The sequence below is a fragment of the Cucumis melo genome, chromosome 7 (genome assembly GCF_025177605.1).
Source record: "Cucumis melo cultivar AY chromosome 7, USDA_Cmelo_AY_1.0, whole genome shotgun sequence".
Classification (NCBI taxonomy): domain Eukaryota; kingdom Viridiplantae; phylum Streptophyta; class Magnoliopsida; order Cucurbitales; family Cucurbitaceae; genus Cucumis; species Cucumis melo.
In genome coordinates this window covers 17,250,921-17,323,009 of record NC_066863.1, presented here as the reverse complement: position 1 = coordinate 17,323,009, position 72,089 = coordinate 17,250,921, and the positions used below count along the sequence as shown (strand labels likewise).

The 72,089-nt window shown below is 35.1% G+C and overlaps 3 protein-coding genes across 7 annotated transcripts; all 3 read right to left on the bottom strand.

Moving 5' to 3' along the window:
• Positions 1-14,460: 14,460 nt before the first annotated feature.
• On the bottom strand, positions 14,461-14,922 carry LOC127150415 (uncharacterized). The gene has a single exon (XM_051088160.1). It carries the CDS (start codon positions 14,920-14,922, stop codon positions 14,461-14,463), a length of 462 nt encoding a protein of 153 aa, XP_050944117.1.
• Positions 14,923-24,963: 10,041 nt separating this feature from the next.
• On the bottom strand, positions 24,964-29,107 carry LOC103501187 (LRR receptor-like serine/threonine-protein kinase RPK2). The gene has a single exon (XM_008464702.3). The coding sequence runs from the start codon at positions 28,762-28,764 to the stop codon at positions 25,333-25,335; it is 3,432 nt and encodes a 1,143-aa protein (XP_008462924.2). The 5' UTR covers positions 28,765-29,107; the 3' UTR covers positions 24,964-25,332.
• Positions 29,108-60,741: 31,634 nt separating this feature from the next.
• LOC103501188 (uncharacterized) lies at positions 60,742-70,243 on the bottom strand. 5 transcript variants are annotated; one of them, XR_007822347.1, is made up of 5 exons: positions 69,521-70,243; positions 68,877-68,934; positions 68,427-68,669; positions 61,333-61,396; positions 60,742-61,177 (listed from the first exon to the last, which is right to left on the bottom strand). XR_007822347.1 is itself a non-coding variant. In XM_051087509.1 (3 exons), the coding sequence occupies exon 3, from the start codon at positions 67,379-67,381 to the stop codon at positions 64,349-64,351; it is 3,033 nt and encodes a 1,010-aa protein (XP_050943466.1). In that variant the 5' UTR covers positions 67,382-68,669; positions 68,877-68,934; positions 69,521-70,243; the 3' UTR covers positions 61,403-64,348. The 5 variants fall into 5 exon arrangements, 2 of the variants coding, with proteins under 2 accessions (XP_050943466.1, XP_050943467.1); XR_007822346.1 differs by lacking the exon at positions 68,427-68,669; XR_007822345.1 differs by lacking the exons at positions 61,333-61,396; positions 68,427-68,669.
• Between the last annotated feature and the right edge of the window lie 1,846 nt (positions 70,244-72,089).

The window sequence follows — 72,089 nt, the reverse complement described above, 5'->3', positions numbered from 1 at the left end:
TTTGTTCTTACGATCCCTTATGATTTGGATTCCAAGAACATATTGTGCCTCTCCTAAATCTTTCATTTGGAATTAGGCTGCTAGCCAAGCTTTAACGTCAGTAAGGTATCCCACATCATTCTCGATGAGGAGGATATCTTCCACATAAAGTACTAAGAAAGCTACTTTCCTTTGTTGATTTTCTTATATACACAAGGTTCATCAACATTTTGGTCAAAACCGTAGGATTTGATCGCACTATCAAACCTAATGTTCCAAGATCTAGATGCTTGTTTCAACCCATAAACGGATCGATTCAGCTTGCAAACTTTTTGCTCTTGACCTTGGGTTATGAACCCCTCGAGCTGAGACATAAAGATACTCTCTTCAAGATTGTCATTTAGAAAAGCAGTCTTGACATCCATTTGCCATATTTCATAATCATAAAATGTGGTGATGGACAAGAGAATCCTTATAGACTTTAACATAGCAACAGGGGAAAAAGTTTCCTCATAGTCAACCCCTTCCCTTTAGGTTATGAACCCCTATATATTTTACTCCTTCAGGTAGATCTACAAGCTCCCACAATGAATTGAAGTACATAGACTCCATTTAAAGGTCTATGGCTTTGGCCCATTGATCCTTATCTACATCATTCATTGCCTGTTTATGAGACAATGGATCCTCAACACCATCATCTGGTATGACAACCTGAGTTACAGTTAAACCCAAGTAACGGTTAGCTTGCGATACAACCCTCCCACTGCGTTGAGGCATTCTCAACGATTGAGAAGTATGAGACTGACCTGATGTGGTGGTTTCATCAACTCTTGACGAGGGACCAACTTCATCAACAACCCTTATTGATCCATCAGTAGCTTTATTTAATACTAATTTGCTTCGTGGTTTATGATATCTCATGTGGTTTTCTTCCAAGAAAGTAGCATTTGTCGATACAAACACTCTATTTTCTTGTGGATCGAAGAATAGACCACCTCTCGTCTCTTTAGGGTAACCAACAAATTGGCATAACCTTGAACGAGGTTCCAACTTCTTGGAATTTGTCACTAACACGTGTGCTGGACAACCCCAAATTCTGAAATGACTTAAACTAGGTTTATGTCCTCTCCATAACTCGAAAGGTGTTTCAGAAACACTCTTCGAGGAAACATTGTTCAAGATATGAACTGCAATCTCTACTGCATATCCCCAAACGAGCTAGGCAATTGAGCGTAACTCATCATTGAACAAACCATGTCTAACAAGGTTCTATTTCTCCTTTCTGATACACTATTTTGTTGAGGTGTACCAGGTGCTGAGAGTTGGGATTGGATTTCATTTTCTATCATATAGTCCTGGAATCTCAAATCCATGTACTCTCCACCTCGATCACATCGAAGTATTTTAATCTTTTTACTTAATAGATTTTCAACTTCAGCCTTATACTCCTTGAACTTTTCAAGAGCTTCAGACTTATGCTCCATTAAGTATAAATAACCATACCTTGAATAATCATCTATAAAAGAGATGAAGTATTCAAAACCCTCTCTAGCTTTTACATTCTTCGGACCACGGGGGTCTGAATGTATAAGTTCTAAAGGCTCTTTGGCTCTATAACCTTTTCCAGTAAAAGGTCGCATTGTCATTTTTCCTTCAAGACAAGATTCACATGGAGGTAATGAATCATCTTTTAACTTGTTTAGAAGTCCATTCTTTACCAATCTTCCGATCCGATCTAGATTTATGTGACCTAATCTTAAATGCCAAAGATAGGTATTGTTATTTGGAAAAAATTTTTGCATTTTATTTTGAGTATTAGTAGTTCTAAACATCTCATGATTTAAAACTGCTTTTGCTTCATTAGATCTTAATACATACAAGTTGTTTTCAAGCTTAGCCGAACAAATATATACACCATTCTTAGAAATGAACGCTTCATTCATAGAAAAATTAATTGAGTACATATGTTCAATAAGACAAGAAACGGAAACTAAGTTCCTTTTAATTTTAGGAACTATGTACAAGTTTTCCAAAAACATGAATTTATTTCCGAAAAACAACTTAGCATCTCCCACTGCACGAGCTGAAATGACATCTATCGTTCCAACCTTGAGTGTCATCTCACTCTCCTCAAGCTGCTTGAAGGAACTAATTTCTTGTAAAGAAGAACAAACATGGTTAGTGGCTCCTGAATCAAGTATCCAGGCATTTTGGTCATTTTCCACTAAACATGTTTCCAAGACAAGTAAATCATATTTACCTTCCTTTTCTTTCTTCTTAACAAGGTACTTAAGGCAATTTGTTTTTCAATGCTCATCAACATTGCAGTGGAAACATTTCTCCTTGATGGCTACCTTAGCCTTCCCTTTGCCCTCAGCAGCAATAGTATGACCTTTCCCCTTCCCTTCTTTCCTCTTCTGAATTTTCTTAGATCCAGAAGATGAAGGTGCAAACCTCCAAGAATGGGCAACATTTGCCTCTTGTTTGATCTGAATGGACAGTTTCCTAAACATCTCTCTAAGAGTCCATGATCTGACGTGCAGTGACCATGATCTCATGTTTCTTGCTCAGTATGTCAGACATACTAGCCAAGATGTGGAGGCGAGCCTTGTCATTCGCCTTTGTCCAGCGGTCATATGCATCCCTAACACTTTGGGATGCATATTTAGTGGAGAAAGGAGGACATTCCTCCATTAAGACGAAGCGTAGATCAGCAATAACTAGAATCATATTCAGTTTCCATTTCCACGTTGCATAATTTTCACCGGTTAATTGATCTTTTTTTAAGCAATGCAATAATTGAGGAAGACATGCTGAAATAGCAAACAATTGGCCGTATTAGTTATCTTTGTCTTAACCCATTACATAAAAAAATCCAATAAATTCAGCAAAAACAAAAAATCAAAGAACCCTAATAAAACTAATGATTTGGTTTTTGCAACGATACTTCAGAAGTTTAGAGCAACAGTCACCGAAGGGTGATCAACTACTCCTCTTCTAAATTGAGACAATCTCAACTAATTACTAATACCAGAATAACTCTTATTCCTATAGTTCTTAGCTATCGTTGTTCGGTCAAGGATTCATTAACTAACTTAATTCATCCCGTAAATGTGACCCTACCATTTTCAGATCCCAGAGGTACGCTTCAATAGGCTACCGTCAAGAAAGACAACTATTGAAGATTAACCTAAGAAATCCTATCCATTTCTGGAGTTTGTGATGTTCCGACTTATATGATCAAGCCCTCCGAATGGATGGTCGCTCCAGGACGACACGCAGGCGGATCATAGAAATCTCACGGTGCAACCTAATGGAGGAGACCGTAGGATACGTTGACACGCGTCCTTCTCCCACTTACTATGAACATTTCCCATATTCATCTTGTTATTGACCCATACAAACACTTTCTGAAGGGAAGACGTGTCTAGGGCGACACGAAGCCGAGTATGAATCTCACGTGTGAACTCTTAGGGATGTGAGAGCAAAAAATTGATATATCATATTTACCATTTTTCTCCCACTAAAATGTTCTATTAATTTAGTGTTTAGTTGTACTGAGCTAAATTCCGGCTAAATGAATCTAACTAAGTCTATTCTTATTATAACACTTATAATAAAACTTTACACTAAAGTTTTTAGGTATATTAAACCATTTAATTTACCTAGTGACATCTTATGCTAATAGGAATAAGGTTAATTCAACGTCGGTTTCGGGTTAGTTCCCAGGTAGGAGGTGTTCCGTAAACCGTCAACTTAAGTACCCCCAGCCTTAGACAAAACATTACCGATGGAGTTCCCTTATAACCTTAAATCCTATTTGTTCTATTTAATTTCATTAAACTAAAAATAAGACTTAATTCTAATCCTATTAGAATTAATGTGATCTTAGGTCTATTTAATTTTAAACAATTTAAAATTAAATGAAATTAATCATAAGATCCTATGTTTGCATGCAACTATTTATTATAGGTTGACGGTTTCTAATAATCAAATTTTATAACTATTATAAAAGTAGTTAATTAGCCATATAATCATGCATATTATGGTTTAAATAATTAAAATCAAATTATAATTAAATAAAACCATATTACATGCATACATTATATTAATATAACAATTATTTTAAACTATAGATGTAATATGCACACTGCAAATTAATTTTCATCTTTATTAATATAACAATTATATTAAATAAAATATAAAAATCAATCAAGCATGCACAAGACATTAATTTAAATACAACAAATTATATTTAACTAAGTAATGTCATGCATCATGCTTATTCAATTTCATATATTTAAAATACAACATATTTTAAATTACTCATGAAATTCATAATCATGCATTAAAACCATACATTATAACATTTATAATATATAAAAATGCATGAACATGCTTAACCTAAGGTGAGAATTATCTAAATGACATCCATAAAGCATTTAAATAACAATTGAACCTGTAAAATTGGCCCCTAGGATAAAATAAAGCAATAATTACAATAATAAAACCTTAAAAATATCCTAATAGTGCTTTCAAAGCTCCAAAACCGGCCTCAAAACCTTCAAAAAGCTTCAAATCGGACCCAAAAACCTTGAACCAATCAAAAATCGCTACAAACCGGGCAAAAATTGCTTAAACTGGCCCAAAATATGAAGAACCGGCTCAAAAACAGCCTGAACCGGTGCCAGATGGAAAACCCGAGCCGACCGAGCCGAATTGAGCCGATCGGAGCCGACCATCACTGAACCCAGCTGCTGAGTCGAGCTGAGTCGCGCCTATTGCAACAATGTCTGCTGACGTCATGCTGATACACTGCCGACGTCAGCATGATGTCATCCCTTCTTCAACCTTCAGCCGCGGTTTTTTTTTCCGCTTCGGTTTCCGTACAGAATTGAAAAACTCTCCGTTAATGGATTTCCAGTTGTCCGTTTTGGGCAAATTTGGTTTCGAAAAACTCAGAAAAATACCCCAAATGCAAAAAATGGACTCTAAATTACAGATTTACAAATTAAAATGTCCAAAATGCAGGGGCCTTTACATTTTGATCTTATCAAAACAATAAATCTATGGCCAAAATTATAGAAACATTCAATTGCAAAACCCACATTCATAATGCAGAGATCCCACCTAACCAATTCAAATTTTTAAATTCTCAATTAAAACTGAGATGGCTCTGATACCAATTGAAGGGATGAAAATCGTTTACAGCAAAAGAATTACAGAAACCTAATTTTAATTGGAACCTTAAAAAATACCAATACATTGGCAAAAATTACAAAAACAATTTTTATGGTTAAACATGCTTTGAAGAAAAATACAGAGAAGAAGAACTTACGCTCGTTGACGACTTTGAATCTACCAATCACCAATTTGGGCACCACCATTTGGAAACCTTCCTATTCTCTGATTCAGATGGTTTGTGGGAACCAAATTGGATTGAGGGAATTTCTTTTTTTTTTTTTAGTTAGAGAGGAAAAATTTTAGAGAATGCAATGATCCTTTTTCTACAAAAAATCACAGAACCCTTCTATGTTTTTGTTACGTAAAGAATTTCCTCTTCTTCAGACGGAAGACGAGAGAAGTTAGAGAGAATAAATGGGAACGTGGTAAAACCACCCACGTTCCTTATTAATTTGATAAATAAATATTAAATTAATATATATTAAATTAATTAATTATAGTATATTAAGTTAATTAAATCATATTTAATTAATATTTCATTTAAATCATATTTAAATGAATATCTCTCGCATAACCTATAGTTTTAATTTAATTAATTTAATTAAATCAAATTTATTTAGACGAAATTAAACTAAACTATTAATTAATTCTCCAGTTAATTAGTTTCTAAATTAAATATATTTAATTTAATCCAAAATTTGAATCATATTCAAATATAAATTTCTCTTATAACCTATAGTTTTAATATGTATCACATACACATTAAATTTTAACCTATAGTTTTAATATGAATCTAATTCACATTAAACTAATATTTGAACTCATTCAAATATTTTATTCTCTCGTGATTTAATTTTGAATCATATCCAAAGTTAAATTTATATAATAAAATCTAATTAAAATATAAACTTTATATTATAATGTATCAATATACATTATATTAATTCCCACAGTAAATTTGAACATTTCAAATTACAACCAATATAAATAAATCTCATTACTCTTTATGAGCTAGGAAGGGGACCTAATGGACCTACAGATCAGAAGCTACAACGATATGAGATTAATTAGCTAAACTCATTAACCACATTAATTAATATTCGTTAACTGTGTGTATACTCCACTAAAGACTCACAGTTGAACTCTTCTCACTGTAGATATATTTCTGTGTCCACGGATATAGACCAATACCAGTAAGTTAGTCTTTCACAAGTGTTCGTAACACTAGTTGGGTCAAAATACCGTTTTACCCTTAGGTTACTTCTAGTCCTTAAATACCAGTTCTCCTCTAATGAACAAACTTACACTTAAAAAATGTCCCATCAACAGAAATAATAGGACTACAATATTTCCACAGCTTAATTGATACACCAAAATCCATAAAGCAAAATTTGAAATGACCACTATCATCCATTTCTAAAGTAGTGCATGTACTTATAATAATTAAAAACACATTTCTATCAGCACAAACAAAAAAGAACAAAAAGAATAAAGAATGAAACCTTAGGCCACTATATAATATGAACAAATACATTGCAAAGAAATACAAAAATGGAAAGTATAGAAATGACATTACAAGTTAGGGGAAATGAAAAATGACGTCTTCCTTACTCGGACTCTAAGCTCTCACTTACAGACTCTTTGGAGAAGGACTTTAACAGACAGAGAAAAGGCTACTCCTTTTCTGCCCTTCTTTAGGTTTTGGCTCATTCAGGCACATGTTACTTGGTGTAAAAGGAGGCTTTATACAGGAAACTTCTATTCTTCTAATCATGTTAGCGTCGATTGCAACCTTTGTCAACTCACATCAACTCTAACTACTATTCTTGTCCTCTAATGTGATGGAATAAAAACATCAGAGAAACATGCAGCAGTGGAAGATAAGGATCAAGTTTTACTCTATATGCATCTAAACGATTTAGAAATTAACATGCTACAACTAAACGACAAACCTAAACGAAGAATAGAGAAGGTAAATGATGAGCTTACCTTTGTAGTTCTTAACTTCTCTTCGTTCTAAAACTTTTTCTTGCCTGAAGATCACGAGCAAAGGATAACCACTATGTTGACCTACTAATCTAAGGACTAAGAATCGAGTTGTGGGACTTGTTTATATGAAGAAAATCTTAGAGAGATGGAAGGAGAAAGGTGTATCGTTTAGAGGTTTTTCATGAGATTTTCATCATCATGTTCTCATTCTGTAAATGGACGTTTATAAAGAAAATTACATGCAAAATGCATGCAATTTACTTCATGAAATCTCAACTATTAATGGAATTAGTGGCTTCTAATTGCATTATAAGCTGCCACATTTCCCACTAACATTTAGTAATAAATATATTAGTCAAAGGACAATTTGGTCATTTGACCAATTAAGTCAAAGTCAAACTTTGACTTTTTTAGTCAAAAGTCAACTTTGTGACTTTTTGCTATTATCTGTCTTGACTAATTTCAACCTCCCGAGTATGAATCCGCATTCATTTTTCTGAAATTCAGATCATATTTGAATATAAATCCGATCAAAGTTTTATTTTTCAAAATCAAAAGTCAACATGTTGACTTTTACAACTTTGACCGTTTCAAAACTTTCCAAGCTTTTAAATATGAATCCATATTCATTATTTAAATCATATTTAAACATAAAGCTTAATGTTCATAGTTACCGACTTATATCATATACACCGATCGGTTTCTCTCTCTTTGCCTAATTCAAACAATTCGAGTTATTCCAACATATTGTCCTTAGTTGAATCCATATGAGCTAGTAGGGGAACCTAATGGACCTATAGATCATGGGCTCTAATGATTCGAGATTAACTGGCTAAACTCTTTTAGACCAAACTTAATCAACATTCGTTAACTAAAGAGTCATTCCACTAAAGACTCTTAGTTGCACTCCCCTCACTATAGATATATTTCTGTCCACCTCATATCACCATGATGAGTAAGTTGATCCTTCACAGGTTGTTCGTAATCTTGGCTGGGTTAAAATATCGTTTACCCCCGAGATTACATCTTGCTCCTTAAGACCCACTGATCCACTATTGAACAATTGGTTTAAGGTTCAACCTTTAAACCTGAATCCTTCTTGAGCCAATGAGAAGGTGGGGCCCCTTGTTCAAGACTTGGATTCAGTCCTTAATAGAACAACCTATATATTATCCCAGAAGTGGGTAGGAGTGAATTTCGTCTTGCACCTTAGGCCCCTAGCTATCCACTCGGTTTTATTCCTAAAATGGGAGGCTTATTGCACCAGCGATGATGAGCTGCCCTCACCTATGCAAATCTAAGGATACTACCGAATGAACAGAAGTTCATAGTTAGCTCAGGATTAAGATCAAGTTACCTAGGTCATTTAAAAATAAAATAGTTAGTTTATAGTTTACGGTGTTATAACTAAAAGTGACTATTTTGTGGTTCCAGTCTTATGCAAACCATTTACATAGAACGCCCCCACTCCCATGTCCCTACATGAATGATTTAGGATTACATCATTTGTACTAACTACAAAGCGGGCCGCATCCATGGTGTTTTTCCAGAATAAGGCGCCTAACCTTATTCATACACTATAGACTATTTGGGCTATTAATTACTTGAACTTAATCCATGTTTATGTCTCTACATAAAGTTCAAGTGTATTGACAAACTTAGTAAAATAGCCTCAGGACCGTAATTTATTGGTTTTAAGATTTATAACATTCAATAGTAAACTCATTGAATCAAATAACAAAGTACGAGTTTTAGGACATAAATTCCAACAAACTCGCACTTGGACTAAAACTCCTAGTAGGATAAACAAAGTTAGAATTAACAATGAGAGAAGAATATATATATCAGTACAATAAACATATATATATTAAACTAGGGCACATTCCCGATAAGTCTCCCAGCTAGTTTACAAACAACGTAGACCTAAACCATGTAGGTGACTCTCAAACACTTTAGCCGTGAGAGCTTTTGTAAATAGATAAGCCATGTTTTGCTCGAATGAGATTTTTGTTACTGTAACATCTCCTTGATGTACGACTGATAAGATGGTACTTTCGTTCAATGTGTTTTCCTCGTTTATAACTTCTAGGTTCTCGTGAATTTGCAACTGCACCACTGTTGTCACAATATAAGGTGACTGGCAGATGCATATTTGGAACAATTTCCAAATTTGTTTAAGAACTTTTTAAGCCATATTACTTCCTTTGCTACTTCACAGGCTGCTACATATTTAGCTTCCATAGTGGAGTAAGCAATACAAGATTGTTTTATGCTTCTTCATACTACTACTCCTCCATTCAGAGTGAAAACCGATCCCGATGTAGACTTTCTAGCATCTTTATCAGATTGAAAATCAGAGTTAGTGTATCCAGTAAGGATCAGATCCTTAGAACCATACACAAGCATGTAGTCTTTTGTTCTTCTAATATATTTTAGAATATTCTTAACGGCTGTCCAATGATCACGTCCAGGATTGGACTGATATCTACTAACTATCCCTACTGAATAGCAAATGTCAGGTCTAGTATATAACATTGCATACATCAGGCTCCCAACAGCAGAAGCATAGAGAATGTTACTCATATCCTCAACTTCTTGAGGTGTTTTTGGACATTGTTCTTTCGATAAATGAATTCCATATCTGTACGGCAACAGACCCTTTTTGGAATTCTGCATCTTATATCTTGACAACATTTTGTCTATATAAGATGTTTGAGACATGGCTAGTATTTTGTTCTTTCGGTTCCGAACTATTTGGATACCAAGAACGTATTGAGCATTTCCTAAATCTTTCATTTGGAATTGCGTAGCTAGCCATTTCTTAATATCAGTTAGATGACCCATCATTCCTAATGAGTAGAATGTCATCTACATACAGAACTAAGAATGCTATAGTGGTATTGATGATCCTTTTGTAAACACAAGGTTCATCAACATTTTGTTCAAAACCATAAGATTTGATCACAGTATCAAACCTTATATTCCAGGATCTAGATGCTTCTTTTAATCCATATATTGATTTTCGAAGCTTACAAACCTTTTATTCTTGACCCTTTTGTATAAACCCCTCTGGTTGGATCATATAAATACTCTCCTCAAGATTTTCGTTCAAAAAAGTTGTCTTGACATCCATCTGCCAAATTTCATAATCATAAAAAGTGGTGATGGATAAGAGTATTCTAATCGACTTCAGCATGGCAACAAGAGAGAAAGTTTCTTCATAATCTACTCCCTCCTTTTGTGTATAACCTTTTGCCACTAGTTGAGCTTTGAAAGTCTGTACTTTATCAGCTTGGTCTCGTTTTCTCTTGTAGATCCATTTACAACTAATAGGTTTTACATTATTTGGTTGATCTACTAGAGTCCAGACAGAATTGGAATACATGGATTCCATTTCGAGGTCCATGGCTTTAACCCATTGGTCACAGTCCACATCATTCATTGCCTATTTTATAGGTCAATGAATCCTCTATTCCACTATCAAGTATGACAATTTGAGCTTCACTTAAACCCAAATAGCAATCAGGCTGTCGTACAACCCTCCTACTACGTCGAGGTTCTCCCAACTCTTGAGAAAGATGTGTTTGACCAATATTCCTAGTTTTATCAACTACTTTAGTGGTGAACTAGGTCTATGTGTAGTATTTTTGAAAATTTCTTCTAATACTAGTTTACTGCGAGTTTGATGATTTCGTATGTGGTCTTCCTCTAAGAACGTAGCATTTGTTGATACAACTACTTTATTTTCTTGAAGGTCATAAAACAAACCACCTTTAGATTCTTTTGGATAACCTACAAATAGACATAATTTTGAACGACGTTCCAATTTTTTAGGGTTTTGCACCAACACGTGTGCTGGACATCCCAAAATTCTAAAGTGACGTAAACTACCTTTACGCCCTTCCATAGCTCATAAGGTGTTTCAGAAACACTTTTAGAGGGAACGTTGTTTAAAATATAGATAGTTGTTTCTAAAGTGTATCCTTAAAAAGAATCTGGCAACTGAGCAAAACTCATCATAGAACGAACCATGTCCAACAAAGTTCAGTTTCTTCTTTTTGATACACCGTTCTGCTGAGGCGTACTAGGTGCAGAGAGTTGTGATTGGATTCCATGTTCTATCAAATAGTCTTGGAATCGCAAGTCCATATACTCTCCACCTCGATCTGATCGAAGTGCCTTTATTGTTTTACCTAATTCATTTTCAACTTCAGCCTTATATTCTTTGAACTTTTCAAAAGAATCAAACTTGTTCTGAATTAGGTAAACATGACCATACCTTGAATAATCATCAATAAAACTAATGAAATATTTATATCCTCCCCGAGCTTTGACATTCATTGGTCCACATAAGTTCGAACGTACGAGCTCTAAAGATGTTTTGGCTCTAAGATCTTTTCCAGTAAAAGATCTTTTGGTCATTTTTCCTTCAAGACAAGAATCACATGGAGGTAAAGAGTTATCCTATTGAGATTTATGTGACCAAGTCTTAAGTGCCACAAAAAGGCATTGGAAAAAACTTTTTGACTTTTATTCTGAGTTTCAACTATTCTAAACATTTCAGTATTTAAGACAAAATTTTCTCGTGTTGGTCTTAACTTATATAAGTTGGCTTCAAGTATAGCAGAACAAACATGAATACCTTTTCGAAAAATGAACGCTTCATTAATTTAAAAAGATATTTTGTACACATGTTCTAACTGTTGGAATTTGTGTCCTAAAACTCGTACTTTGTTATTTGATTCAATAAATTTTATTATTGAATGCTATAATCTTAAAACCAATAAGTTAAGGTCCCGAGGCTATTTTACTGAGTTTGTCGAATACACTTGAACTTTATGTAGAGACATAAACATGGATTAAGTTCAAGTTAATATCCCAAATAGTATATAGTGTATGAATAAGGTTGGACGCCTTAGTCTAGATAAACACTATGAATGTGGCCCACTCCGTAGTTAGTACAAATGATGTAATCCTGAATCATTCATGTAGAGACATGGGAGTGGGGGCATCCTATGTAAATGGTTTGCATAAGACTGGAACCACGAAATAGTCACTTTTTGTTATAACACCGTAAACTATAAACTGAATATTTCAAATATGATGACCCAGGTAACTTGATCTTAATCCTGAATAACTATGAACTTTTGTTCATTCGGTTGTATCCTTAGATCTACATAGGTGAGGGTAGCTCATCATCGCTGGCTCAATAAGCCTCTCATTTCAAGGATAAGACCGAGAGGATAGCTAGGGACATAGGGTGCAAGACAGAATTCACTCATACCCATTTCTAGGATAGTAGATAGGTTCTTCCCTTAAGGACTGAATCCAAGTTTTGAATAAGGGGCCCCACCTTCTTATTGGCTCCAGAAGGATTCAGGTTTATAGGTTGGACCTTAAACCAATTGTTTAATAGTGGATCAGTAGGTCTTAAGGAGCAAGATGTAATCTCGGGGGTAAAACGGTATTTTGACCCAGCCAAGATTACTAACAACCTGTGAATGATCAACTTACTCATCATGGTTATATCAGGTGGAAAGAAATATATCTATAGTGAGGGGAGTGCAACTAAGAGTCTTTAGTGGGATGATTCTTTAGTTAACGAATGTTGATTAAGTTTGGTCTAAAAGAGTTTAGCCAGTTAATCTCGAATCATTGGAGCCCATGATCTATAGGTCCATTAGGTTCCCCTACTAGCTCATATGGATTCAACTAAGAACAAGTATGTTGAAGTAACTCGATTTGTTTGAACTAAGAAAAGAGAGACAAACCAACAAATATATAAGATATAAGTCAGCAAAAATAAACTTTAAACTTTGTGTTTAAATATGATTTAAATAACTATGAATATAGATTCATATTTAAAAGCTTGGATAGTTTTGAAACAGTCAAAGTTGTAAAAATCAACATGTTGACTTTTAACTTTGAACTTTGACTGGATTTATATTCAATTATGATTTAAATTTTAGAAAAATGATATGGATTCATACTCGGAAAGTTAGTCAAGACGGGTAAAATAGCAAAAAGTCAAAAAGTTGACTTTTGACTATGAAAAATCAAAGTTTGACTTTGACTTAATTGGTCAAATGACCAAAATGCCCTTTTAACTATTTACTTAATTAATTAAAAGTTAATGGGCAATGTGGCAATCTATTGTGAAAATAAAAGCCACTAATTCCATTAAGAGTTAATGGATTAATTAGGTGTTGAGATTATATGAAATAATTTGTATGCAATTTGCATGTAAAATTTCATATATAAACTTCTCATTATAGAATGAGAAATGATGATGTTTTGCTGAAAAAAATTACCTAAACCATGCACCTCCTTCCTTTCTCTCTAAGTTTTACTTCACAAAACCGAGTCCCACAACTCTGTTCTTGGTACTGAGATTAGTAGGTAAACTTAGTGGTTGTCCTTACTCGTGAATTTCAGGCAAAGAAGAAATTTTGGATCGAGGAAGATGTTCAGAACTATAAAAGGTAAGTCCATCGTTTACCTTTTATGTTCTTCATTTAGGTCCATCGCATGGCACATGCATGTCAACTTCTAAATCGTTTACATGCATATAGAGTAAAACATGATCCTTTTTATTCCGCTGCAGCATGTCTCTTAATGTTTTTTCCATCACTAACATACCAAAGATAGATATTAAATTTCTCTTCATTTGAGGAGCATACAAGATATTCTTAAGCATGATATATCTATCATTAAAAAACAACTTCAAGTCTCTCACTGCTTTAGCTGAGACCATTTCTCTAGTTCCAACTTTGAGAGTGATGTCGCCCTCAGAAAGCTTTTTACAAGAACTATTTTCCTGAAACGAGAAACAAATATTATCAGTGGCTTCTGAATCTAATATCCAGGTAGAATTTTAATTTTCCACTAAACATGTTTCAAGAACAAGTAAATCATATTTACCTTGTGCTTCCTTCTCTGTTTTTTTCTGAGCAAGGTATTTTGGGCAATTTCTTAACCAATGCCCATTTTCACCACAGTGGTAACACTTACCTTTTTCTGTAGTCTTCTTCCCTTATTCTGTTTGGGAGTCTTCCCTTTTCCCTTCTTTTCTATCTTTCGATTAGGTTTTGAGGGTCCAACTTTAGATTTAGAGGACGATTTTCTTGAGTATTTTCTTTTTGTAGTAGCAACATTTGCTTCTACTTCTTTTTCCTTACCCATGGTAAGATTCTGGAAACGCTGGAGCTCATATAGAAGGATTGTCAGATTAAACTCTATCTTGTTCAGGGATGCATTTGTTTGAAATGGTATGAAGCTCTTCGGAAGAGACTCTAAGATAAAGCTAACCTAATTAGCCTCATCGATGGCACCACCATTTATCTCAGCAATATTGAAGTGCATCATCATGTCCAGGACATGTTCTCTAACAGAGGTCCCCTCCTTCCTTCGCTTAATGTAAATGTATTTAATTGTCTCGTGTCTTAGGGACCATTCTGGTTGCCCAAACATTCCTTTTAATGAATCCATTATCTCTTTAGCCGTGGCTAAGGATTCATGTTTCTTTGCTAAAACATCAGACATGCTAGCAAGGATGTAGACACGGGCTTTCTCATTTGCTTTTATCCATCGTTCGTATGCTTTCCGACTAGTTCGGTTTGCATTTAAGGTAGGGGTTTGAAGACATTCCTCAGTTAAGACAAACCTTAAATCATCAACTACTAGTATTGTGTTAAGATTTGATTCCCAAGCCGCATAATTATCGCCGTTAAGTTTTTCGGAAGCTAACAATTGAACTATTGAATTATTCATGCTGAAAAACAAACATACTTTGTTTAGAAACCATAATCCTAATAAACCAATCTTTTTAGCAAAACTTTTAATAATGTACCCTTTATTATGTTTTGCAACGATATTTCAAAGGTTCAGAATAACCTCTACCGAGGGGTAGCCGATTACTCGTCGTTTGAATCAAGACAATCTTGACCAAATGCTAACTCACAAATATCTTATATTTACTAAGCATTTAGTTACCGTTACTTCGGTTAGGTTAAGAATATACTAACTATTTAGTAATTCTTGTAAGTGTAACCCTCCATTTTCGGTCCTCAGAGATGAGAATCATTATGCTCCTGAAAGTGGAAAGACAATATGAAAACTTATCTAAGAGGCCCTATCCAAATATGGAGTTTGCGGTGTTCTAAATCTTATAATACAACCCTCCAAATGGCACGTCGCTCCAGGACAGACAACCAGGCGCATTATAAGAATCTCACGGTGCGACCCAATGGAAGAGATCGTGGGATGTATTGTCATATATACCTCACCCACTTACTATGAACCACTTCCCACATTCACCTTGTTCATAGCCCATGCAAACATTCTCCGAATGGAGTCCGCTCCTACGCACGGCCCAAAGCCCTGCATGAACCTCACAGTGTGAACTCTTGGAGACGCTAGAGCTAAAAGTACAATACTTTTCTCCAGCTGAAGTGTTCTAAAAGGATTTTTGGGTAAATTATTCAAGATTTTATTTAGGCCAACTTAAACAAATCTTAAATCTAGGTAAAACACCCAAGCATAACTTTTATACTGGATTTAACCTACGATCTCTAGGTGATAAACAAATTTTATTACCTTACATCTCTCACGCATGCTCATAAAATTAGGTTAACTAGGCTCAAGAACTGATTACGATCTCCAGGTAGGAGGTGTTTCGTAAACCGTCAACTTAAAAACCTCAATTCCTTAGTCATCTTATATGACCTGTTGACAAGATCGAATCAGGTATGCCTCTTGTAACCTAGTTTTACAAGATATCGACCTAAATCTAATTTTGGAAGATATGGTATTAACCTAGGTGAGCATGCATCTTATTTTTATTATAGATTTTAAAATTCTAATTTATTTTATAACAATTATAAAACTTTTAGAAAAACCTATAACATTCATCTAGGAATACAACAAATAATCAATATGGTATTTTGATTTATTTAACTTTTAATTTCATTAAATCATATTTAATAAAATTAATTCAATTAATCTTTAAATTGATCATATTAATTTAAATTTTAACTACTAATTAATCATATTAATTAATTTCCATATTAATTACTCAATATGCATACTAAATATGAATGAACATGTTAACCTATGGTGGGATTTTAAAACTATATGTCATACAATATGCACATATAATTTTAGAAATAATTAAGACATACATCATATGTAAAATTAATTAAAAACACCCTAAAATGTATCGGTTTTGGCTTTCTAAATTAAGTTAAAACTAAATTATTACAATAATAATTTGATGAAGTACATGAACCGCTCTCGAGCACTTCGAACCGGTTGAAATAACACCAATGTTGCATAAACCGCCAAAAACCACTTGTTAATCCTTACACGATCGCTGAGCAGGTAGATGGTTTTCACGGGCATAAGCGATACGCGTACCATACACGATCGTCAAGCGGGTGAACGATCGTTTATAAGGTAAACGATCATTTATAGGTGCTAATGATACGCGTACCATACGCAATCGCTGAGCATGTAAACGATCGTTCAAGCATTAGTGATATGCGTACCATACGTGATCGCTTAGCGGGTAAATGATGGGGTCTTATGCAATCGATAGGTGTACCATAATCGATCGTTTAGCAAGTAAACGATGTGGTTTTATACAAACGATACGCGTACCATACGCGATCGTTTAACTGGTAAAAGCGACGTTCGCTGGCACAAATGATGCGTGTACCATACGCAATCGTTGAGAGGGTGAACGATAGGTCTGAAACATCTTCTTCTCGGGTCTGAGCTTCAAAACAGCACTTCTTCTTCCCGAATGAAGCAATTACAACCTAAAATCAACTCTAATGATTCCAACAAATTGCAAAAAATAAATTAGGCCACAAACAGGGCTATTTACAATAATTAATGTAAATAAACAACTTAATTTAGAGTCAAAGCCATAACTTATCCATTTTAGTTCAACCATAGCAATTTATCATATAAATTGTAAGAACCCACCATATGCATATGAGTAAAACTAAGCATGCTCTGATACCACATGATGGAACAAAAACATCAGAGAAACATGCAGCAGCGGAAGATAAGGACCAAACTTTACTCTTTATGCGTCTAAACGATTTAGAAATTAACATGTTGCAACTAAACGACGGACCTAAACGAACAATAGAGAAGGTAAACGATGAGCTTACCTTTGTAGTTCTTAACTTCTTCTTCGTTCTAAAAATTCTTCTTGCCTGAAGATCACGAGCAAAGGACAACCACTATGTTGACCTACTAATCTCAGGACTAAGAATCGAGTTGTGGGACTCGTTTATATGAAGGAAATCTTAGAGAGATGGAAGGAGAAAGGTGTATCGTTTAAAGGTTTTTCATGAGATCTTCATCGTCATCTTCTCATTCTGTAAATGGAAGTTCATAAAGAAAATTACATGCAAAATGCATGCAATTTACTTCATGAAATCTCAACATCTAATTAATCCATTAACGATTAATGGAATTAGTGGCTTCTAATTGCATTATAAGCTGCTACATTTCCCACTAATATTTAGTAATAAATATATTAGTCAAAGGACAATTTGGTCATTTGACCAATTAAGTCAAAGTATAACTTTGACTTTTTTTAGTACTTTTTTTAGTCAAAAGTCAACTTTTTGACTTTTTGATATTTATCCGTCTTGACTAATTTCAACCTCCCGAGTATGAATCCGCATTCATTTTTCTAAAACTCAAATCATATTTGAATATCAATCCGGTCAAAGTTTTGTTTTTCAAAATCAAAAGTCAACATGTTGACTTTTACAACTTTGACCATTTCAAAACTTTCCAAGCTTCTAAATATGAATCCATATTCATTATTTAAATCATATTTAAACATAAAGCTTAATGTTATATATACCGACTTATATCATATACACTGGTCGATTTCTCTCTCTTTACCTAATTCGAACAATTCGAGTTATTCCAACATATTGTTCTTAGTTAAATCCATATGATCTAGTAGGGGAACCTAATGGACCTATAGATCATGGGCTCAAATGATTCGAAATTAACTGGCTAAACTCTTTTAGACCAAGCTTAATGAACATTCGTTAACTAAAAAGTCATTCCACTAAAGACTCTTAGTTGCCCTCCCTCCACTATAGATATATTTCTGTCCACCTGATATAACCATGATGAGTAAGTTGATCCTTCACAGGTTGTTCGTAATCTTGGCTAGGTCAAAATACCGTTTTACCCCTGATATTACATTGTGCTCCTTAAGACCCACTGATCCATTATTGAACAATTGGTTTAAGGTCCAACCTATAAACCTGAATCCTTCTCGGGCCAATGAGAAGGTGGGGCCCCTTGTTCAAGACTTGGATTTAGTCCTTAATGGAACAACCTATTTACTATCCCAGAAGTGGGTAGGAGTGAATTCCGTCTTACACCCTATGTCCCTAGCTATCCACAGTCTTTTCCCTGAAATGGAAGGCTTATTGGGCCAACGATGATGTGCTGCCCTCACCTATGCAGATCTAAGGATACTACCGAATGAACAGAAGTTCATAGTTAGCTCAGGATTAAGATCAAGTTACCTAGGTCATTTAAAAATAGAATAGTCAGTTTATAGTTTACGGCGTTATAACTAAAAGTGACTATTTTGTGGTTCCAGTCTTATGCAAACCACTTACATTAAATGCCCCCACTCTCATGTCTCTACATAAAGGATTCAGGATTACATCGTTTGTACTAACTACGGAACGGACCGCATCCATAGTGTTTTTCCAGAATAAGGCACCCAACCTTATTCATACACTATAGACTATTTGAGCTATTAACTCTCAAATGTATTGACAAACTTAGTAAAATAGGCTAAGGGCCTTAATTTATTGGTTTTAAGATTTATAGCATTCAATAATAAACTCATTAAATCAAATAACACAGTACGAGTTTTAGGACATAAATTCCAACATAATGAACATTTCTCACGTGATGACGTAGATCCTTGCCTAGAAGTTGTACATGTCAGATGGACTCTTCTCACATAGCTCTTGCGCGAGATCCTTTACAATTCACTAGTTACTTCTTTTGTTCATAATCCTGCTGTTGGGACAAATTTGCATATGTTCATTATTTTGAAATTTTTGCAAAATATGAAAGTAGACTCTGATACGAACCTAACGCAACGAAATCACTTAAAACGAAGTTCAAACGAAGGAGAGCGGTTAAAATTGAACATCAGGGGCAAATTCGTAAATGTTCAAAAGTCGTGACACGCGTCAGCCATTCATACGCATAAAGCAACCCAGACATCATGAGTTCGAATCTCACATGATGCATTATTTTCTGGATTTTTCAAGCCAAAACGATGCCATTTTGACCAGAATAATTTATTAAAATACAATTGTTTTTAAAACTTATTACGAAAATAAGGCTATCCTAAAAGAATTTACCAAAATACTGCTACTTTTCTTTTTTTTTTTTCATTTTCTTTTATCTGTTGCAGTTGGGCGAGTTCTCAAAACTCGCCCAAGTTAGTTTATTTTTTAAAAAAAAAAAAAAAGCAAAGAGATGGGCGAGTCTCCAAGACTCGTCCTCACCATTTCTTTTCTTTTCTATTATTTAAATATTTCTATTTTCTATAATTTAAAAAACTTATTTAAATATTTTTATTTTTTTATCATTCATTTAATTATTTACTCTTGAAAAAAAATGTAAAATTTAATTTTTAATTATTATATTATACATACATACATACATACATACATACATACATACATACATACATACATACATACATACATACATATATATATATATATATATATATATATATATATATATATATATATATATATATATATTTTAAATAATTCTTTTAAAAACTTAACTTTTAACTATTTTAAAATCATTATTAATATTAAATGGTTGATAGAGAAAATAAGGTAAAGATAATTTCAAATTTGATCCTAGCCTACTAGATATTAGGAAATTCAATCCTAATTTAGGGTAAAAATAAATCTTATAATGGTTCATATGAGTTATCTAATAATTTTTTTTCAATTTTTTTCTCCATCCTTATAGTTTAATTTTTTAATTTAATTAAAATATTAGGAAAGAGTTTTAAGAAATTAGTTAAAATGTGACCATTGAATGTTAAAATGTGTTGAATTAAAAAGTTTAAAATGTGTTAAATTAAGAATTTAAATAAAAAGAAAGTAATTGAATTAAAAAATGTCATGGTCATCGTTTTGAATAAGAATTATTTTAACTAATTTAATCTTCTCCCACATTTTAATTAATTTAAGTTTTTAAAATTTAATACTAATTTATTTTTCTTCCTCTAACAAAAAAAACTCACATTCTCTCACATTTTAACTAATTTATTTTTCTTCCTCTTTAGAGTATATGTTTACGCCAAATTAGATCCTACATTCTATTTAAGTTTTCACATAGAGATTGATCATAATCAACCTCATCGACACTATCTATCATATGACCATTTGCAAACAACACTGACACATATTTGCTTATCTTTTTCTTATTGGTTTTGAATTTCTCGTTGAATACATGTGTTTCTTCTTCATATTAATACTTCTCCTTCATATTATTAGGTATTGTGTCATTTTTAACTTATTATTTCACTACAAATCTAAACAATCATTTAGCAAGATCATTTAGATTTTGTACCCTCACATTACATCAATAGTGTCTAAATTAGTAAGGAAATTGAACATTAAGAAGTAAGAAATTATTAGATAACTCATATGGAACCATTATACAAAATTTTAGTAAGATTTATTTTTATCCTACCTCAATTAAGATATGAATTTCCTAATATCTAGTAGGCTAGGATCAAATTTGAAATTATCTTTACCTTATTTTCTCTATCAACCATTTAATATTAATAATGATTTTAAAGTAGTTAAAGTTAAGTTTTTAAAAGAATTATTTAATATATATATATATATATATATATATATATATATATATATATAATATAATAATTAAAAATTAAATTTTACATTTTTTTTCAAGAGTAAATAATTAGATGAATGATAGAAAATAAAAATATTTAAATAAATTTTTTAATTATAGAAAATAGAAATATTTAAATAAAAAATTTTAAATAATAGAAAAGAAAGGAAATTGTGAGGAGGTTAAGACTCGTCCATCTCTTTGCTTTTTTTTTTTTAAATAAACTAATTTGGGTGAGTTTTGAGAACTCGTCCAACTGCAACAAATTAAAGAAAATGAAAAAAAAAGAAAAATAGCAGTATTTTGATAAATTCTTTTAGGATAACATTATTTTCGTAATAAGTTTTAAAAACAACTGTATTTTAATAAATTATCCTTTTGACCATCTTCGAGCGCCTTAGACGTCAACGGTTCGATCTTCGGTCGACGCAAAACAAAAACCGAATTATTCAAACTTCGTACACGCGTATTCTTCCATCTGCCCGCCTCTCACCCTCCGCCACGTTTCAGCCCCTGAAGTCGGGCGCCTCTCCCACCATCTGAGTTCGAATCCAAACGACGTAAATAATGTTTTTCGTTTTCTTCAATGGCAAACTCGCAATTCTTTTGCAACTTTCCCAAATTTTACCAAATTTTCGTCGATCTGATGCGTGCCTGGCGTAGTGGTCATGAGTTCAAACTAGACGATTATTTCCATTATTTTCTAGATAAACTCTAAATTCCCATATTTTTATCATCAATTCACCTTTTCTCTTAAATAAGTCCAAAATTCTTTCAATTTTTTCTTAATTTCCAAAATCCTATCTATTATTCTATCATTTTTTCTTTCAAATTAAATTGTAAATTTCTTGATGATGAAAGAGAGAATTTCTTAAGGTAAGTGGGCTTCGGTTTAATCCTATTCTTTGATAATTTTCATTTTTTATGTAATTAGAGTTTGATACAATCTTGATTTTGATGTAAATTTTTGTTGAAATCCCTAAAAAAATTTTATCAAGAATTAAACCCATGTTTCAATTTCAATAATTCTTGTCAAATTCGTTCTTGATTTCAATTTTAATTCAATCTTTGTATGCAAAATACTTAGGTATGACAATTAATGCAATATTAATTAGATTACTTTTCTCTACACAAAAATTTACTTGATTCTTGATTGTTTCTCACAAATTCTTGAAATTGAATAACGTTTGATTTTACTTGTTCTTGGCATTTTTCTTTGAAATTAATTGTATATTTTTTAGTGCACAATTAATTTCCAATTAATTCTTGATTTGTCAAAATTGTGAAGAAAACTTTATTTTTCTTTAAAGAACAAGTTACGGACTTTTAAATATTGCAAGAATTGACTAATTCCCTATGGAAATCATCTTTTTTATTGTCTTGATCAAGTAAGTTGATCTTGTGAAAAATATTGAATCAAGAACTACTCTTAATTAAGCCCGATTCAATTCTTAATCATCTTTGATTCAATGATAAAAATATATTTATAGCCTAAGCCCATTCCTCACTTTTCTTATTGAGTTTGAATATTTAATTTCTCTTTTTTTTTTAATTGACTTGCAATTTAAAGTTTCCTTTAATTCTTGGTCGTTATTGATTTTTCCCAAATTGTTTTCAATGGTTTTTTTCTTTTTGTTACTAATCTCATATCTTTAAAGCTTTTATTCAAGAAATTTTACTTAGCCTCATTCTCTTGGGTTTAACACCCGTACTTGCACCTTTTGTTTAATAACGATCTTACCTACATTGCATAATTTTTTACGAATACAAAATCGCCTTTGTCACCTGCATTAAGAGACACTAAAAATACGGTAAAACAGGCATGAAGACTTATGTACAACACATTTCGAAATACTTATGAATTTACAACATAAGTTACGCATTTTGACACTTTTACTACACTTTTTGACTTTTTTATTATATCTAAAAGGCTATAATAACTTATTTCTATGAGTTATCAGTATATCAGATGGACACAAATATATCTGTAGTGAGGGGACTGCAACTATGAGACTTTAGTACAATGACCATTAGTTAATGAATGTTGATCAGCTCGATCTAAAAGGGTTTAATCAGATAATCTCGAATCATTAGATCCCATGATCTATAGATCCATTAGGTTCGTTTTCTAGCTCATATGGAATAAATTTAGAATAGTATGATGGAATAAATTTAAATTGTTCAAATTAGGTAAAAAAAAAAAAGAGAAACCAACAAATATATATAATATAGTCGTTGCTTATCAGTTTGAGATAAAGATTTATGTTTAAATGTGATTTAGATATGAAAAATATGAATGTGGATTGATGAAAATGGCCAAAATTGTAAAAAGTCAAAATGTTGACTTTTGACTTTAGATAGTTAATTGTTTACCGATTTTATATTCAAATGTGATTTGAATCTCAAAAAAGTGAACGAGGATTCATGCTCGAGAGGTCAAAATTAGTCAAGACGCACAAAATAATAAAAAGTCAAAATTTTAACTTTAAAGCCACTTTTACTTTAATGGTCAAATGACCATTTTCTCCTTTAAGTTAAGTTAGTGAAAAATTCGACATTTCGTTGAGTAATCCCACACCTAACCCACTAAATTCCACTAATGATTAGTGGAATTCAAGTGTTGGATTTAGGTTAATTTTCACATGCAATAGTTACATTATATGTCTTTTGCCTATTTAAAGGCTTGTTTACAAAATTAAAATAACTTTTTGGCACTTTTTAATTTTTGCAATTAAACCAAATGTCGGAAATTTTACCTAAGTTCTCCCTACCCTAATTCAATTTCCATCTCTCTCAAATCCTTCATTCATCGTGTCCCACAAAATGGTTGTAAGTCCGGAGAATAGCGAGTTAACACTAGTGATGGTCCTAAGTTCGTGTTCATGAGGAGATTACTAAGAACGAGAAGTTTCGAAGGTATGTTTTCTATTAACCATGATTTCGTTTATTTAGGGTAATGTTAATGTTACATAATATTTTTTATATAGTTTAAATGCAATTAAAGTAAAATTTGATCTTAATTTTGCTGCTTATGTTTACCGCTTTCCATCAAGAAGATTAATAACATTGAGAGTTGAGCTGAGATTGTCTCAAATGAGAAGTTTTAGATGGAAACTTATCGTGAGAAGAAACACAATAAATTTCTAAATTTGGTATAGGACGAGATGATAGTGACAGAGTATGAAAAGAAGCTTACTAAGAGATGTTTATAGACTTTATACAGCTTTGATGTGATCTCCATTCTCCGGATTGACTTTGTATTGTTTTTCAGTTTTATATGAACAAAAAAAAAAAAAAAAAAAAAAGAAGGATTTTTGTGTCGCATCCTATATTTCAGGAGAAGGCAAAAACTCTACCCCAATCAAAATATGTATATTTATGTTATTTTTTAAGCTGGTTGTGGGGTTAAGTCTCCTACAACTTCAATTTTGAGGATAAGTTTTATGAAACAAGAATCAGAGGTTCAAAAGATTTTACTAAATATAGAGACACTTTGTTTAATTTTGTAGAAATTTACTCCCAACCAATACAGTGCCTTGCAATCTCCTTTTTGTTCATATAAATTCCTCCCCCTTCATCCCTCTCCAAGCAATCATGAACAATAATAATATTTCAATTCAACCAAAACATCCCCATTAAAATAGAGGAAGAGAGAGAGAGAGAGAGAGAGAGAGAGAGAGAGAGAGAATGTGATGGCAATGATAACAGCAGAGGGCGCTAGCAGTGGCCATAAAAACCTGACAACATGAACATAAACCATTTCTCCAACCTACGGAGTTAAAAAAGTCGAGTTTAAATACTTGAACTAAATCGTAAGTATGATTTTCCCGAAAATACAAGTACCATCTTTAAAAACAGGAGTTGAAAGACAAAGTTCTATTATATTGCTTTTTATTGAACAATAAATAAGAACTGATGATATACAGGTATGTAACATCATTTGAAGATATAAGATATCTGCACCCTTTTTCTTTCTCTTTTTGGCAGATTCATCAAGTAGATCCCTCCCCTCATGCACAAAGCAGCAATTCTTGTTTATAGATTAAAAAATCGAGGGCACAACTATATTAGAATTTACATGAGAAAATTAACTACAAATTTAGGAACTCAACCAACCAACCTATGGCAGCAGCCGTTTTGCAGTCATAAGAAGAAAACACAAATTACAATCAATCTGCCTCTAATCTTCTACAAATTAACTATGTCAATAAATGCCCGAATTCTCACTTGCTAACATGATGGCGGTTGAAGCTGCTTAAGCCGTCGTACAACTTGCTTCATCGTCGGCCTAGTCGACAGAGAGTCAACTGTACAAACAACTGCCAAGTGTAATACTTCAACCAAATCATCATGGGGGCCTACCTCCCACAACCCTGCCGTGAAGAATTCCTTTGCACGCCCCTGCCGAAGCAGCATACATGCCCAAGCTACTATGTTAAAACCATTACCATACGAAGAAAACGAGGGGTCTAGTGCTTTCTTGTCTGAAAGTAGCTCGAGAAGCACCACACCGTAACTATACACATCTGCTTTATCAGAAACACGGCAAGTCATGGCATATTCGGGAGCAACATAGCCAAAAGTTCCAGCCACCCCGGTGGTAGCATGGGTTTCAGAAGTCCCAAGAAGCCGGGCCAATCCAAAATCAGAGAGATAAGCATTGAAGTCGTCATCTAATAGTATATTACTCGGTTTCACATCGCGGTGAAGTACTCGTGGTACACACTGATCATGAAGATATGCAAGCGCGCGAGCTATGTCAAGTGCAATCTTGTGAAGAATTCTCCAATCAACAGCTCTTGTAGATCTCTCCTGGATGAACTTTTCCAAATTACCTCCTGGCAAATAATTATATATCAGGAACATCTCTGTTTCACTGGCATGGTAACCAATTAAGGTGACAAGGTTTGGATGGCGCAGCCTTCCAAGGGTTTTAATTTCTGCATCAAACTGTTGGACGCCTTGAAATCGACCTACAGCAAGTCGTTTTATTGCAACCAGCACTCCTGATGAGATCTCTGCCTTGTAAGTTGCCCCAAACCCTCCACTGCCAATGCAGTTACTTGCATTGAAATTACTTGTAGCACGCACCACATTCTCAAAAGTCAGGGAAACCCCAATATCAGTAAAAACTGTCACTTCCTTTCTCATTGAGCCAAGAACTTTAGATCTCGAGTTCCACTTTCGTGTATATAGAAATAGGATAACCAAAGCAATAAGAACAGAAACAATGGCGGAGGCAGATGTAATTGATGCTATCTCAATGGAATTGAAGCTGCCACCTCCACTTGTTTGGGGTGCAACACCCGATGGTGAAGCTGCAAAACCACTTGGGTCACCAACTGAACCTTGCATTTCAGATGAGGGCACGGCCAGAGAATACATATGGCACGGGCGCAGGTAAGGGTTTCCAATTGCACCACTACATTTAATCATGTTGTTATTTGATGGCAGGGAACCAGACAAGTTATTGAATGACACATTAAATGCAGAGAGTGTGGTAACATTCGCTAAACCAGAGGGAACCTGTCCAGAGAGTGAATTATTGTTGAGCAGCAGAACTTTTAGGCCTTTCAAGTTAACAAGATCCATTGGAATTTCACCTGAAAGATCATTATATGAAAGATCCAGCAACTCCAAAGACTGTAACTTTCCCAAGGCTGAAGGTATAGAACCATTAAAGTTATTGCCAGCCAAACAAAGGTACTTCAAATTAGCCATCTGTCCGAGAGAAGAAGGTATTTGATACTGAAACTTATTCCGACTTAGGTTCAGGTGATTCAGAGATAATAGCTCTCCAAAGCTAGCCGGTACCTGCCCAGTCATCTGATTACCAGATACATCCAAAAATTTGAGAGAACCACACTTCTTACCAATTGTCACAGAAAATGGGCCAGATAGTTTGTTGCTGCTAATATTAAAGATCAATCCCCCCAAATTGTCGCATTTCTCAAACAAACTATCTGGAAATGGCCCAGTCAGCTTATTCCCACCCACAAGATAAGCATAAACGGTTTTACTACCCAGTTTTTCACTTGGAAATGGCAACGACAGAAGACTTCCAGTAAAGTTATTGTCTCCAAAGTTATGTATTATCAGATCACCATTTCCAACAAATTGAAAAGGGGTTGCATCTCGAATAATAGTGGCAAAAAATGAGAGATACCGGGATGAGGCATCGTCAAAATCCAGATATCTATTCGAACGGAACTTCAGCTGTGAGCAATCATTGCCACAGAACGTAGGAATCTCACCAATAAATTGGTTATGGCTAAGATCAAACAGAGTCATGTAAGGAACTGGTAGGTTTTTATTAAGTTCTCCAGAAAGCCGGTTTGAGCTTAAATCAAGGACTTGAAGCTTTTTGCAGACGGCAAACCCACTTGGAAGCTCCCCATAAAGGTAATTACCAGCTAAATTAATCATCTCCAAGCTTTCACACTTACCCCATAGGGAAGGGAATCTACCATTGAGGTTTGCACTAGGGGCCCACAATATCCTCAGCTTGGGAAGTGTTGTTATTGTCTCAGGTATACCACCCGCAAAATAGTTAAAACTATCATCACTAAGTTCCTCAGTTGGAGAGTCATGGCCTGTGTAATTGATCTTGGGAATTGGATTGATGAAATTCGAGAGCACGAGGACAGATAACTGCAAGCAATTTCCCAGCTCCAAGGGTATCGGACCACTGAGACTATTCCTTGAAAGATCAAGCACTTCCAGCTTCTGCAACTTACCAATTCCAGCTGGAATGGCCTCTTCCAGCATATTAGAATACAGCAACAATGTCTGCAATTGAGTGCAATTTCCCAGATTGCTTGGAATCCCACTGACCAAAAAATTACCAGACAGGTCGAGATGCTCGAGCTTTCCACAGTTATTCCCAAGCTCACTCGGGATGGATCCTGTTAAAAAATTGAAAGACAAGTAGGCCCCTCTCATCCGACCAACAAACTCTGGAATTGTCCCATTCAACTGATTCCCAGCTAAATTCAAGATCTCTAAACTCGCACAAACCGAAAGCGAGCTAGGAATCTCACCAGTAAACCTATTGAATGCAAGATTAAGAACACTCAACTTGCTCAACCTGGCAAAATCATTACGAAGCAGCCCAGATACAGAATTCCCTTCCAGATCAAGAACCTCAAGGTTCTCCAATCCAAAAATTTCACCAGGAAGCTCACCTTGAAAACCATGAAACGGAAGAGACAAAACCCTGAGGTGAGTGAGGTTCCCAATCAAGGGTGGAAGCTTCCCAATGAGTGAACCTCTATTACCCACACAACCCCTTCTAATTCCAAGTCCATAAAGAGGGAATTTAGAAGAATCGGAACAGGAAAAAGAATTGAAATTACCTGAAGCACCACCATTCCCAGAAATGTTGAGGGAGACAACCCGAGAATTGAAGTCGCAAGACACACCAAACCACAAGCAGTAATTAGAATCATTAGAAGTCCAGGAGGAAAGCAACGCAGAAGGGTCAGAAAGGGCACTTTTGAAGTGAAGAAGCACGGATTTGTCGGAATCGCCGAAAATAACATGAGTTTGAAAGAAGAAGAGGATGCAGAACAGCAAAAAGAGCTTGGTGAGAAAAATTGGAGATTTGGGTCTGGTAAAAGAAAACCATTTGATGACTGAAAAAGAAGAGGAAGAGGAACCCATGGTGGAATCCCCCTTTGACAGGGCTTGTTCGAAAGAGAAAACAACACAGAAAATAATAAGAAGAAAAAAAAAAACAAAGTGGGTAAAGGAAGAGAAAATCCCGTGGAAAGAGGAAGAAAAGAGGAAGAGGGAGGGTTTTGAGAACCCTAACCCTAACCCTAATTTTGGTTTAAAGAAAAGGAAGAGAAGACAGGGGAGGACGATGGAGAGACTTAGAGAGAGAGAAGAATTTCAAACTGTGTTCTTTACAGAATACGCGTTTTTCATTTTCATTTTCATTTTCTTTTTCTTTCTCTTCATTCTCTCTCTCCTTTTTTCTTTCCTTTCTTTTTTCAAGCATTAACTGCCTTCTTCGTCTTTAATATATGATTTTTTTTTATGTTTATAAAAAGAGAATAAATCTGTTTTCAGGTCGTGCTTTGATATTCTCTTTCAGTTGTGATGTTTTTTTAAATAATTTTCTTTTTCACATTTGAGTCACTCATAGCCTATTTTAATTGTTTGCGGTGGTAAGAAAAAAAAAATGTTAATTTTCATAAACGTAACAACACATGAAAATATTTACAATCAATATAATTAAAAGTAAAGGAACTATACAATCGTATGGATCTAATCTAAACAATCGTTTACCATAGTCAACCTAATCGTTTAGCATGATCAACACGATCGTCTTACATTTAAGATCTTTTTCCATTGTTAAAAAGAATTACATGACCGATCGTGTATCATGATCTAAACGATCGTAGACCATTCGTTTTAACTGTAGTATACGATCATTTAGAAGAAGATTACTCACTCGCGTGTGTAACTGATTAATCATGTGTGTAACTGATTAATCGCATGTGGAGTGGAACATTTTTTGTATTTCTAAACGTAGATCTGTAAGCTTTTTCTGTTTTTAAAATTGTTATTTCTTATTTATTATATTTAAAAAAGAAACCCCTAAAAAACCACAAATTTAGCATTTTTCAAATTATATATATACACAACAAAATAGTTAAATTATATTGAATTTAAAAATGCTCACGATGATTTGATTGATTTTTTTGTTTGAATTCAACACTATATTTTAGGCAGGAAAATGAGATTCAATATTTACTCTAACAAGAATTGAGTTGAATTAATTGAAGTTGACCCCTCAATTTTATCTTATGTAATGTTTAATGAGTTTTGAAATTGATGTTTCATAAACAACTTTCATTAAAATGAATACTTAATCTATTTAATTGTTAAGATATTATACTTTCGATTAGAAGGTCGAAGAGTTAAATTGTTACATTTACCTCTTTGATAAACTCAAAAATAAAACATATGGGCAAAACTTCCATTAAATGATTAAGATAGAGGTGTTACATAATTTTTTAAAGATGTATGTGTGATGTGTATAACCTCTTTACATTTCCATCATTTCAGAGTTGTTCCCTAAGAAATAAAAACAAAACAAAAATAATTTTGTAAGGCACATGTCACTTTAATTCAAATATCTAGATTTTTTTTTTTTTTTGGTTATTGCAACGGTTTAAGAGTTTTCAATGAAAAAAAAACCTCTTTTTGTAATATAAAATGTGTATGGTATGAAAATATAAATTTCTAGGGGTGAAAGCATGTTGATGGTTTGAAATCTGAATTTGGTACCAATTGTATATTTATAATATCGAAAAGAAAATCGAAGAGCGTCCTTGCAAAACAATGAAGTTTAACATATTAGGCCATTAGTTACTTTATTTACTAGTTGTTAGTAGACAAACTCTTCGAGTAATATCCTTGTCAAATTTTATTTCGCATAGTTGAATCACAAGATTTCAATACTCTCAAAATTATATCATAAAGGGTTGGCCTCTTTAGTATTTAAAGATTTTTGGCCAACTCTCAATTGATACTTTTAAGAAAGTTTGAACACTTTGGGTTAGCTTCCTATGTCTTTGTGGTTGATTATGCCATTCTATTTCTGTATTTAGCCAAATAAAACCTTACTTTTCATCTCCTAATATTAATAATAAAAAAAATATGTAAATTAAAGCTTCTTATGTAATAACATATAGCGGACCTTCCATAATATTAAAATATTGAAACTTGAAATTTTTATGTCAAAATGGGCATAAACCAATTGACATCAAATTTTGTATCATTCACTTTGAGGTTAGATGTCAGTTTTTTTTCATTCTAAACATTGTAAAAGAAACTTCTACGACTATAAAATTTTAAAATTAGAACATCGTAGATGAAATAGATTAAAAAGAAAGATTTAGTTAACTTTTGTCACTGGGCACTGAAAAAGAACTCCACGACCCACGTGGAGTGCTTCCAGAAGCCAAAAAGTGGGAGACAATGTATTTTTTCTTTTAAAAAATAATTTTAATATTTTCATTTTATAATTATTATTTTATTTATTTTTGGAGGGATGTAGATGAAAGATCTAATTTAACTACGAAATTTTACAAATATCCTAAATTAAGATCTTTTTACTTAATTAAGAATTAACATATTTTTAGAACGATTTTATCCTTATGATTAACATTAATTATATAGCAAATTAGAAATTTACATTATTTTTATCATTATTGTATAAATTATAATTTCTTTAATTGTGTTTTTAATTAATATGCAATTTATATTAATGAAAAAACGTTACTTTATATAATTGTTTTTAAATTATAATCAAATAATATATGTTTTAATATGGAAAATTTTTTCAAAAATATATTTATTAATTATTCATCATACTTCGTCCACCGTCTTCTTCTCATTATCAATTTTCGCCATCTTCTGTATATCAATTTCTCCACCAATTCCGTTTGATCCTCCACCGAAAAATAACTTGATTTCTTAACCAATTCCATCCAGTTTTCTTCTTTTGTTAGTTCACCTCAAATCAATTGTTAGTTCGCCAGAAATCACATAATCAATTTTCCAACGTTTTACATTTGTAAAGTCTTCTTCCACTGCTGGAAATCACATCCTCAGTTCGAGAAATCACATCCGGTTAGTTATCTTCGTTATATTTTAGACATATATTAGTTGAATTTCTTCCTCTTATCCTATCATAGTATTCCTAGAATGTTTAACGTTATATTCCCAAAGATTTATTTTAGACATATCTGCATATATGTTTACATACAGTCCACAAAGAATATCAATTGTCATAATTAATTTATATATACCGCTTCATATATACAGTAATGCATATAAGTTTAGATACAATACTTATTTGGCTGCGCTGATTTTGTAAATATATACCCTTTCATATTTACAATAATATAACATAAATTATCGTACATTTATTGACGAATATGATCTATGTGTTATGGTCTTTTTTTTATATATACCCCTTCTTATTTACCATAATACGTATATTTGGACATCTAGTAATAGTCACATATATTTCTAATATATTTTGTCAGGATGACCAGAATTGTAGTCTACTTCGATGGTTTTTTCAAAGAATCGAACAATTACGTTAGTAAAGTGTGTTCGAAATTACAGTTAATGAACATATGTACTATAAACAATTGTACACTAGCTTAGATCCAAGTTAGATAGTATTATTGATATAAACAATATTGATATATAGACCTTTGTTTAGGTCCTATAAAATGTGTTAAGAAGGATTTGGCTATAACGAATAATAACAATGTTAAATAGGTTTACCATATAATAACATCGAATGTTAAGCGTCATCTTGCCCTTATTGTTCATTATGTTGGTCCTTTATCTATTTGTTTGGGTTCATCGTCATCGAGTTCTTTTCAAACTCAAATCCATGATGATGGGGGTCGATTTTTTAAAAACATATATATATCTAAGGTAGATTCCAACTTTGCACTGAAAGTCCAGGACATGTTTTCAACCAAATCTTTGTTCAAACAGTGTGTACAAGTCATTGCTCTTAGAGACCATTTTCAATACGTTACTTTGAAATCAAACAAGGAAGTTATGGTTTTGCAATGCGTAATTGAAGATTGCAAATGGTTCTTGCATGCTTCTTATTGTATTCATAAGGATAGGACATTATGGGTTCTAACTAGGTTTGGTTTTGAACATACATTTTCAGTAAATGTTCCATTAACAAATCATAGACAAACCACCTTTACTGTTATCAAGGACCTAATTAAGAACAAAATATCTTTAGCTAGTTCGGAATTATCAACTCTCAAAGATATAGTTTATTACATTCGTGCTGAACATGGTTTAAGCATATCTTACCAAAAGCATGGCGCTGTCGTGATGCTGCGTTGGATGAGATTCGCGAATTTTCGGAGGACTCCTACAAGATAATACCCCAAATTGCATACATATTGGAACTCAACAACCTTGGTATATTGACAATATACTTATTAATATATGTATGGATTTTCTGTCATTATTTCCTTAAAAAAAATTTCATCACATGTTTACATTTTTTTTTATGTTCATAGGTTCTGTGGTTGAATACAAAGTTGATGTTGATGGTAGATTTCTTTACTTCTTCATGATATTATCTGCTTCAATTTTTGGTTGGCAACATTGTTGTCCAGTCATTTCTATTGATGGAACAAGTATGAAGAATAAGTACGGTAGTACTCTTATATCTGCTTCAACACCTGATGCCAATGATCAGATTTTTCCATTAGCCTTTTGTGTTATGGATTTTGAGAATGATTCCTCATGGACCTGGTTTTGCAACCAATTGAAGAGAATTATAGGTGGTTGGAATGATGTTGTCATAGTATCTGATAGGCATAAAAGTATATGCAAAGTCATAGAGGTAGTATTTCCCAACGTTTTACATTGTATGTGCCTTGTTCATTTACTTAGGAACCTGGAGTTGAAGTATAAGAGAATAGTCGATATCGTATTTCATGCATGTGGAAAGACTTTTAATATTGTAGACTTCAAACTCGAAATACGTTTGTTGGAGTCTTCTGCCCCTAGTATACATGAGGAGTTTGAATCCATTGGTTTTGCTAAGTGGTCTTGTGTGTACTCACCACGTAGGAGATATATAATGTCATGATCACTAATATATCTGAGAGTTTGAATTCTGCTATGTTGGAGACTAGGATGTTACCAATATGTTTAATGCTTGAGGTTTTGCGAATGATATTGCAAAGATGGTTTTTTGAAAGAAGAAATGAAGCTGATTATGAAGTGACAAATTTTATCAAAACCATTGAAGTTATATTAAGAGAACAGATTGAACGTAATTGATAAATGAAGGTATGCTCAACTTATATGTACTTATGTATTCTTCATATACGTCACCATATTTCATATATACATTATATAATTCTTTTATATATTTGCAATGTAGGTTAGTCCGATTAATAACATGAAATACCAGGTCATAGATGGAACCTCCTAATATGTGATTTACTTACTTACGAAGGTTTGTAGTTGTAGGATGTGGGATATATTGGAAATAGCTTGTGCACATGCATGTGCTATTTTCACCATGAAACATTTATCAATTAAGTTATATGTCTCACCTCTTTACTTGAACAACACTTTGAGTTCAATATATAGAGGTGTAATAAATCCCTTAGGCAATCATCGACAATGACAAATCCTGATGATATTATGTCCATTGTCATCCTTCCACCTAATGTAAAACGTGTAGTTGGTCGACCGAAGAAGATTAGATATTTGGATTAAAGTGACATGTGCCTTCCAAAATTGTGGACATGTTGGTCATAATCGGAAGAGATGCAAGTTTTCCTTATTGACCTAGATTAATTGTGATTTATTATGTTTTATACTTATAATTTAATTTTTTATATTGTAATGTTGTTAGAATTTTAATTTCAATTATAAATATGTCCTCAATTTCGAAAAAGTTGAAAATATACTTCATACTACTGAAAATATACAATGCACCATTTTCCTATTATTGTGATGTTATATACTTCATATTATTGTAATGTTGTTAAAATTTTAATTTCAATTATAAACATGTCCTCAATTTTGGAAAAAAATCCATATATCTACAATTATGTTTACATTATTTTTCTTAGTTATCTATTGTTATATACTTCATATAATTTATAATATACGCTGTGTCATTTTTCAAATTTTCATCTACATGATATTCTTTCCATTTTAATATATATCCAATTATATATGTCAAAAAGTTTCTCATCAGATTCCTTTCATTTTCCATAACCTGAGAAATGCTGCTACATCCCAAACATACATTTCATTCATTACAACCATGTTCCTTTAGATAAATAAAACATTCAATTTATAACATTCTTTCAACAATAACCTTTTTTGTATTTGTTAACAAATACAATATTCAATTTATAAAAGCTATAAAATTTCAAAGCTGTTCCTTCAAATCCAAATAACATAGTCCACTTAACATAATCCAAATTAAAATCTTTAAAGTTTTTCCTTAATTTTTCTAGCTATTAGCAAACAAAATGTACTACAGTCGTTGGTAGAGCAATTTAAAAGTTGGTGCTTCAAATCTTTGACTATTCAACACTATTTTTTTCTTCTTTGGCTCTACCGATCCAAATTTCGTTATGAAGGGAGATCAATATCCTAAAAGGTAAATTTTCTCTCCTCATGCTCTTTTTTACTATTTGTTGATAAACAATATCTCTACCTCGAACCTGTTATTCCGGTGAATAATTAGAAATGTAGATTTTCAATATTACAACATACATATGACCAACATTTGAAATATACATATAGTAATTGTAACATTCCTAACAACTATAGGTCTTTGAGCATGTCTTTTTTTCATTTTTTTTCTTCTACATAAAGCACATTTAGTGTAATTTATAATAGTTTAAATCTACATATAAATTAAAAAGTAATAACTATATTTACTAAATTACTTACCTTCATTTTTATTGCTTCTTTTTCAATTTTGTCTATTTCATTAAGTAGAGCAGTGCTATATACTACATCATCAAGCAAATCATTTTGTCCTTCCTGATCATCTTCACAATTAGTATGTAATATACATATATATAAATTAAAACATACAGCTATATATCTCTCTGATATACCTCTTGTTCTTCATTTTCTGTTTCATTGTCTCCCTCCTAAATATCATTAAAGTTAGTATGCAAAATATATATATATATATATATATATATATAATCTACAGATTAATACATAAATCATAATATAGAGATCAATAGAAAATCTACCTACTGATCATTTTTTCCTTCACTTTCATTTCCAGATTTCCTATCTTGTTCTCCTTTATCCCTCCTTCCCTTTTCTTCACCATTATTTCTATCACCTTCATCTCCATCATTCTCATTATTCTCATCCCTTTGTATGGTTTCATTTGGTTTGACTATTTCCCCTTCCTTCTCTTTCAACATATTTTTTAGACCTTCGACCTCCAAAATCAGTTTGTCCAATTTCATGTTCAAACTTAATTGTTGGTCATCATTAGTTCTTGAAATTTGAGGAAGTATTCAGGAACTTCCTCATTGGATTGCTTAGCTTGCCGTAAGCATTCTCCTTTCTCAAAACTTTCATTAGGAAACATGACCTTGTATTGGAACTGTTTCATAAATGACATTCAAATATGAGTTTATACTATATTCATATACATATATAATATTAATAGTAGGTATACAATATACAGTTCGCATCAAACCTATTCATGATCGAAGACCCTTTCTACCCATTCTTTCCATTATGGGTGGTTGTTAACTACCCAACTCAGCATGTATATCTTTTTGTGATCAATTCTTTGGGCAAAAAATATACCAGGACCAGTCAATAGTGGGATGCATTACACCCATACTAAAAGAGAGTAAGCAAATCCAGAGATTCCAACAACTATGACAGAAGGGTTTTTTAATGAATCTATTAGTACATTATACCCTATCCTTCCCTATGGATATGCATCAAACTGTTTTTCATCATCCACTAATTTGATGTGTTCTAAATCAATACCGATTGTGAATTGTTTTCCAAGGGGAAAATTCTCTAGGAAATATATCTTTGCCATTTTTATTTTATCTTCCTCCTTCAGTTTTTTAGAGTCATTAAATAAAAATGAGACCTTTGACCTCAGTATAAGTTTTTTGTTTTTGAAGTACTTGGACAAAAATTTTTCCTTCACCTTAGAATTATCTACTGTTGGCAACAATTCAGACTGGTTATTGCCTCGAATCCCCTAATGCCAAATTTGGCTATAACTTCTTCGAAGTTAAACCACAACTCATCGTCCTTTGTCAATGTATATTGACGTTTGATGATGTGGTATAGAAGTTGGCTCTAGAATTTTGAGAATTTTATGTTTAGAAAACTACCAAAAGACATATTTCTAAAAACTTCTAATTTCCTAGTATTTAGTTTTCTTTTTATATTTCTAATCACATCTAGTCTTGCATAGATGTTTAATTTCTACACCCTTGACCATTAACTTCTTTTCAGGATCAATGGTACACCCTGCAATCATAATTTGTATGAGAATAACATTCTATGTATACTTAATATATACTAGTAAATTACATGAGACTAAGTATATTTCAATAACTTAATGAGTACCTTATAATTGTCCTCTACCTCAACGGTTTTTTCCTCTTTTTTTATCCTTAGTTGATTTTTAAACCAATATTAATAATATACATTTTAAATTATAACATCATTTGTCAGTGAAAAATAATTGCACTTTATTGTAGACAAATATTATATACATATATTTTATATATCTTTTTATTTGATTTCTTTCCTCTTTTCATATTTGTAGTTCCTTGTTTTTCCAAGTCTTGTTTCTTATCCATTTTTTTTAGCTTCTTACTATTATCCTTCTTCTCTTCCCTTGCTTTGACAACTTTCTCTAATTTTCTCTTATTAGATACCTACATTTTATATAAACAATAAAAAAATTATATTAATGTAACGTTAGTTTCTTATAAACAATTAGAACTAAGCTTTACAAATGTACATTTTAAGTTTGAGTGGCCTTCCCTTTCCCCTTCAACACACTTTCGAACAATCTCCTTTTGATAATTAGTAAATTGTCTTGCAGATAATCGAATACCGTTAACGTTAGTTTCAATTCATACAAAATATCATTTGTACAATAAACAGAATATCATTTGTACAATAAACCATTTTCAATTCATACAGATAATAAATAAACCTTATCAGACTTCGATGAAAAATTAAGTGGTACGTCATACGATGTTTCTCCTTCATTCATCTATAAACAAATATAATAAAAGATAGTAAGAAATATCATATGAAATATTTACATCAATGAATATAAAATATACTTACTAGTTTAGATTGTTTTCCTTTGTCGTGTGTTGCAGTTTTGCTTCCGGTGTTTCAAAGACAACATCCGGTTTCACAAACTTCTGATCCTGGTACACCACAATCTGTGTACCTGTAGGTCCTCTTAACTCTTGTTCATCATCTTCTGGATATATAGTTTGCAGTGGTTCATATTGGATTGGTTCTTAATATCTTACTTCCTTCTACCATATATACATATTATATATTTTTTAACTATTAATACCATTTAAAATACAAATTCAGAAAGTAAGAAATATACCTCTGTATTATCCCCGATCACAATTGGATTATCCTTGTTTGCTTTAATATTTTTCAACCTTGATCCTAGACATCTTTCGCTTTTACGAACCATTTTTTCAACTGCATATACATATGATGATACAATATAAACACTTCAATATATACAGACTTCAAAGTGTTTGTTTAAACAGGAAATATATACAACATGCATTACTTTATTTGTGTTTTAAACAGAAAATCAACACGATAACCCTAACTGCTTCCATAGTCTCATTTTCTAAATAAATTAGTTTGAAGAAGACTGTTAAAGACTGTAACGAAATATGATTAGATAGTAAATATATCCCATTTTATCTCATATATGAACAATCAAAATACACTCACCTCATATTGATTGCTAGTACGTGGTTGGAGTTGTACATAGAATCTGTTTTGTTACGTTGTATATGTCTTTGTAAGATATAGATACTCTATAGTTTGTGTAAGTTCTAGGTGTTGCAATTGTATAAACCTTTGTTGGTTATGGTGTCTCCATCAAGTTTACTTGCTAAATCAGTTATTTAAGGGCTGCACTTCATGTATAAACATTTGTTGGTTATGGTGTCTCCATCAAGTTTACTTGTTAAATCAGTTATTTCAGGGCTGTGTTATGTTGCATGTAAAATAGTTTGCATACAAGATTAGCATGTTTTTCAAGTTCAAGAGTTCGCAGAGTCGACATGTATCGTCAAAGGAGAGCATGTCAGTCACTTTCATGATGTCTTTATGGCTAAGCTAGCAGGTAGTTCGATATAGGGTGTGACAACTTAGTATTAGAGCAGTTAGCTCCATAGGAAATGAGACATAATAGTTAGCTCTAAGAAGAAACTAAGTAAAAGTTAGATGTCAAGTAGAGATAAAAGTAAGTCGAATCAACAATATAATGTGGATAGAAGTTTAGTATTATGCATCTATGAAAAGTATTTATAGCATGTATGATGTATTGATATGTTATAGGAGTCATGCCACCACCTACTCGCAAACGACGCAGGCAAGATCAGGACAAGATGCAGGATCCTAACCAGGGTCAATTAGAAAGGGGATCTAGTACCCCGAGAGTTCAATCGAGGGTAAAAAATGAGTAGTTTGTTAGATCTGCACATGAAATAGGTAGACCAGAGGGGCAGAGCTATAAAATACCTAGTTAGTTTGCTAGTTCAGCAGTAAGGCCGCAGACAGGTCAAGAGTTCATTGCTAGTGTAGTTAGGCGAACCCCATGTGCGAGTTGTGGGAGGAATCATTAGGGTCAGTGTCTTGTTGGTGCTGGTTTGTGTTACTAGTGTGGACATTCAGGGCATTTCAAGAGAGATTGTCCACAGTTGAGAGCAAGAGTTCAAAGGGACCAGGGAGGGCATCAGTGGTGCAGAAGAAGGCATTAGTGGTGCAAGACAGAGGGGAGTGTTGGAAGACCTAGATAGTAGGGAAAGGTCTATTCTACGACTCAACAAGAAGTGAAGGATGCACTAGATGTTATTACTGGTATAATTTTTATTTGTAATGTACATGCACATGTTTTGTTAGATCTAGGTGCTATGTGTCACAATCGTAACTTCTCAACACGATTGTGCGGCACTTGTTTAGCTCGATCAACAAGTCAGCCGTTCAAAATTCGGAATCCGCGGACAAACTCGCGGTATGATGTAGCCTCCCTCCTCGTTCTTGAGAAAATGTTTTTATAAAACGGGAGAGAGAAATTAAATAGTCAAAAACATCATAAAGAAAGCATTGAAGACTGTCAATTGTAAAGAAAATAGCTTAACTTGCAAAGAGTGCGACAAGGCTTGGGCGGGGGTCGGACTAGTCATGTACCCCCTATAGTACATATTGAGATTTTTGGCCTTGGCACGCTTGCATATGAAAAAGCCGAAATGTCACACTGTGACTCGGCGACACCTAAATGAAAGAATTAACCTAAATTACTTTCAAGACATAAAGATAAAGTGATTTGGGGATATTCGGGCATACGGCCATCGGTAAATAATACCTTGGACAATTATGCCCTTGACATTCTCCCCCACCTAAATGGTTGACGTCCCCGTCAACTGGCGAAGCTTGAAATCTTCTATCTTCTGCTTCCACGCTTCAAGATCTTCGACACGTTCCCAGCTGGTCTCCTCCACAGAAAGGTTCTTCCACTTTACCAGATACTCGTGGATCCTTCGTGCGGGTCTTCTGCCCCTTCTTACTCGCTCGGCCAGAATTTCTTCAACATCTTTGTCTTCCTTCTGACTAAGGTCGATAATTGGGCGAGTTATGATATTCCGCTGCAGGTCTTCCGTGTCTTGATGGTACGGTTTCAGGTTACTAACATGAATTACTGGGTAGATTTTCATCCATGTGGGCAACACTACTCTGTAAAAAGTATTCCCTACCTTTTTCAGCACTTCAACTGGTCCTTCATACTTCCTGACGAGACGCTGGTCTTTGCGTCCTCGAAACCTGACTTGCTTTGGTCGTAGTTTGATGAGTACCTGGTCTCCTGCCTGAAACTCAAGAGGCCGTCGCTTCTTATTTGCCCACTTCTTCATCCGCTTCGATGCTTTTTCTAAGTACACTCTGGCGATGTCGTTTGTCTGTTTCCACTCCTTCGTGAAATTGAGGGCTTGAGGATTCTTCCCTGCAAAGGGATGATCAACAAGGTGTGGCAGTACTGGTTGCCTCCCAGAAACAATCTCAAATGGGCTTCTCCCTGTAGATGAACTTGTCTGAGCGTTGAAACAGAATTGGGCTACGTCCAACAACTGGACCCAGTTCTTTTGCCTTGCGTTTACAAAATGGCGCATGTATTCCTCGAGCATGCAGTTGAATCGCTTAGTCTGGCCGTCAGTTTGGGGATGGTAGCTTGAGGATATGTTCAGACTTGTCCCCAAGAAGGAAAATAATTCCGTCCAGAAGGAGCCAATGAATCTACCATCCCTGTCACTCACTATACTTGTCAGGACTCCCCACAACTTAACAACATGCTTAAAGAACAATTGAGCTGTCATTTCTGCTGAACACTGCTTGGTGGTGGGGATGAAGGTGGCGTACTTTGAAAAACGATCAATGATGACTAAGATGGCTTCAAAATCGCCTACCTTAGGAAGATGGGTGATGAAGTCCATAGAGACACTCTCCCAAGGTCTTGTTGGAACCGGTAGAGGGTCAAAAAGTCCAACAACCTTCACTTTCTCTACTTTATCTTGTTGGCAGATGAGACACGTCTTAGTGTATTGCATGACATCATCTCTCATATTCGGCCAAAAGTAGCCCTTCTTCAACAGGGCGTACGTCTGCTGCCATTCGGGATAGCCAGCCCATAGAGTGTCGTGACACTCATACAACAATTTCTTCCTTAAGTCCCCTGCTTTTGGAACATATAGCCGATTGCCCTTTGTGACTAACAAGTCTTCCTCGACCTAAAACTGTCGTGTTTTGCCCGCCTTCACTAAATTCATGACATTCTGAGCGGCATGATCTTTCTGTAGAAACTATCTCAAGGTGTCTCTAATCGACCCACCAATCTCGCTCCCCCAGAGGTGAGCTAACGGGCATATGGCTGCATGTTCTTGTTTTCGACTTAGGGCATCTACAGCCTGGTTGCTCGACCCCTTCTTGTGTTCAAATTCGAAGTCGAACTCGGCCAGAAATTCCTGCCATCTTGCTTGTTTCAAAGTCAACTTTGGCTGGGTAAAGAAGTGGCAGGTTGCACTGTTGTCCGTCTTCACTACAAATGACGAACCTAGTAGGTATTGTCTCTAGGCCCTCAAACAATGTACTACTACGAGCATTTCTTTTTCGGACACAGTATACCTCCTTTCGGCTGCATTCAATTTTTGACTTTCGTATGCGATCGGGTGCCCATTCTGTAGGAGCACACCCCCAACGCATAATCAGACGCATCTGTCTCGACTTCGAAAGGTTTGGTCACATTCGCAATCCCTAGAGTGGCCCCTCCATCATGGCTTGTTTTAGGCCGTCGAAGGCGGCTTGGCACTCGGGGTCCCAGTTCCAGTGAACGTCTTTTTTCAGTAGTTCAGTCAGTGGGCTTGCCCGTTTGGAGAATCCCTCGACAAATCGACGATAGTAATTTGCCAGCCCGAGGAAGGAGCGTAACTCCGAGATCGATTTTGGCATTGCCTAGTCGCGTATCGCAACAATCTTCCCTTCTTCCATTCCAATCGGCCACACTCTATCACATGGCCGAAGAAGTTTATCCGCTCTTGTGCAAAAGAGCATTTTTCTCTTTTGACATACAGCTGATTCTCCTTCAATTTCTGAAAAATCTTTTGGAGGTGGTCTCTACGTTTCTCCATGGTCGTAATATAGACCACTATATCATCAGGTAGACTACTACGAATTTATCAAGGAATTTATCGAGATATTCGTGGAAGACCTGGTTCATCAACGTACAGAAGATGACAGGGGCATTGGTGAGACCAAATGGCATTACGAGGAATTCGAACGCACCATATCGGGTGACACAGGTTGTCTTCGGCTCATCTCCCTCTGCAATTCTCACTTGGTAGTATCCCGACCGCAAGTCTAACTTTGAAAAATACTTCGCCCTATGTAAGCGATCGAACAAGTCAGTAATTATGGGAAGTGGATACTTATTGCGAACCGTGAGCTTATTCAGGGCACGATAATCAATGCACAATCGTAAACTCCCATCTTTCTTCTTCTGGAAAAGAACTGGGGCTCCATACGGAGCTTTTGCAGGCCTAATGAACCCTGCATTCAGTAACTCATCTAACTGTTTCCGAAGTTCAGCTAACTCCGGAGGCGCCATACGATAAGCATTCTTCGCAGGCGGTTTTGCCCCTGGCACCAACTCGATCTCATGATCAATCATTCTCCGAGGTGGCAAAGACTTGGGCAAACTATCGGGCATCACATCACGGTACTTCTCTAGCACGTGCATGATCTCCTTAGGGACTGTCTCCCCTAAGTTCTCTGATGAATTGAGTGGGATGGCCATAAATGTTGGTTCATCTCGAGAGAGACCCTTCTTTAATTGTAGGGCCGAGATTATTTTCAACCCATTTGGCTGACGTAGGTCAGTCTGTACAACCGAGGGTGTAGGTCCAGTGATCACCAAGCATTTGGCCAAAGGCATTGGGATTACCTGATGTTCGAGTAGGAACTCCATTCCCAGTACCACATCAAAGTCATCCTTTTTTACTACTACTATGTCTACGAGGCCACTCCATCCTCCCAATCTTATCATCGTTCGTTTCACTAGTCCGATGATAGGTAGGGCAGCAGAATTCACAGCTTTCATTCTTCCTGCATCCTTCTCCCAGCGGAGATTCAAACGTTTAGCTTCTGCTTCTGTTATGAAATTGTGGGTGGCACCAGAGTCAACCATAGTGCTTTTGGTTGGCTTCTCGTTGATCCAGGTATCAACGTACATTAAGCCCCTTTCCATTGGTGTGTTCGTCTCCCCCACCTTTTTCTGGAGAGATGACAGAAATTTCAAGGCCCCCATTCGAGGGTTATCAACTTCTTCTGTCTGGTCTACTTCCCTCTCGGTCTGATTTTGTTGATTGTCTGAATCTGAGGCTAAAGATGTTTGGAATGCATTGAAAGCAGTTTTGTTCGGGCATTCCCTGGCCATGTGTGGTCCCTTACATATGAAGCAACTAAGAGGACGATTGGACACATTCTGGTTACTTGGTTCTCGCCAGGAGTTTCCATTATTCGATTGATGGGATCTACGATCTCCATTAAAGCGTCTGTCCCCTCCTGTAGTTTTAGGAGAACTTGGGCGGTTGTTCCTACTTCCTCCAAATAGGAACTTGGATGACGTCTCGTATCTTGAGAGTCGTTAGACAGGTCAAACAGCCGTTTGGCTGCAGCGTACGCGGACGTGAGCTCTTGAACTCTTTGTTCATATAGCTTTGTCTTCGCCCACGGCTTCAATCCTTCGACAAAACAGAAAACTTTGTCTTTCTCGGACATATCGCGTATATCCAACATCAGTCTCGCGAACTATTTCACATACTCCCGAATACTACTGGTGTGTTTCAGCTTGCGTAACTTTCGTCAAGCCAAGATCTCGACATTTTCAGGGAAGAATTGTGAGCGAAGTTCTCTCTTCAAAGCGTCCCAAGTATCTATCGCGCAACGTCCCTCCTGTATGTCAACAAATCGGGACCTCCACCATAACTTGGCATCATCGCCAAAGTGACTTTGGCTTCCTCTGTAACCGTATTTGTGGCCCTGAAGTACTGCTCCAGGTCAAAGATATAGTTTTCTAGGGCCTTCGCGTCTCTTGCCCCACAGAAGGGCTTTGGTTCCGGGATCTTCACTCTACTAACCGGAATGGCTCCCCCAACGGGAGCTTGGTTTTCCATTGCTCACATTGTGAGGCTCAGTCTCGCATTCACATCTGCGATTTCGTTTCTAACGACATCGAGGGTAGCTCGAAAATTCTCTGACATGTCGTTTATCATCTCTAACAGTGTCTTTTGAGAGCTATCCAGCTCTTGAACACACTCCTCAATATGGGCAACAGAGTCCGTCGAACTGTCTCCACGCTCGTAGTTGACAGTTCTTTCGATGTTTATGTTTGTTTCCAGGGCGTCGACCCTTGCCATCAACTCTTGTATTGGAAACCCTTCGACACAGCCAGCTACCGCATCGACCGTATTAGTTTTCTCAGAAATTTCATCGAGATGAGACTCCAAGTAGCGGATGGAGTCAGGAACTTCGACTAGGTAGAGCATCTGTTCTTCTAGCTCTACTAGTCGGTCTTTCTGGGCCTTGCCCGATGGATTCGACGATGACATGTTTCGATTTTATCGTCAATTAGCCAATTTGGCTCTGATACCACTTGTCACAATCGTAACTTCTCAACACGATTGTGCGGTACTTGTTTAGCTCGATCAACAAGTCAGCCGTTCGAAATTTGGAATCCGCAGACAAACTCACGGTATGATGTAGCCTCCCTCCTCGTTCTTGAGAAAATGTTTTTATAAAACGGAAGAGAGAAATTAAATAGTTGAAAACATCATAAAGAAAGCATTGAAGACTGTCAATTGCAAAGAAAATAGTTTAACTTGCAAAGAGTGTGACAAGGCTTGGGCGGGGGTCGGACTAGTCATGTACCCCCTATAGTACATATTGAGATTTTTGGCCTTGGCACGCTTGCATATGAAAAAGCCGAAATGTCACACTGTGACTCGGCGACACCTAAACGAAAGAATTAACCTAAACTACTTTCAAGACATAAAGATAAAGTGATTTGGGGGTATTCGGGCATACGGCCATCGGTAAATAATACCTTGGACAATTATGCCCTTGACACTATGCATTCATTTGTTTCTAGTATATTTCTGACTAAGCTGAATAGGATGCTAGAGCCTTTACCTGAGGGGTTAGCTATATATACTCCAGTTGGTGATGTTTTACTTGTCAATGAAGTGTTGCGTAATTGTGAAGTTTTAGTAAAAGGTCTCAGCATGTTAGTAGATTTTCTTCCACTAGAGTTGCAGATGTTGGATGTAATTTTGGGAATGACTTTCTTATACACCCACTATACTTCTATGGATTACCATAAGAAGGAAGTGATTTTCAGAAAACCAGGTTTGGCTGAAGTGGTTTTCAGAGGTGAAAGAAAGATTGTCCTTTCAAGTTTGATTTCAGATCTAAAAGCTGAGAAGTTGTTGAGAAAGGGTTGCATATTGTTTCTTGCACATGCAGTAGAAGTGTAGGAAGAGAAGTTGAAACCAGAAGATGTTCCAGTAGTGAATGAATTTCTGGATATTTTTCCAACTAATCTGCCAGGTTTGCCAGTTGATAGAGAGCTAGAGTTGATTATTAAATTGTTACCAGGAACATCAACTATTTCACAGGTGTTGTATAGAATGGCACCGAGCGAGCTTAAGGAGCTAAAAGTACAGTTACAAGAATTAGTTGACAAGAGGTACATTAGGCCAAGTGTATCACCTTGGGAAGCTTTAGTGTTATTCGTAAAAAAGAAAGATGGTACCCTTAGATTATGAATTGATTACAGGCAGTTAAACAAGGTGATCACGAAACGTAATAAGTATCCTTTACCATGTATCGATGACTTATTTGACCAGTTAAGAGGAGTAACAATGTTCTCTAAGATTGATTTGAGGTCAGGATACCATCAGTTAAAGGTTAGGGAATCAGATATTCCTAAGACAACATTCAGAACGAGGTATGGACATTATGAGTTTTTCGTGATGCCATTTGGTTTGACGAATGCACCAATAATTTTTATGTACCTCATGAACATGATTTTTCATCAGTTTGTGATAGTGTCCATCAATAATATACTAGCTTTCTCAATTGACAGAAAAGCCCATGAGGAACAACTGAAGATTGTTCATTAGTCACTATGTGATAAACAGTTGTATGCCAAGTTCAGCAAATGTAAGTTCTTGCTGAATCAAGAAGTGTTCTTAGGGCATGTAGTTTCAGCAGATGGAGTTAGTGTTGATCCAAAGAAAGTGTAATCTATTGTCAACTGGGAGAGACCAGCTAGTGTGACTAAAGTACCTAGTTTCCCAGGCCTGGCAGGATACTACAAACATTTTGTTGAGGATTTCTCCCAATTAGCATTACCCTTGACAACTTTGACAAGGAAGAATGCTAAGTTTGAATGGTCGGATAAATGCAAACATAGTTTTCAAGAGCTGAAGAAAAGATTAGTCGCAACACCTATCTTGACACTTCTTGTAACAGGGAAGGAGTACGTGATTGATGGAAGCATACAAACACAACGGAAATACAAATCGAAATTTTACTCTAAATTAGGGTTGAGATAGAGAGAAAAATAATGAAATATTTTTCTTTTAAATTCCAAATTTTCTAAAAAAGCAAAAGTTTTTACCAATTTGAAAAAAAAAACCTATTTATAAGCAAATTACATGCAAAAATGCATGTAATTTGTTTATAAAATCTCAACACCTAATATTGCACTAATAATTAGTGGAACTTAGTGGGCTAGATGTTAGAATCTCATTTAGCCATCTATCCTACTGAGTGTTACTGGGATTATCCAACAAAATGTTGGATTTTCCCACTGACTTAGTCCAAGGGTAATATGATCATTTGACCACTTCAAACTTTGAATTTTTACCATTTTGTCCGTTTGGACTAATTTCGACCTCCAAAGCTCATTTTTCTAAATTCAAATCACATTTAAATATAAAGTTTGTCAACGACTTTTCAAAGTTAAAAGTAAACATTTTGACTTTTTACAACTTTAACCATTTCAATCAATTCCGAGTTTTTGAATATGAATCTATATTCATATTTTTAATATTTAGATCACATATAAACTTAAAACTCTATCTCAAACTTATAACTGACGGCTATATCAAATATATTTATTGGTTTCTCTTTTTACCTAATTCGAACAATTCAAATTATTCTAACATATCGTGCTATGTTAATTCCATATGAGCTAGCAGGGAACCTAATGGACATATAGATCATGGGCTCCAACGTTCTGAGATTAACTGACTAAACCCTTTTAGGCCAAGCTAATCAACATTCGTGAACTAATGAGTCATTCCACTAAAGTCCTGTAGTTGCACTCCCCTCACTATAGATATATATATGTCCATCTTATATAAACATGAATAGTAAATTAATCATTCATAGTTTGTTCATAATCTTAGCTTGGTTAAAATACTGTTTTACCTCCAAGACTACATTTTGTTCCTTAAGTCCCACTGATCCACTATTGAACAATTGGTTTTAGGTCCAACTTGTAAACCGAATCCCTCTCGGGCCAATAAGAGAGTGGGGCTCTTGTTCAAGACTAGGATTCAGTCCTTAAGGGAACAACCTATCTACTAACCATAAAACAAGTAGGAGTGAATTTCGTCTTGCACCCTATGCCCCTAGCCATCCACCCAGTTTTACCCCTAAAATAAGAGGCTTGTTGGGCCAGTGCCGTTGAGCTTCCCTCACCTATGTAGATCTAAGGATAATTCCATATGAACAGTAGTTCATAGTTTGCTCAAGATTAAGATTAAGTTACTTACGTCATCATAATCGAAATAGTCAGTTTTATATAATAAACAGTGTTATAACTTAAAATCGACTATTTCATGCTTTCAGTCTTATATAAACTCTTTACATAGGATAGCCCCACTTCCATGTCTCTACATGAACAATTCAGGATCACCTCGTTTGTACTAACTACAAAGCGAACCACATCGATAGTGTTCACAGAATAAGACGCTTAACCTTATTCATACATTATAGACCGTTTGGGCTATATACTCGAATTTGATCCACCTTTATGTCTCTACATAAAGTTCAAGTCTACACTAGATAGCTTCTGAACCTTAGTTTATTGGATTCAAGATTATAGTATTCTTATTTTAGTAATAAGTCCTCAATAACCACTTTATTGAATAAAATATAAGTTAACTACAAACTACGAGTTTTAGGAAATAAATTCTAACAAACTTCCACTTGGACTAAAACTTCTAGTGTGAGAAAACAATGTTGAATTTAACCGTGAGAGAATTACTCATATGAGTATAATAAACATATAAATACAACAAACTAGGGCATACACCCAAACATTCTCCCACTTGTCCTAGTGCACAAACTCCATAGACCTAAACTTTTTAGGTGACCTTCAAACAATTTAGCCGTGAAGGGCTTTGTTAATCAAATAGCCATGATTTGCTTGACTAGTATCGAGGTTACTACAATCTCACTATGATGCACAATTACCTAGATAAGGTAGTACAATTTTACTTTACACTTCTTCACACTACTACTCCTCCATTTAGAGTGAATAATGATTCTGATGTAGACTTTCTAGCATCTTTGGAAATCAAATCAGTGTACCTAATAAGGATCATATCCTTAGCTCTATACACAAGCACGTAGTATTTTGATTTCTTAAACTATTTTAGAATATACTTAACAACAATCCATCTCCTTTTGGAATTATGCATTTTATATCTAGATAACATTTTGTCCATATAAGATGCTTGAGTTATGGCTAGTGATTGTTTCTTGCGATTTTGAACAATTTGGATCTCTGAGAACACATTGCACATTTTTAAATCTCTTATTTGAAATTGCTTAGCTAGCCATTTCTTGACGTCAAATAAATAATTACATCATTCATTGCCTTTTTATAAGTCAATGGACTTTCTTAAATCATCATAAAGTATGACGATTTAGTTTCCAATAAAACTAACGATTAGAATGATGAACAACCCTTCCACTACTTCGAGGCACTCTTAACTTTTGAGAAGGATGTAACTAACCAGATTCCCTAGTTTTATCAACTACTTTAGTAGATGAACTAGTTTTATCTATCATGTCTTTAGAAATCCTATTCAATACTAATATACTACGTGGTTTGATGATTCATTATAAAGCGAACCATTTCTAATAAGGCCTAGTTTCTTCTTTCTGATATACTATTCTGCTTAGGGGTACTTAGATGCAAAGAGTTGTGATTGGATTCCATGTTCTATCAAATAGTCTTGAAATCTTAAGTCCACATCCTCTCTACCTCGATCTAGTCGAAATGTCTTTATGGTTTTACCTTATTGATTCTTAACTTTAGGGTTAAATTCTTTGAACTTTTCAAGAGAATTAAACTTGTGATGCAATAGGTAAATATGACCAAACCTTGAATAATCATCAACAAATTTGATGAAATATTCACACCCTCTTTGAACTTTGACATTCATTGGTCCATAGAGGTCCGAATGTATGAGCTCTGCAGGTATTTTGGCTTTAAAACCTTTTTAGTAAAAAATCTCTTGATCATTATTTCTTTTAAGACAAGACTCACAAGAAGGTAAAAAGTTATCTTCTAACTAATTTAGAAGTCTACTCTTAACCAATCTCCCAATCACATTGAGATTTATGTGATCGAATCTTAAGTACCATATATATAGATATTAGAAGAAACTTTTTCGTCTTTTATGCTACACATTTCAGTATTAAAGGCAAATTTTGCTCTAATTGGTCTTAACATATATAGGTTGTTTATAAGTATAACAGAAAAAATTTGAATACATTTTCTAGAAAGATGAACCCTTTCATTGATTTCAAAAAATATTCTATACATTTGTTTTGAAATATAAAAGATAGATATTAAATATCTCAAAATTCTGAGAAGCATGTAAATTTTTTTTAAGTATGATATATCTATTAAAACAACTTCAGATCTCCCACTGCTTTAGCTGAGACAACCTCTTATGTTTGGAACTTTAAGGATGGTCTCGCCTTCTACTAGCTTTTCAAGAACTAGTTTCCTGAAATATGATTAGTGGTTCCTGAATCTAGTATTCGAGTTGAAGTATTATATTTCACTAAGAATATTTCAACAGCTAGAAAAATCAAATTTACCTTGTACTTCCTTCTCTACTCTCTTCTCAGTAAGGTACTTTCGGCAATTCTCAACCAATATCTGTCCTTGTTGCAGTGGTAACATTTACCTTTAGCAACTTTCTTTCCCTTACTATTCTTGGGAGTCTTTCCCTTTCCTTCTTCTTCATTTGTGAAGGTCAAACTCTAGTCTCAGAGGACGATCCTCTCACTAATTCTTTCTTTGTGGTAGCAACATTTGCTTCCACTCCTTACCCATGGTAAGGTTATGGAATCACTGGAGCTCTTTAAAAGAGTGGTTAAGATGAACTCTATTTTATTGAGATGCTTCGTCTAAATGGTACAAAACTCTTCGAAAGAGATTGTAAAATAAAGCTCACCTGATTTGCCTCATTGATGGACCGCCATTTACTTCAGCAATATTGGAATGCATCATCATGTCCAGGACATGTTCTCTAACAGAGGTCCCTTCCTTCATTTGCTTGGTGTAAATGTACTTAATTGCTTCATGCCTGAGGGAGAATGAAGGTTGACCAAACATTTCCCTTAATGAATCCATAATCTCTTTAGTTGTGGCTAAGGATTCATGTTTTTTTGCCAAAACATCAGACATGCTGGCAAGAATATAGACACAGGCCTTTTCATTGGCCTTAACCCATCGATCATAGTAGCCAAATCTAAATAGTCGTGTACTAAAGAATTTTGAAAAAAATAAATGATCATGTAAACAAATCTAAACGATCTTGTACCAAAATAACCTTAAAAAACATCGTTTAGCCAAATCTAAACGGTCGTGTACCAAATTTTGAAAAAAATCGTTTAGATTTGCCTATCCAAATCTAAATGATCAAATCTAAACGAGTGTGTAACCAAATTAAATGATAGAATTGAAAAAATAAATCATTTAGATTTGTCTATCCAAATCTAAATGATCAAATCTAAATGATCGTATACTAAATATATTAAGTGCATTATTGACAATGTGGTTGATGAGACATTTTTTATATATTTCATTGTGGGCCTGTGGGCTTTTTTCTTTTTTGAAATTGTTCTAAACAGTGGAAATATTTTGCCACTTTGTTATATTTTTTAAAAGACCTCAATTAATTAATTAATTATATTAAATCATATTTAATAAAAATTAATTTAATTAATTAACCAATTAATTAATCATATTAATCAATTTCCATATTTATTAATTAACATGCATACTATACATTATAACTATTATAACATACTTTCAATGTATGAACATGTTAACCTATGGTGAAATTTTAAAACTTTATGTCATACTTTATGCACAAAATTTAAGCTTTAATTAAAACATGCATTACATGCATAATTAATTAAAACACCCTAAAATAGATTGGTTTTGGCTCATAAATTAAGCTAATAACTAAATTATTACAATAATAACTTTGATGTAGTACATAATGCTCCTCAACCACTTGAGTCGACTTGAAAACACCAAAAAAAGCTAAACCAACCAAAAAACCCCTTGAACCGACCCAAACCATAAAAAAACCTTCAGGGTATGTGTGGGTCAATAGCGGGTTGGGCGGGGTTAGGCAGAGCAACGAACCAGACATGTGGCAATGGAAAAATGGAGCAACTAGGTTGGGTTGATTCAGACCGACCTACGGACACACGGACACTGAGCGAAAAGAGCAACCGATCTTGGGCACGTCGGGTAACGAAAAAGGGTTAGGTAGGATGCTGGAATTTATGTCATAAAACTCGTAGTTTGTAGTTAAAATTATATTCTATTCAATAAAATGGTTATTGAGGACTTATTACTGAAAATATAATACTATAATCTTGAATCCAATTAACTAAGGTCTAAAGGCTATCTAGTGTAGACTTAAACATTATGTAAAGACATAAATATGGATTAAGTTCAAGTTTATAGCCCAAACGGTTTATAGTGAATGAATAAGGTTGGACGCCTTATTTTGGAAACGTTATGGATGCGATCCGATTTGTAGTTAGTACAAACGATGTGATCCTAAATCGTTCATGTAGAGACATGGGAGTGAAGGCATCCTATGTAAAGAGTTTACATAAGCTTGGAACCATGAAATAGTCACTTTTAAGTTATAACACCGTTGACTATATAAACTGACTATTTCAATTATGATGACCTAGGTAACTTAAACTTAATTCTGAGCTAACTATGAACTTCTATTTAAATGGTATTATCATTAGATTTTCATAGGTGGGGGTAGCTCAACAGCGTTGGTCCAATAAGTCTCCCATTTTAGAGGTAAGATCGGATGGATGGTTAGGAACATAGGGTGTAAGACGAAATTCACTCCTACCTGTTTTAGGGTTAGTAGATAAGTTGTTCCCTAAAGGATTAAATCCAAGTCTTTGAACAAGAGATCCCGCCCTCTCATTGGCCCGAGAAGGGTTCAGTTTATAGGTTGGACCTTAAACTAAACGTTTAATAGTGGATTAGTGGGACTTAAGGAACAAGATATAGTCTCGTGGATGAAACCGTATTTTGACCCAGCCAAGGTTACGAACAACCTGTGAAGGATTAACTTATTGATCATCATTATATTAGATGGACACAAATATATCTATAGTGAGGGGAGTGCAACTACGAGACTTTAGTGGAATGACCCGTTAGTTAACGAATGTTGATTAACTCAGTCTAAATGGATTTAACTAGTTAATCTCGGATCATTGGAGCCCATGATCTATTGGTCCATTAGGTTCCCTTGTTAGCTCATAAGGAATTAACTTAGAACATTATGTTGGAATAATTCAAATTAGGTAGAGAGAAAAACCGATGGATATATGTGATATAGTCGTTGGTTATAGAGCTTTATTTTTAAATGTAATTTAAATATTAAAAATATGAATATGGATTCATATTTGGAAGCTCGGAATTGATGGAAAAGGTCAAAGTTGTAAAAAGCCAAAGTGTTGACTTTTGACTTTGAAAAGTCAAACTTTGAATATTAAGCCTATCAAAGTTTGACTTTTTAAAGTCAAAAGTCAACTTTTGACTTTTTACAACTTTGACCTATTCCATCTATTATGAGCTTCCGAATATGAATACGTATTCATAATTTTTAACATTTAAATCACATTTAAACACAAAGCTCTATCAAACATATAAACTAACGGCTATATCTAATATATTTGTCGAGTTCTCTCTCTTTACCAAATTCAAACAATTCCAATTATTCCAACATATTGTTTTAAGTTAATTCCAAATGAGCTAGCAGGGGAATCTAATGGACCTATTTGATCATGCGCTCCAACGATCTGAGATTAACTGGATAAACTCTTTTAGACTGAGCAAGGCAACATTCGTTAATTAATGGGTCATCCACTAAAGTCTCGTAGTTGCTCTCCCCTTACTATAGATATATTTTTATCTATATGATATAACCATAATTAGTAAGTTAATTCTTCACAAGTTGTTCCTAACCTCGGTTGGATCAAAATACCGTTTTACCCCTAAGACTACATCTTATTCCTTAAGCCCCACTGATCCACTATTGAACAATTGGTTTAAGGTCCAACTTGGAAACTGAATTCCTCTCGGACCATTGAGAGGAGAGGACCCCTTGTTCAAGACTTGGATTCAGTCCTTAAGAGAACGACCTACCTACTAACCCTAAACCACGGGTAAGAGTGAATTCTATCTTGCACCCTATGTCTTTAGCCATCCACCCGGTCTTACCCCTAAAAATGGTAGGTTTGTTGGGCCAACGCCGTTTAGCTGACCTCACCTATGAAGATCTAAAGATAATATTGTTTAAACAAAATTTCATAGTTAGCTCAAAATTAAGATTAAGTTACCTAGGTCATCAAAATCGAAATAGTCAATTTTATATAGTCATCGATGTTATAACCTAAAAGTGACTATTTCATGGTTCTAGTATTATGTAAACTCTTTGCATAGAATGCCCTCACTTTCATGTCTCTGCATGAACGATTTAGGATTACCTCGTTTGTACTAACTACAAAGCGAGATGGATCTATAGCGTTCTCAGAATAAGGCACCCAACCTTATTCATACACTATAGACCATTTGGGTTATAAACTCAAACTCGATTCAAGTTAATGTCTCTACATAAAGTTCAAGTCTACACTACATAGCTTCGAACCTCAGTTTATTAGATTCAAGATTATAATATTCTAATTTCACTAATAAGTCCTCAATAACCACTTTATTGAATATAATATAATTTAACTACAAACTACGAGTTTTAGGACATGAATTCCAATAAGTGCTACTTTCAATGTTACTGATAAGTTCTTTTGATGTAGGTGATGACTGTGGTTCAAGGACGAATCTTTCTCAAGTGGGGGAGGATTATATGAACCAAGCCACATCGATTATCATTCCCCTAGGTCTAATTACAAGATTAAGAGCCAAGAACCTACAACTTGCTATGATCACTCATATGCAAGGTGAATTTGACAAAGACAGTTGTAGAAGATGTTGGAGTACATTTTTTCATGTTGTGTGAAGCGAGCTGCAAGTTAATGTGTATTAAATGCTAATGAACTACCTTTTCATTAGCAAAGTTCAAGCTCAAATTACTTCGTGGATGCTACAAAAAATTTATTTTTTCATTATTGCTTTGTTATTTGTTTATTTAAACCTTATTTTTCTTTATTAGGAGAAGGTGGAGAATTGTAACTCATGTAGGTTACTTAATTCTCCATAAATCAGCTATTTATTAGGAGAAGGTGGAGAATTGTAACTCATATAGGTTACTTAACTCTTCATAAATTAGCTATTTAAATTTGTGTCTTTAGGTTTACGGTATCAAGGCTATATAAAGGTCTCTCTTTCTTCCATAGTGGACAGATTTGAGAAGTTAATGAATTGAGTATTTTCTTTAGCTTTGTTGAAAGCCAAGTTTTTCATTTGCAATTTCTTGTGTTTTAGATTTTGCATGCTAGGACCATTCAAGTGGTATTGATCAAGCATCATGTGAAATGATTCGAATCACGAGTTTAGAAATGAGTTTTCTTTACTGTTGATCTTGATCATCAAGCACTGTTGACTATATAAACTGACTATTTCGATTATGATGACCTAGGTAACTTAATCTTAATCCATAGCTAACTATGAACTTCTGTTCAAATGGTATTATCCTTAGATTTGCATAGGTGAGGGCAACTCAACAGAGCATGCTAAATTTACTCATTTGCATATGGTGGGTTTGTCAATTTATTTGATAAATTGTTTGTGATGAACTAAAATAAATTCTATGGTTTTGGCCCTAAATTAGGTTTAAATTTGTAATATTTATTGTAATATCCCCAACTTGTAGCTTAATTTAATTTTGCAAAGGGTCTGTAATTTTATTGGAGTCATTAGAGTTGGAAATTAGGTTATAATTTCTTCATCTGGGAGAGAGAAAAGTTGAAAATTCGAAGAAAAAGAATAAGACAAACCTAAAAATAGGCTCCAGACCCGGTTTACGACTCGAAACTAGGCCCAAAAACTTGTTGTTTACCCTTAAATGATTGTTTAAGCTTCAGACCCGACCCAAAACCCGATTCGCGACCCAGTACCTTGCGCGCAGCCCACCCTTTCGGCCCACAAGCCTGTTCATGGCTCACCAGATAAAGATCCGCGTGCCCATCTGGTTTTCTTATGCCCTTTGTGTCCGACTTGGGTTTCATTCGATTCTAGGTGGGCCATGCAACTGATGAGTTTTTGGGTCGTGCACTTGTTCTTGGACTGGTTCAAGCCCAATTGTTGGGTCTTGATTTGGTTCAAAGGGTTTTAGGCCGGTTCAGTGCAGATTCAGTAGTTTTTCAGTCAATTTGAGTTGTTCGAGAGCGGTTTATGTACTCCACCAAATTATTATTGTAATAATTTAGTTTTTAGATTAATTTAGGAGCCAAAACCAGTTCATTTTAGGGTGTTTTAATTAATTGTACATTTGATGTATGTTTTAATTAATGTTTAATTGTATGTGCATAAAGTATGTCATATAGATTTAAAATCCCACCATAGATTAACATGTTCATGCATTGAAAGTATGTTATAATGGTTATAATGTATAGTATGCATGTTGATTAATTAATGTGGAAACTAATTAATATGATTAATTAATTAAGTTAATTTTGTTTAAATATGATTTAATATAATTAATTAATTAATTAAATATGATTTAATTAAAAGTTAAATAGATGAAAAATCCATATTAGTTAATTTATTTATATAACGGTTATATTGTTAGATGAATGTTATATGTTTGTCTAATGTTTTAAAAGTGTTATAAAATGAATTAGACATTGAAAATCTATAACAAAGATAACGTGCATGCTCACCTAGGTTAAAAATATATATTCCAAATTTCATAGAATTAGGTCGATATCTTGTAAAACTAGTTACAAGAGGCTCACCTGATTTGATCTTATCAACAAGTCAGATAAGATGAATAAGGTTGGAGGTTTCTTAAGTTGACAGTTTACGGAACACCTGTTACTTGGAGATCGTAATCAATTCTTGATCCTAGTTAACTTAGTTTTATGAGCAAGCGTGAGAGATGCGAGGTAATAAAATTAGTTTATCACTTAGAGATCATAGATTAAAATTCGATATAATGGTTATGCTGAATGTTTCACCTAGACCTAGAACATGTTTAAGTTAGCTTAAATATGATCTTATCTTTCCTAAGTACCCTTTAAAACCGTCTTAGAACACTTTAGCTAGAGAAAAGTAGCGTACTTTTAGCTCTAACGTCCCTAAGAGTTCACACCGTGAGGTTCATGTAGGACTTTGGTCCGTGCATAAGAGTGGACTCCCTTCGAAGAGTGTTTGCATGGATCAATATCAAGGTGAATAGGGGAAGTAGTTCATAGTAAGTGGGTGAGGGATATGTGACAACACATCCCATAGTCTCTTCTATTGGGTCGCACTGTGAGATTCCTATAATGCATCTACTTGTCTGCCCTGGAGCGATGTTCCCTTCGGAGGGCTATATTATAATGCTTGGAACACCGCGGATTTCTTATATGGATAGGGTCTCTTATATCAGTTTTCATATTGTCTTTCCACTTTCGGGAGCATAATGATTCTTATCTTTAAGATCAGAAAATGGAGGGTTACACTTACAAGAATTACTAAGTTGTTGGTATATTTTTGACCGAACTAGTGATAACTAAGTGCTAAGTGAATATGAGATACTCAAGAGTTAGCATTTGGTCAAGATTGTCTTGGTCTAAGGAGGAGTAATCGACTACCCTTCGGTAGAGGTTATTCTGAACCTTTGAAATATCATTGCAAAACATAATAATGATTGATATGTTATTAGTATTTGCTAAAGTAATTGGTTCTTAAAGGATTGTAGTTTTTCACTAAATTAAAATATGTTTTATTTTCCAGCATGAATAGCTCAATAAGTACAACTCTGGACTTCTGAGTAACTTTATGGCGATAATTATATGACTTGGAAATCAAACCTAAATACTATACTAGTCGTAGATAATTTAAGGTTTGTCTTAACTAAGTCCTCAAGCCCCAACCTTAAATGCTAATCGAAATGTTTGGAAAGCATATGATTGATGGGTTAAGGCCAATGAAAAGGCCCGTGTCTATATTCTTGCCAACATATATGATGTTTTGGCAAAAGAAACATGAATCCTTAGCCACAGCTAAAGAGTTTATGGATTCATTGAGGGAAATGTTTAGTCAGCCTTCATGGTCTCTCAAACACGAAGCTATTAAGCACATTTACAACAAGCGAATGAAGGAAGAGACTTCAATTAAAGAACATGTCCTAGACATGATGATGCAATTCAATATCGCTGAAGTAAATGAGGGATCTAAAGTTGTTTAGATAAATATTTCATATGTAAAATTTATTTTATGCTTCTCAAAGGTTGAAAACTTTAATTAATATCTATCTCTTGTATTTCAGAACAAATATATATAATATTTTTTAAATCAATGAAAGGTTCATCACTCTATAAAAATTCTTCAGTTTTGTTATGCCATACTTATAAACAACTTATATAAGTTAAGGCCAATTGGAACATATTTTTTTTAATACTGAACTATTTAGCATAAAAGAAAAAAAAAAGAATTCTTCTAATGCCCATTTATGGCACTTAAGTTTCGATCACATAAATCTCAATGCGATTGGGAGATTGGTTAAAAGTAAACTTCTAAATTAGTTAAAAGATAACTTTTTTGGTTCATACAAGTCTTATCTTAAAAGAATTAATGACCAAAAGATCTTTTATTAGGAAAAGGTCTTAGAACAAAAATACCATCAGAGCTCGTACACTCGAACCTCTTTGGACCATTGAATGTCAAAGTTCAAAGAAGGTATGAATATTTCATCAATTTTGTTGATGATTATTCAAGGTTTAGTCATAATTTACCTATTGCATCATAAGTCTGAAGTTGAGATTCAATTAGGTAAAACTATAAAAAGACACTTCGATTAGATCGAGGTAGAGAGTATGTGGACTTAGATTCAAAGACTATTTGATAAAGCCTGGAATCTAGTCACAACTCTTTACATCTAGTACGTCTAAGTAGAACGGTGTATTAGAAAGAAGAAACTAAGCCTTGTTTGATATTGTTTGCTCTATGATGAGCTTTGCTTTTTGATCCTTAAGGAATAAGAAATTTGTATAGACAGATATCAGATTCCTAAAGAAAAGCCTCATCATAAATGATAAAAACAAGTAGTAAATTAATACTAGGATTTCCAAAGACGTTATAGATAACCTAGTTCATCCACTAAAGTACTTGATAAAATTAGGGAATCTGGTTAGTCACATCCTTCTCAAAAGTTAAAAGTGCCTTGAAGTAGTGGGAGGGTTGTTCATTAACCTGATCGTTACTTGGTTTTATCAAAAATCAAATCGTCATACTTGATGGCAGTTTAAGAGGATGCATTGACTTTATGAAAAAACAATGAATTATGTAGATTATCTATCTAACGTCTATAAATGACTAGATATGTACTTCCAAATAAGAGTTTTGGAAATGGAAAATGTGTTCTCAAGATCCAAATTATTTGGAACTACAAGAACAGAATACTAGCCAGTCTCAAGCATCTTATATAGACAAAATTTTGTTTAGATATAAAATACAAAATTCCAAAAGAGTTGGATTGTCATTAAGTATATTCTAAAATAGTTTAGAAATTTAAAAGACTATGTGCTCGTGTATAGTGCTAAGGATCCGACCTTTATCGAATACACTGATTTTGATTTATAAAAATGTTAGAAATTCTGCATTAAAACCAATATTCACTCTAAATGGAGAAGTAGTAGTGTGAAGTAGCGTAAAGTTAAAGTGTACTACTTTATCTGGGTAATTATGCATCGTAGTAACATTGTAGTAACCTCGATACTTGTTGAGAAAATCGTGGCTGTTTGGTTTACAAAGTCCTTCATGGCTAAATTGTTTTAAGGTCACCTAAATAGCTTAGGTCTACGAAGTTTGATCACTAGGACTAGTGGGAGAATGTTTGGGTATATACCCTAGTTTGTTGTATTCATATATTTATTGTACTCACTACTACAGAAATTTGATTACTTGACGTTAATACAGTGTCAAGTAAACCTTTACTTGACATTTTTAAAAGCGTCAAGTAATCGACTGTCAAGTATAGTCAGATTACTTGACACTAAAAAACCATCAAGTATACGTTTACTTGACACTGTAAAAACGTCAAGTAATTCATCGCACTTGACGCTTTTTACGTGTCAAGTAAGATTGTATATTTGATGCATTTTACGTGTCAAATAAACGTATACTTGACAGTGTTTGCATGTCAAGTAAAATCGTATACTTGACACTATTTACATGTGAAGTAAGATCGTATACTTGACAGTATTTACACGTCAAGTAAAATCGTATACTTGACAGTATTTACACGTCAAGTAAAATTGTATAGACACTAAAAAACCATCAAGTAAAATAGTATATTTGATTAAGTAAGATCGTATACTTGACATGTATTTAACGTCATGTATACTATTTATTAATATATCAAATATACTAATTTTCTATATTTTGTTTCCTGCATTAGGTACATTTGTTTCAATAGAACATATCAATCAACAAAATAAACTTTCCAATCAGTAGTTACACAACAAAAAGATGACAAATAATTGAGTATAATAAGTAAAACAACAATAATTTCATTCTTCTCAGCAATGTCATCAACAATTACACAATTCCAATCCAAATATAGCCAACTAAAATTTCCTATCTGTGGCCTATTCCAAAATCAACAATAATAATAGATATCTCATATTACAAAAAACATGTGTTGTATACCAAAACTAACGTCTATTCCCTTACATCTATTGCCTCATGTATATAAGTCTTAACTTTTTGCATGTTGCAAAAATCAATAACATCTTCTCGCAAAATATAACTCTTTCGAGGTATACCAAATAGCTCAAGAGGTAGTTGAAATGAAAAACTAGACCCATCAACATTTACCCTTTCAGCATATATGAGAATATACTTCAAATGTATTGGTAGATTGGATGGTTCACTAGTAACTTCTACCTCCTTTGTCATCGGTCTTGAAGCTTTTACCTAACACAAGTAAGTAACAATTTAAGAACTCATACACGTAAAATTTATCCAACTCAAACTCTTTAGATAATCTACTCTTTGATATCCATGATTTATCCATACTTATAAGAAATGGAACGAGATTAGAAAACAATAGTAAATAAAAGGAGATATACTAATCCATCAAGGCCTAACTCGAGATCAGGTTGCTAAGTGGAAGGGACCAAGAAGTTCCATTGTCTACGAGATTTGCAAAAAAACGAAAGTTTTGTTACTTTAAATAAGATAAAAGCAACAAAGAAAGGAAAACTCAATTGCTGGTGAAGAAAGAAATTAAAAAACAAAATCACAGTGATTTAATAAAGTTTCTTCAATACAGACAAGGTTTGCAACCTCTTCTGGTGTATTATGTATCACTTTAGTGACTTGGCAATATAAATCTTTTTATAGCTTTAACTTATGGCTATGAAAAGTTAACTTTTTTCTTAAGAATAATTTTTGAATTAATTAGCTTTTGATAAATTTTAGTTCAAGCACAATAAATATTTTTCCATTCATAATGTATTAAAATTACAAAATAAAGTATTCAATAATTTTGATTAAAATAAAGTTGCAGTCTAAATGATATAGAGGTAAATAAAGTATTTATTGGGTGTACCAACAACACAAGTTACCCTTAAAATACAAACAAAATTCACAAGCGTTCAAGATTATATTATAGGCATATGTTTTTGGCAACTATCTCATATTGCTTTCTACTTTCAACCATTGCCCTATGTATGGACAAATGTTCAGTTCTGATGCTTTTGAACTTATATTTGAAAATTGCACAACATAAAACAATAACGATTGACTAGAAGAAAGAAGAAGATTGTGATTGTTAAAGAGACAGGGAACATAACTAAAATATCTAAACACAATGCACATTTTTGTGCCAAATTAACAAAAAGAATTTCTCTCGCCATTCAAGGTTCCTTTCTCTTTCAGAACCCCTACAACATAACATGTTCCAAGTATGATAAGAAAAGAAGAAGACAAGATGTGTAAACCCGAGATTTTCCTAGGATCATTTTCTCTTGTCATCTATTGTTAGGATTACTAAGTTAAAAGAAGAAAGAAAAGAAAAGAAAAGAAAGGAAGTGGAATTGGACAGCACAAAGCCCACCACCGACAAGCTCATTTTTCAGCCCAATTTCATTTCATTCCTCCATCATTTTCCATCCAAACTTTCAGAGCACTTTGAGGAGAGAGTGAGGGAAGAAGAAGAAGAATTTCGTGGTTTGAGGTTGAAGAAGATAGGAAAAAGTTCATGCAAAGCCAGCCATTGCAGAATCTGGGTGCAACTATCGACCTCTGGTTTGTTTTGTTCGGTTTGAGCTATCCAGAAGGAACTAAGAGGTAAGGTTTGATTTTCTTGAAATTTAGTTCATTTTTCAACAACTTTCATGAAGGAAGCTTGAGCTGAATAGTATGAGAAGTTAATGGTTTTTGAAATGGAAAACAGAGCACAAGATTTTCGAGCAAACCAGAAGGATTTCTAGTGTTCTTTGATGCTTTGAGTATTCTGGAAGTGCACAAGTCGAATCAGAAGCTCTATTTGGTATGGTTGGAAATCTTATTCAATATCCTACAACTTTCATGAAGATTTTGTGAGCCAAAAATGACTTTAAGTGGGGTTAATTGCAAGAGATAGATAAAGAGTGGTAGAGAACCTTGAATTCTATATTGTCTGTGTTCGGGGCAATTCTGGACAAATTGGTTGCGAATCTCATTTTAATTTCTTCAGGTAAGTTATAGAGTATTAGAAATGAAGAGTTTTATGTATATTTTATTAATGTTGGTTAAGGTTTGAGGAAGTTATGAGTGTTGGAAGTTAGGATATCGAATCTGAAAAATCTAGAAAGTGGGATGTAATGTGATTCTTAATCTAATTGTTTAGAGATTCATGAGCATGGAAAGACAAAGCTATCTATGGTTCTAATGCTCGGTTTTGGTTATTGACAGGCTTAGAGGAAATAGGTAGAGTCTACAAGCCAGGGAACTAGATAAGACTTTGAGTGACAAAACAAATTTCTAAAATGTTATTAAAACGTTGTTCATAATTATATGTTTTACATGTTTTTCTATGAATGATACATGGTGTTTGGGAACGGTTTCAAACATGAGTTTTGAGCTTAGATTTTCTAATGAGGGTTATATTCGAGCACGTGGCTAATAGCTTTATGAAAAGTAGTTGAAACGATATCTTTTAAAGTAAAGCATGTGTTAGCAAATATTGTATAATGATTTAAAGTTTTTCACGAGCAAGCTGAATAAACTTGAGTTTTACAAAAGATAACAATAAACAGGCATGTTTAAATGTTTTCATGTGACTTCGTGGAGATTTCCATTGACTACATGAGTGAGATATTGAGCCTGAGGCTATATGGTACAGTGTGCACACAGGTTATATTTTCGTTGTCGACGTTGAGTGTACTCCGTGACAACGAAGCTGTCGTGAGTGCTGGGCGGGCCTCACTACGACAAAGATGATGGAGTGCTGGGTGTCACAATCGTAACTTCTCAACACGATTGTGCGGCACTTGCTTAGCTCAATCAGCAAGTCAGCCGTTCGATAATCGGAATCCGCGGACAAACTCGCGGTATGACGTAGCCTCCCTCCCCTTTCTTGGGAAAATGTTTTTATAAAACGGGAGAGAGAAAGTAAATAGTTGAAAACGTCATAAAGAAAGCATTGAAGACTGTCAATTGCAAGGAAAATAACTCAGCATGCAAAGAGTACGACAAGGCTTGGGCGGGGGTCGGACTGTTCATGTACCCCCTATAGTGTACATATTGAGAATTTTGGCCTTGGCAGGCTTGCATATGAAAAAGCCAAAATGTCACACTGTGACTCGGCGACACCTAAACGAAAGAATTAACCTAAACTACTTTCAAGACATAAAGATAAAGTGATTTGGGGGTATTCGGGCATACGGCCAACGGTAAATAATACGTTGGACAATTATGCCCCTGACATTCTCCCCCACTTAAACGGTTGACGTCCTCGTCAACTGGCGAAGCTGGAGCTCTTCGGTCTTCTGCATCCACGCTTCAAAGTCTTCGACAGGTCTTCCGCTGGTCACCTCCACGAGGGCTTCTTCCGCTTCACGAGGAATTTATGTATCTCCCTCGTGGGCCTTCTACAAGTCCTTACTCTGTCAGCAAGGCCTTCCTCGACTTCTCTGTCTTCCTCCAGGTCCAGGTTGACAGATAATCATACGACGTTGTTGCACCGTCAATTGGAAGCTTGGTCATCCCCTCGAACTCGAGAGGGCATCGCTTTTGATCTCCCTTCTCCTCCATCGGCCTTGAAGCTTCTTCTAGGCATACTCGCGCGATGTTGGCCATCTGTTCACATTCTTCTCCAACTCGGTGGACTTGAGGGCGGTCCCCTAGACAAGGGCCATCAGCGACGGGCGGCAATACAGAATGCCTCTTATCTTCAATCTCAAACGGACTTCTCTTGATCAGCGAGTCGGTCTGAGCACTATAACCGAATTGGGTTACCTTCAGCAGTTGAACCCAATTCTTTTGTCTGCCATCAACACAATGATGCAGGTGTTCTGCGAGCACACAACTGAGTTGCTCGGCTTTGACTTCAGGAGTCTTGGTCGCCTCGACGACCCCAAGACTTGGCCCCTCGATCATGGCTTGCTTCGAACCATTGAAGGCGACCTGACACCCGAGGTTCTCGCTCCACTGAGTGTCTTCTTCTCTCGACGACCCACCTTGGTGGCACTCTCCCACATGACTCAGCACGCTCACCTGGCCCTGCACAGAACAACACTTTCCTCCCTTGGCATCAGTAAGACCCAACGGCACCACGGGGAACTCGTATGCTTCATGCCTTGTGACCCAATTTTTCTCGAGTCCCTTTGCCTTCGTTGTTCTTACTCGACATTGCCTCGATCGGTCGTCTGACTTTAGGAGATGCTTCACTCCACGTGGGCAGTCCACCCGCCTCGTGAGCATGGGGAGTGGACATTTACGCCGGACCGTGAGCTTATTCTGGGTGCGACGGTCAACACACTGTTGTGGGCTTCTGTCCTTCTTCTTCAGGGAAAGGACGCGGGCTCCATACGTAGCTTGTACAGGTATACTACACCCTGTATTCGACAACATCTCTGATGGTTTCCGAAGTTTGATTAACTTCAGCGGCGCCATGCGATAAGCATTCTTCGCATGCGCGTTTGCCTCTGATGGCGACTCTACCCCATGGTCGGTTCTCCTCCGCATCGACGAGGACTTGGGCCATCTACTTGGCATCACACCACGGCACTTCTCTGGGACACACAGAGTGTCCTTGGGGACTGTCTCCCCCAGCTTTTCCAACGCCCCAAGCAAGATCTCCACAGATGGTGGTTCCTCTTGGGCGCGGCTCTTGTCTAGTTTCATGGTCGATATCATTTTGAACCCGTTAGGCTGGCGAATATCTGCTTGCACTACCGTGGGGAAGGATCCGGTAATTGCTCGACATTTGGCTGAAGGTATTGGAATGACTTGATGTTCAAGGAGGAACTCCATTCCCAGCACTACATCAAAGTCGTCCATCTTTACAACTACAAAGTCTACGGGGCCTCTCCATCCTCCCAACTTTATCGTCGTTCGCTTCACCAATCCGACGATAGGTAGGGCAATGGAATTCACGGCTTTCATCTTTCCTGAATCCCTCTCCCAACGGAGCCTTAGACGCCTAGCTTCTGCCTCTGTAATAAAGTTGTGGGTTGCGCCAGAATCGACCATAGTGCTCTTAGCTTGCTTTTGGTTGATCCAGGTGTCAACATACAGTAAGCCCCCTTTTGTTGGTACATGTCCCTCCTCCGACTTTTTCTGGAGAGATGACATGTACTTTATGGCCCCTATTCGAGTCCTTTCACCCCCATCTATCAGGCCCGCTTCATCCTCAGCATGATTTGACTTATCATTTGAATCCACGATTAAGGAGGCCTGAAACGCATGGAAGTCGACTTTATTCGGGCATTCTCTTGCCATATGTGGCTTACCACATATGTAACAACTTAGGCGGCGCTTGGGTGGGCTTTGATTATTCGGCCTTTGCCATGTGTTCTCTGTGTTTGACTGGTGAGATCTTCGGTCTTTACCAGTGTATTCGTCTCTTCTGACAGTTTTGGGGGAACTCGGACGACTATTCCTGTTCCTTCCAAGTGAGGAGCTTTTGTGACGTCTCACATCTTGAGCGTCACCTGTCAGATCGAACAACCGTTCGGCTGCTGCATACGCTGACGTGAGGTCTTGGACCCTTTGTTCATACAACTTGGCCCTCGCCCACGGTTTCAGCCCTTCGACAAAATAGAAAACTTTGTCTTTCTCTGACATATCCCGGATGTCTAGCATTAACCCTGCGAACTGTTTCACGTACTCCCGAATCTCGCCAGTGTGTCTTAGATCGAGCAATTTTCGCCGAGCCAGGATTTCCACATTCTCGGGGAAAAATTGCGAGCGGAGTTCTCTCTTCAGGGCGTCCCAAGTATCTACAGTGCAACGTCCTTCCTGTATGTCTGCGTATCGGGACCTCCACCACAACTTTGCATCTTCAAACAAATGCATCGTTGCCAATGTCACTTTGGCTTCTTCGGTGACAGTGTTTGTAGCCTTAAAGTACTGTTCAAGGTCGAAAATGTAGTTCTCCAGGGCCTTTGCATCTCTTACTCCACAGAAGGGCTTTGGTTCTGGGATTTTTACTTTACTAACCGAAATTGCTCCTCCAGCTGGAGCTTGGTTTGCCATTGCTCGCATCGTGAGACTCAGTCTTGCATTCACGTCTGCGATTTCATTTCTAACGACATCGAGGGTGACTCTAAAATCCTCCGACATGCCGTTTATCATCTCTAATAGTGTCTTCTGAGCGCTATCAAGCTCGTTGACACATTCTTCCATGTGGGCAGCAAAGCCTGAGGAACTCTCCCCACGCTCGTAGTTAATAGTTCTTCTGGCGTTGGTATTTTCTTCTAGGGCGTCAACCCTTGCCAACAACTCTTGTATTGGTAACCCTTCGACACGGCCAGCTACCGCATCGATCGTGTCGGCTTTCTCAGAAATTTCATCGACACGAGACTCCAAGTAGCGGATGGAGTCGGGAACTTCGACTAGGTAGAGCATCTGCTCTTCTATCTCTACTAGTCGGTCTCTCTGGGCCTTGCCCGATGGATTCGACGACGACATGTCTCGGTGTAATCGTCAATTAGCCAACTTGGCTCTGATACCACTTGTCACAATCGTAACTTCTCAACACGATTGTGCGGCACTTGCTTAGCTCAATTAGCAAGTCAACCGTTCGATAATCGGAATCCGCGGACAAACTCGCAGTATGACGTAGCCTCCCTCCCCGTTCTTGGGAAAATGTTTTTATAAAACGGGAGAGAGAAAGTAAATAGTTGAAAACGTCATAAAGAAAGAATTGAAGACTGTCAATTGCAAGGAAAATAACTCAGCATGCAAAGAGTGCGACAAGGCTTGGGCGGGGGTCGGACTGTTCATGTACCCCCCCTATAGTACATATTGAGAATTTTGGCCTTGGCAAGCTTGCATATGAAAAAGCTGAAATGTCACACTGTGACTCGACGACACCTAAACGAAAGAATTAACCTAAACTACTTTCAAGACATAAAGATAAAGTGATTTGGGGGTATTCGGGCATACGGCCAACGGTAAATAATACGTTGGACAATTATGCCTCTGACACTGGGCGGGCCCCACTACATCGTACGACTAGTAAACGTTGGTTGTACTGGGCGTGCCCTACACCACGTAGATCGGTCATGTTAGTTAAAACGTTTGATGTACTTGTTATGCCTTGCTAGATTTTTTTTTATGACGAACTTGGAAGATATTTTAGAAGGCCTTATTTATTACACGTTTATGTTAAATGCTCTGATTGAACATATTTATACATCTAAAGGTTTATCACATGTTTTGACGTCCGTATTTAGAGTTTTAAATTTAGGCACTCACTAGGCCTCGTAGCTCATTCTTTTCAAAATGTTTCTCACTTTTTAGGTAGAGATCGAGCTCCCGATGCCTGATACACTACCAACGTCTGCTGAAAGTTCTGGATCAAACTCTAGTACGTGGTTGAAGTTGTATTTTGAGTCTGTTCATATTGAAATGTTTTGTAAGGTTTGTATAATATCGTCCTAGAGGTCGTGGTCATAAAACTCTAGTTGTGTAGGTTTTGGTCGTGATATTTATATTAGGTTATTTTACAAACCAAGTGATGTCAGAACTGCATCTTGTGTATGTTGGGAAGGTTTCTGTTGATTCCACTGTGTGGTGTTCCATGTTGAATATGCTATATCTAAGATTGGTATGTTTATCTAGTTTAACGTTTCAGTAGGGCCAACAGGGATTATTAGAGGAGACGATGTCTGTTGGCTTCATGTCGTCTTTCGGGCTAAGACAGCAGGTGGTTCGGGAGGGGGTGTGACAAGATGTGTCTTTGTTGAAGAATCCACTAACAAAAGAAAATAAGTTCAATTACGATAATAGCTAAGTGATTGGATGCAAGCAAATGCCGCAAGTCATTGTCAAAACTTGGAACTTCATGTAAATTGCAACTATCCTATGAGATGGAACAAAAAATACTTCTAGTAGGTAAATCAAAAGCAAATTAAGTTCATTAGGATGCAGAATGAAAAGATAAAAGCATCTACAAACATACCTTATTCAACATCCTATGCAACTCATCTCTTGCCTATACGACCCTATCCCTATCATTGCTATCAACAACAAAAATAAGGTCATGTGTCTAAGGAAGTAATGCCTCCAAAGTGGACAAATCTTTTAAAAGGAAACCACTCCAGTCAAACTTCGAGTAAACATAATAGTTCAGAATAATTTCTTAGAAATTTTTTAATTTCAAGAACATGTGAACATATAAAAACATAATTAGCAAAAACCTTAAAGGCCTCAGTGATAATCCACTAATTAGCATGATTAATTAGTCATTTTGGAAAATGTAAGTACTATATTTGTGGTGATACAAAATTATATTATATGATCAAATTAAGAAAATAAGAAGAGCATGCAGTAACATACCAAATTAGAACCAATATGTTTACTGCCAATCCAAATTTATTAGGTTTCAAAATGGCATTTGTTGCTTTTCTTAACATCGGAACAAGAAACTCCAACTAGCAACTTGCTAATGCATCAACCACATTATGCACATATAAGGGTAAAAAAAAATTAGAAGAGTGAAATTCTATTTTGATATTAAATTCAAAATGAACTGCTTGTCTCTTAAATATGGTTAAAAGCAAAAGTTGCCTCTCTCCTTTCACTAATGAAAAAGGAGATGCATACCTTGTCCTGACCATCAACATCCCAAACGGTAAAGGTGATGTTCTTGTATTCTACGGTCTCCATATTAAATTCTGCAAGAGCAACTTTAGAAAATAGATATTGGAAGTTTTAGATTAGGACTTACAAGTGTGTACAAAAGAAATAGAGAAGATATAAAATCAGAAAAACTAATCAAGGGTCAAAAGCTTCTATTTATAAATAGCCCTTAAGGAGGAGCTTTTCTTCCTTCAAGCCATTCGGACCACCTGCCTCCCCGTTCTCCTTCTACCAAAAATCAAATAAGAAGTAGAAATCGGTTTAATTGGGAAAGAGCATTTGTAGCCATCAAGGCAGTAGCTATGACTTGTAGATGAAGAAGGAGATATCGATAGGTAGGTCGCCAAGTCTAATTGGACCGAACGAAGGCAAGTAGAAAGTCAGAGAGGCTGGTGGTGCGAGCTGGTCGGAGAGGTGACTGGCATGTGGCTTGCAAAGAAAATTGAGAATTGAAGGAGAAAGAGCGTCCGGGTGCGATTCAACGATGAGGAACTTCCAACTGCGATTCGACCACAAGAAGCATTGATTTTGCATGCGTCAAGGAGTGTCCGACTGCAAGCGGATGGGGAGGATAGTTACGTGTGGCGAGGAACGTTTGTGTGGGGGAGGGTTTTGGGTGAAAAGAAATTGAGGGAGGGAAAAGTTGTGTGGGAGAAAGGGAGGGTTTTTAGAAGAGAAAGGGAGAGATGAAAGGGTCGGAGGAAAAGTGTCAATAAAATAATTTATTTTTATAAATTTTTTCATTAAAATAATTTTTTTATTAAAATAATTTTTAATAAGATTATTTTAATAAGCTTTTTTAATAAATTTATTTTAATAAGTTTATTTAATGAAAAGAGGGAAATAAAAAGTATTTTTATACTTTTTATTTTTATATTTGTATATTTTTTATATTTGACATTTCCAAAACATTTTAAAATAGAAATGTTAACTATAAATGACTTTATCTCAACGTCAAGTAAATGTTAATTATACTTGACGAGAAACAAAACGTCAAAGTAAAAGCTAATGAAAATAATTCAAAAATTTTGTTTTCTTTAAACTATACTTGACGTGTTTTTTGTGTCAAGTAAATGTATGCTATACTTGACATGAATAAAACGTCAAGTAAACTCTCCCTTATACTTAATGCGAAAAACACGTAAAATAAAAGCTAACGTAAAATATTAGAAAAATGGTCAATACTTGATGTTTTTTTTTTAATAAAAACGTCAAGTATGTAAAAGTAGCTAGTCTAAAGTAAAGTAGATTTTGTAGTAATGTCATATGAGTAATTCTCTCACGCTTAAATTCAACGATATTTTGTCACACTAAGAGTTTTAGTCCAGGTGGGAGTTTGTAGGAATTTATGTCCTAAAACATGTAGTTTGTAGTTAAAATTATATTCTATTCAATAAAGTGGCTATTGAGGACTTATTAGTGAAAATAGAATACTATAATCTGGAATTCAATTAACTAAGGTCTTGAGGCTATCTAGTGTAGACTTGAACTTTATGTAGAGACGTAGATATGGATCAAGTTCGAGTTTATAGCCCAAATGGTCTATAGTCTATAAATAAGGTTAGGCACCTTATTCTGGGAACACTATGGATGCGGCCCGCTCTGTAGTGGAGGTGAGGACATCCTATGTAAAGAGTTTGCATAAGACTAGAACCATGAAATAGTCACTTTTAAGTCAAAACACCATTGGCTATATAAACTAACGATTTTGGTTAAGTAGATAGGTTGTACCCTTAAGGACTAAATCCAAGTCTTAAACAAGGGATCTCGCCCTCTCATTGGCTTGAGAGGGATTCGGTTTATAGTTTGGACCTGAAACCAAATGTTCAATAGTAGATTAGTGGGATTTAAGGAACAAGATATAGTCTCGGGGGTAAAACGGTATTTTGACCCACACTACAAGAAAACGAGGGTTTTCCGACGCCAAAAAAGACGTCAGCACAAAGAACGTCGGAAATAAGTGTATTCCCGATGCAATGACCACTGCCTCGGGAATACCATTTTTCCCGACGCATCAAACACGCATCGGCCAAACAGTGTCGAAAATAGGCCAAATTAAATTAAAAATACACCTTATTCCCGATGTCGTGCACAGTTCGTCGGAAACGACGTCGGGAATAAGGGATTTTCTCGAAGTAACATAGCACGTCGGGAAAGCTTTTTAATGAGCATCGGGAATACGATTATTCCCGACGCCTTTTTGGGGATTTCCCAATGCCGTCCCCTTTATAATTGATTCAGTTCTGTATTTCACAGAACCAAAATCGAAAGAGAAAAGGAGAAGAGAGAACCGTCGAGGCTTCGCCGTCCGTAGCTCGCCCCTTCCATTCCGTCGTCGTTGCCGTCCCTCGTCGTTCTGCTGCCGTCTGCCACCTTAGGGAAGTTTAAATATAAAGTTTGTTTAGTTTAAATTTATGTTTTAGGGTTTCTTTTTGGAGAATTGTTTTAGGATTTTTTTTAAATAGATTTTTATTTGTTAAATGTATTTTTGTATAGAATGTGTGTAATTTGTGATTGAATTTAAATTTTAAGG

Coding starts and splice junctions, on each gene's coding strand:
- LOC127150415 (XM_051088160.1), bottom strand. CDS start 14,922: ATGAATAATTCAATAGTTCAATTGTTAGCTTCCGAAAAACTTAACGGC.
- LOC103501187 (XM_008464702.3), bottom strand. CDS start 28,764: ATGGGTTCCTCTTCCTCTTCTTTTTCAGTCATCAAATGGTTTTCTTTT.
- LOC103501188 (XM_051087509.1), bottom strand. CDS start 67,381: ATGTCGTCGTCGAATCCATCGGGCAAGGCCCAGAGAGACCGACTAGTA.